Raw genomic sequence first — 69,538 nt, forward strand, 5'->3', positions numbered from 1 at the left:
GGTGCAGTTCAGCCTGCCCGCGGCCATCGGTGATTCACACACAATTCAAACTGGGCACTTGGGCAGTGCATTCGCTTGCGACACAGAGTGGCGGAGAACAGAAAAAAAAATTCGAATCGGAACAAAACAAACGGATGTTACTATCGGGTAACTACGAAAAGTCCGTGCGTAGATTTTCACGAAAACGCCCCGCCCGCGCCGCACTGAAGTTGTGTGTTAGTGGTGCGACAACGCACCGATGCAGCGACTCGATTCAGTTCGATAATTATCGATTTTCCGATTCCGATATTCTGCGCGAATCAACCGTTTAGCGAGCACACCAACCAACTTAGCGAGCACACCAACCAACTTAGCGAGTACACCCACCAATGCGTTAGCTCGTTAGCCAGGGCTGGCAGCGAAGTAGAGCGAAATACTGAACGGCATCTGTGTTTTCCGGTATTTGCAGCCTCCATCCCTGGTAGCCGGCGCCTTGTCAAAAGCGAAGCAAACTTGCCGCGTTTTATAGCCAATAACTGCGAAACTGCCAAAACAGTGAGAACTGCGAGAGTTGCGAAACCAAGTAAAATGGATGGTGAGTGGGCCCACTGCCGGGCCACTGGGCAGCCGTGCGCAGGGCGCCAATACACTAATGCCCGCCCATTCCGTCCCGTCCACAGGTGTGACCGAGGACATGTGGACGCCGTACAAGCATCTGTATAGCGTTTTCCAGGCGACTGTGTCCAATCCCTGTGCCGTCACCTCGGACCTGGAGCTGTGCCTCAAGAAGTACAAGCACAGCTTCACCAACTTCCTGCGCAATCCGGTGGGTAGAGACAAAGTAGCGATCTCCGATTGCAAAAATCTGTAACTAATCATTGAAATGGTAATGCATGTCGGCAGGCGAAGAGCGAGAAGAGCCGCAACTACCTGCGGAATGCCCTGAACGAGGGCGTCCCGCTGCCGGGACAATCGCGAAAGATAAAGCTCTCACAGGATCTGGTGGACGAGGCGCTCATACTGTCCGACATGTTCGACCTGGACGAGGTGTTCGCCGTGGAGCTGCTATGCACCGCACAGCGGCAGCAGATGCATCATCCCGGCCTGCCACGAGGCCTTGTGGCGGTGCTGCTCTACTACGATGGACGGAAGGCGATCAGCTGCGCCCTGCGCGACATGTTCCTGATGGTTAGCGGCGTCTCCTGGAGCACCGAGCTGCCCAGGGAGGTAAGTGTCGAGATCGGAATCAGAGTGTGGCTGTCGCAATTCACTGACCCGGCTTCTCTCTCCGCACGCAGGTCACCTGTCTGGTCACAAACTATGCCCAGAGCCTCGTCGATGACTCGAACATACTGGGACGCCTGCTGGAGCTGCTCGAGGAGATGGACGTCGACAAGGAGGTGAGTGTTCCTGTATAGATACCGTCAAGCTTTGTCCCTTAAACTGAATTGCTTTCCGCTCGAATACTTATTCATTTGTTATTAATTGTTCTCAGTGCATTATGCTGACCAAAAACCGCGCGTTTGGCTCCAAGAAGCACCAGAACCAGGTGATCGGCCTGTACGAGGACATTCAACAGGCACTGGCCATGGCCCTGTTCCACTGGTCAGCCCAGCGCGGCCTGCCGCGACCCATTGCCATCCGGCTGCTGCAGCACCTGGCCAACCGGAAAACCAACGACGCGGACGGCAACATCGACGACGTGACCCTAATCATGCTGATGGCTCTGCTGTATGCGTACGATACCTCCGTGCTGCTGATCACCGAGCACACCAATCCGCACACAGCCCGCCTGCCGATCCTCAGCGATCCGGAGTTCGCCAAGTGCTTCCTGGAGGCGCTGTACGCGCAAAGCAGCTGGGAAACACCACGCTTGGACGCCATCATAACGTACAGCTTCGGACTCACGCTGGCCAGTCTGCGGCATGCACCTGGGCAGCTACAGGCCGCCGCCCTCTCGACCATCAACCGCGATGAGATCCTCATCGACGAGGCACTGGGAGCGCAGGTATTCGTATTCTTCTACCGGCTGCTCCTCGAGAAGGATCTGGTCTATAAGTGAGTAGTGCAACGCAGGTGCCTATTTCCAACGTGGAAGCTAATCATCTATGTCTATATCTATCCGGCAGAACGGAGTTCATCTACCGCCGAGTCCATCTGCTCATCACGGACTTCATCGACTTCATGAACGCCAAGGTGTCGGAGCTACGCGGCCGAGCGGACGAGTCGGCACGCACGATCATCAGCTTCCTGAACGAGGGTCTGGAGCCGCCGCCCAACCTGGACTCCAACTTTGAGCTGCTCATGCTGTGCGTGGCCAAGCTGTACGGCGATCCGCGGGTCACCATCAGGCTGTGCAACGAGTACTGGGGCCCCAGCGATCCCACCGGCTCCACGGCGTTCAAGAACACCTCGCGCTCGGTGTCCCTGTTCAAGTTCATCAGCCTGGCCAGCGAGCTGCTGCCACAGACGCTGTTTAAATCCTACCTCAAGATGATTTCTGGACTCACACGCACCGAGTTCTCGGCACGCTGCGCCTTCAACATGCTTAAGCTGCCCCAGGCGACCTCCGGCAGCTATGCTGTCTGCTGGGATCACTTTTTCACGTCACTGGGCAACTACTACAAGTAAGTGCAGCTTAATCTGGAATTTAAGTGCTATCTCTAGTGCGCTCATGTTGGTATTTCCAGCTCGATGCGGAACGACTTCAACACCAACATCAGTACGGGCGGCGAGACCATTTACCGCAGCCGATCGACGCCAAGGGTCATCACGCAGCGGGAGGCGGAGCACCTGGTGGCCGTGATGGGCATTATACAGGCCGTTGCCGAGCACGACGAGATCTCGCGCATCATGATCTGTGAGCAGGCCAACTGGCAGACGCCGCAGGTGCTCCTGGGCCTGGTGGCGTGCGCCACGCCGCTGCCGCTCAAGGCTGAGATTCTGCACACGCTGGCTGCCCTGGCCAAATCCAAGGAGACGGCGCGCGTCATCTGGTTCCACCTGGAGGACTCGCAGATAATACCCACCTTGCCCGTGGCCAGCAGCTATGGCCAGTGCAGCTTGTCGGAGGAGATCGAACAAATCGAGAGCCGTTCGGAGCAGTATAACCTGACGCGAGGCGTCCTGCAGCTGCTCTACACACTGATGACCACCAACATGCCGAAGAGTTTGGGCGTGGGGCCACGGAAGCCCGGCTACGATGGCTACCTCAAGATCGTGATGAATTCGGTGCTGCTCAAGTTTTACAATCGAGCGTACAAGGATCCCGCCGAGAAGTGGCAGGTTGGCGCCCAGTGCCTGAAGCTGCTCTACTATCTGCTGGCCACCTACCGGCCGAACGCAATGGAATTCCTTGAGACGCGCGACGAGCATCCCTACCCTGGTTTCCACATCATGATGCAGCTGCAGGTGAAGTCCGATATGCTGCATCTGCTGCTGCGCATCGTGGAGGAGGTGCGTGAGCGGCTGGACGACTACAACCGCTTTCACGGCAAGGAGCTACTCGAGGAGTGCTCCCTGTACGCACTGCTGCTCCTCGAAGCCGCGCTGGCGAAGCAGAACGCCTTCTTCGAGGCCCACTCGGCGGCCAACTGCCCCATCATGCTGTCCGGCCTAAATCGCATGCTCCTGGACCTGAATCCACGCACCCGCAAGCCGGATCACGTGCTGAACATCGTCAAGTTCGTGACCTACAACAGCTGGCTGCCGCGCCACGCGCTGGCAGCCGTCAAGATCCTGAGTGCGGTCACCCAGCTGCCGAATGTCTCTAACCAGATCCTCAGCATGTACGCCCAGGGCAGCAATGAGAAGCTCGAGATCCGGCAGGGCTTCGTCGAGTGCCTGGAAATGGAGGTGGGCATGGCCCAGCGCAGAGACGAGCTGTTGGACAAGCTGGCCCTCAACAATCACGTTCCGTATTTGGGCTTCAGCGATGACATGGCCAAGGAGCGGGAGCGGAACGGGGATCGCGACGATCAGACTTTGGAATTGCAACTGGAGCTGGAGGCGGAGGAGGCCGCTCTGGAGAGCAAGCCGGCCAGCATCGAGCTGCAACTGAAGGATGCCATTGTCCAGCTGTTCGAGATAAATCTCAGCCAGCAGATGCCGAACTTTGTGTACTTCCTGCTCGGCGTGGACGTGCTACGCGACTTTATGGCCAACGGGCGGCAGCACCTGGGCATCGAGATGCACTGCTCGTGCGTGAACTCCATAGTGCTGTTGCTGGAAAAGTACCTGGATGTGAGTCTATCGCGTTTGGCCATTACCGCCGTCATTGCGTCCATCAACTAACCAATCTCTGATTTTGCAGCAACAGCGGCACAGCGAGAAGTACTGCGAGCACACGGCTAGCATCGTGGAGCGCATTTACCATCTGTTTCACGGACTATGCGCCAATCGTCGCACCACGGAGACGATACTGCGCTACTTTCGACTGACATGCAACGACTTCCTGCTGCGACACCTCCACTCGCTGCCCTTCCGGCAGCATCGCGAGGATCACGTGCTGCACGCCATGAGCCACCTGCTCAACTGCGTTTCCATCGACGTCAAACTGGCGGCCACACATGGACAGACGACGCGCTACAACCAGCTGTGCGACATTCTGCTAATGGGAAACGGAACGGAGGCACAGCGCTCATTCCACGGTCTGCCAATGGAGATGGGCCAGAACCTGATAAACCAGTCGGCGCCGTTCCTCACCATGGATCTGCTGCCGGGCGGAGGATCGATAAATGCCGTCGGCTCCGGGGCGAGCTCGACACCTGTCGGAGCACCAAGTACTGGGGCCAAAGCCCTGAAGCCACCGCTGCTGCAGGAGACATCGCAGGGGCTGCACGCCACCCGGCTGCTAGATTGCCTCGTCCTGGAGTTGGACACGCTGAGCCAGCCGCAGCTGGAGTTCTTCGACACGCATCTCACCACCCAACTGCTGCGCGACTGCGAGGCATCCGCAGAAGCTGGCGCCAGTTCCAGCGCCAACTTGATCAACGTGCGCAAACTGTACGACATTCTTAACGGCGAACTGCGAATGGTGCAGAGCACCATTGCCAGCGGCCAGCGGAAGGCCATCTCCAAGGAAATCATGATACTGCTCAAGCACGCCGTCAACATGAACCGGGTGCGGGCACAGCGCTGCGCCACGCTGGCCTTCATGGGAGCATGGGGTCAACTGGTGCAGGTGCTCTTCAGCAGCATGCCCGAGGCCGTGCTGCCGGTGGCGCTGCGCCGCCAACACATTATTGACATCGTCGAGAAGGTGCTCATCAAGGTGCAGCCCATTCAGCCCATCATCGAGATCTCCATCCAGGTGAGCGAGACGGTGCTGCTGCTCCTGGCCAATCTGCGCTACTGCTGCTACCAGGTAGAGGATCAGAGCTTCGAGGATCAGGCCGCCGACGAGTCGCTCACCAATGGCAACGGCATCGATTCCCAGGCCGCCAAACTGAGTCTGGCCCAGAGGACCATCGGCAATGGTTCGGATGGAGGATGCGGAGCCGGGCGGGAAATCGGTGCCGGTGGCAACAGCAGCAATCTGCGATTCATCCTCAAGAACCTCGTCGAGTGGATCATGATCAGCGAGGTCAAGTCGCAGAAGCTGCGCATCAATCTGTACAGTGCCCTGCTGAATTGCCTGCGGATTGCGAATCGACTGCGCACCGACGAACAGCTGGAGTATCAGGAGACGTAAGTGCATTCTCTTTGTCGATTCGCCCAAGCAGCATCCATTTGTAGCATCCACCATTTCGTTCCAGGCTCATTTCGCGCCAGGAGAGTGCCCGCATAAGCAGCATGGAGCTGCGGCGCGACGACCGCCAGCGGCTGAAGGCCATGGCGGCGGAAGTGATTGGCACCTTCGGCGAGAAGCTGATCGACACCATCTGCCACGACGCGGTGACCGGGCACGATGTGTGCCGCATGCTGGCGCTGGCCTGCCTGGACATGATTTCCGAGCTGCACGCGGTGAGCACGCTGTGCGACTTTGTGGCGTCGCGGGGCTACCTCAAGCACATACTGGACAGCCTGGGCAAGTCCAGTGAGGCGCTGTCCGGGATTCTGCAGCCCGTGCCGGACCACCTGAGGCCGCTCTACGTGTACGAGTCGCGCATGGCCTTCCTCACGCGCATGGCAAAGAGCAATGTGGGCGCCCGACTCCTCCTCGCCGAACGGGCGCTGGGCGTGCTCTCGAATATGCGGGTCTACGACCTGCAGCCCGACCTGAAGGCCAGCGAGCTAAAGCGGAACGAGCCGCAGGCCTTCCTGCCGGCCATCGATGAGCGCTTCCGGGCGATCCTCCTGCCGGCACTGGCCCTCTGCGATGCCATTGTGAACACGCTGGGATCGTGCAACAACTCTGCCGCCCTGCAGGTGCTCAACTTCCTGTTCGCCCACATCGACATGGTGGAGGCCATGTTGCGCACAGCCACGCCATTCATGGACCTGGGCCACCTGCAGCAGCTGGCGGTCATCAGCAATCTGTTTGCCCGCACCACCACGCACGAGGTGACCGCGCTGGAGAACAGCCTCGACTTGGAGAACGATCTAGAGCTGCGCAATCGTCTAGGCCGCCTGCAGCAGCTGATGATCGTCGTGTTTGGGCGCTTCTGCGTAAGCGAGGCCACCATTCGGTGCATGCTGCAGCAGGACCAGGAGCAGACCGACCAGACTGAGGGCTCAAAGACGCTACGCGTCAAGTATTTCCTGGACATAGCCGCCAACGTGTCGCTCTACTGCCGCAATGTGGTCACCAGCCATGCGAAGGACAGCATTACTTCCAAGTATTTGCTGACCACCATGATCAACGATGTGACGCCCCTGTGAGTCATCATCCATCATTCCAATTGGCACACATTGCATAGCTAATAATCGAATATTTCCTCCTTTCTTGAAGCACTGGCAAAATGGACAGCAAGAAGCTGACGGCCATCATGCACACCATCCTCAACCAGCTGAAGGGCTCCATCGGCTACTACCTCTCGCAGAAGTCGATCGCCGACAATCTCCTCCAGCAACGCGCCTCCCTGCCCAACATCAGCTTTGGCCCCAACGGTCAGTACATTGATATTCGATTCGACCTTTCGATCTTTCGACTGATCATTCCCGTTTTGGGACCCATTTTTACCAACAGGCAAACAAAGCTATATGGACTTGAGCCAGCGGCACAACGAGAAGCGCAGCGAACTGATGCAGGCCGTCTTCATCGCCGAGCAGAACCTGTATCTGCTGTGGATCCATCTGGACTTCTATCTGCGCAACGCCATCGTCTACGCCAACGAAAATAGGAACGCCATCAATGAGAGCAACCTGGACAACGGCAACAACGTGTCCGTGCTGAACGCCTCCCAGGACGAGATCCTGCAGCTCAAGCAGCTGCTCATCTCCACCTTCAACGAGACCTTCTGCACGCAGCTAATCACGGCCAGCGAGGACTACACGGTCAAGTGCAAGGGCTTTAACGGCTCGCTGCTCCGCCGCATCAAGGCGCTCGTCCAGTTCGCCCCCATCACTGCCAATGGCGACAATTCCACCTTCGCCTCCTAGGCGCCGACCATCCGATATGTTTAGTCTTACGTTTCAATAAAAGCGGTTGATTTTCTTAAGCAAATCTGCGTAATCTTCATTAATCTATTGCAAATGCATTAGTTTGCGATCGAAAGGTTCTCCTCCTTGCCCACTGGCATTGTCTGTCTCCCTCTAATTCAGATTCCAGTGCTCGCTTAGGTCAAATATATAGCAATAGACTAGAATAGTGCTCGACTATCACACACCCTTTACGCAGCCAAATGGAGTTTGTATCTGCGCATGTAGAGTTCTTAAGTAAACTCGCTATAACCTCGAAATAGCTCGCTATAGCTCGAAATATAACACTATCAGATAGCCAATGGAAAAGCAAAGGAGCCGGACCTTGTGGTTTAACTATTTATGGAAACCCCCCGATAGAGATAGTTTCTCTAGTATCTCCGATAGTAAAAAGTAAAATACTTGGCTGACATGAAAACTTTTGTACATATATTAAAGGGGCGATTGTCAACTATTTGATACCTCGTTAAGAGGCGTTCTGGCACGCGAATATGCACGTGTACGTGCCTCCCACAGCCCGACCAAAACGTGGTTCCTCTCGCAGTAATGGTTGTTCTCCTGCTTATCGAACAGCTCCTTCGCGGCGGAGGAAGTGAAGGGCTCACTGATTATGTTTACCAGCCGCTGCACAACTTTGACATCATCAAGGGCCAGTTTGTCGATCATGGTGTCCAAGAAGTTCTGGGTCAAGGCGCTGGGCAAGATGAGTGGCGCCCGGGCACCTTGCTCCTGTTCAGCTGCACTCCTCAGCCCTGCGCCGCACACCAGCTGGACAGCCCGATGACGCACCCACTCCGCGTCGTCGTGCAGCAGGAGCAGCACCAGTCCAATAAAGCGTCCGACCAACTCAATGTCCACGTCCGTGATGCCCGCGGCCAGTTGATCTCGTAGGTGATTGCGAGCTAGCAAGTCGCACAGCTCCGCAGCCTGATGGCGAAGGTAGACCGGTTGGCCAGGATGGAGCAGGCGCTGCGCGTAGTTCAGCACGGGCAGCCAGTGCTTCCGCTCCAGGGTTTTGCTTTCTCCGATCAGGCGTCTCAGGCCGAGCAGCAAGCCCGCCTCCTGGTGGGTGGCGTGCTCCTCTGAGCAGCGCTGGACCAGCTGATGCAGGTCCAGTTCTGGATCTCGGAGCAGGGGTTGCAATGCCGCCAGGCGGCCGGCCAGTTGAAGGCTCCAACAGCGACTTCTTGAGCTCTTTATCATCTGCAGGACGCTCGAGCGAACAGCCGGAGACTCATACACTTCCTGGGCGACTTCCTCCCGCTGCTCCTGGCTAAGGGTCTCGAAATATCGGCGAATGTCGCCGGAAAAGTCAAAGTGCTCGATATCCGCCTCGCTGACCAGCGAGTGCTGCTTGCTTAGGGATCTCTGTAGCAGAATGTACAGCCACAGCTCCACCTTCAGCTCGTCCAGAGCCCAGATGGGTTCAGCCAGATCCTCGACAATGTGCAGCACTATTCCCTGAGAGATGCCGCGTAACCGGTGCAGGTGGAGGCCAAAGATCTGATAGAATCGCTTGGAGATGCCCTGCTGCTGGCAACGTCTTTGGACCTCCTTGTGGTCCAGCAAGTAAACGGCGCCAATCTGCTCCAGAAGCTGGTAGTCCAACAAACCGGGCTCCACGGCATCCTCCATGGCAGCCACCATCACTTCCACCAGCGCACTGAAGGCACACGCGTCGTGCTGGAGCAGCGGAGCTGCCAGAGCGGCGAGGGTGTGCAGCTGCATTCTGGTCAACGAAGGTCGCGTCCAGCGAACCAAGCGGTGCAGATGCAGCAGCAGAAGCAGTTGGCCGTGCAGAAGATTGATGTTCAGACTGAGCGCTGCCTCTTGCTTCTGAAAGGAGAGCTGCGCTGGAGAGGATTGCGAGTTGTAGCAGGATGTGAACTCACCTTTAGCCGTAGCTGCAGTGCCTTAAGCTCAATAACGATGCGCCTGATCTCGGCCAGCGCTTGTTCCTGGGTGACGAAGTTGGCCACCACCTGGGCAGCCATTTCACGGGTCAGCAAGTCGTGGGAATGGCAGATCCTAATCAGGAAGGGCACAAACTCGCTTAGCTGTGGGTACAATAATACATATAAATATGTGTAACGGGAAGGAGGCACCTAGGGATGTATCCAATGCACCTACATTTAGGGTTGACTCCGCGCCCTCCAGCGATGACGGATACAGCCGGCTAAGCATCAGCAGCATGGCCTCCAGCTGGACCGCCTGCCGCCGCTTGCCGCCTGCGTTGTCGCTGCCTGCGCCGCCGGAGTCCATCTGCTCCGACTCGCGCTGCAGGGCGGCGTGGAAATAGTCGAAGAGCTGCGGATAGCGCGTGAAAAAGATGCGTCCCGTCATTCGATTGCGCACATGCAGCTCACCGGTCTCCAGGCGGGCGCGTTCCACGCCAAAGACGCGAACGATCAGGGCGGCGAGCAGCAGGGTGGCGCTGTTGCGCTCCGCCCACTCCTCGGCGAGAAGCAGTCCGTCGAGGGCGCATTGGATGCCGCGGGCCATGAATTCGGTGACCAGCTCGGCCAGTTCGCTGCTGCGGAAGAGGGCACGCATGATGTTGAGCGCGTGGCTACGGGCGGTGATGCCGGCAGCTCCAGCAGTCCGGCGCTCGCACACCTCGAGCAAGCGGTGCATGCACCGATAGAGGGTGGCATGGGTGCCCAGCTTGAGCTCCGTGCAGACCAGCGCCTGCAGCATGAAGGGCATGCCCGCACTGCGGCGCGTGGCGCACAGACGGGCACCCCTGCCTGCCCACTCCTCCTGCCCGCTGACCATCGCCATGGCCTCGTTCACCCACTGGCCGGGCAGCTGATTGAGACGCACCGATTCGCTGTGCCAGAAGCGGCGGCACAGCATCGTAAATCCCACGTAGGCCTGCTCGAAGGCGCCGCGGTGCTTCGTCTCGGCCAGCAGTTGAAGGAAGTGCTCGCCGATTGCCTCCAGCTGCGCACAGCTGAGCAAAAAGTCGCCCTGCCGCTGCTGCTCCTCCTCCTCCAGCGGCGCCCGCTGGACAAGCTCGCCCAGGATCAGGCACACCTCTTTGCTGCTCCGCCAAGCGCACAACAGTATCATTTGGGGCGTCGTGCGCACCTGCTGCAGTTCCTCGCGGGTCAACTGGCGGTCGAGCACGTTGGTCAGCGGCTGATCCGTCTCCTGGTCGCAGGTTTCGGGCAGGTGGCCTTCGGGAGAAGCGCTGCTCACCACAGGCAGGACCACGCTGCTGACTGCCAGGCAGATGGTCACCAGCTCCTCTATGTACTGCCTCCAGTGCGGCTCTTTCGCCAGTTCCTTAAGCTTGAGTTGCTGAAGCAGATGGCGGCTGGCAAAAAGCAGGCCGTACAAAGGGTTCAGCTTGGCCGCCTCGCCCAGATCCAGCTGGGCGAGGCACAAGCCCTCCTTCAAGTGCTGCAGGCACCACTGCAGTGCCCTGAAGGTTAGCGGCGCGTGGATTGTGTCCGGCGTGGATTGTGCTGGCGTGGGCAGCTCGCTTTGCACTATGTTGGCTTTGCAATAGACCTGCAGCTGGAAGGCTCCGGTGGCGGAGTCCGATGGCCTCAGCGAGAGCAGCAGCTGGATCATCTCATCCGGTTTGAAGAGGGAGTGCGATTGAAACGTCTCCAGCAGCTGAGCGGCCAGCACTTTGTTGTGCTCGTAGCTGTCGCCCAAGCATGCCATCAGTGGCTTTGTGGGCAGCTCTATGCCCATCTCGCTGAACGTTATTCCCACCATCTCGGTTAGCTCCAGGCAATCGCGAAGCAAGCGCAGCGACAACCAGCGGCGTCCGTAGTTCGCCGAGGAAAACATATTCTCCGAGAGAATGCGGATGAGCCGTATTAGGAACTGGAATACCTCCTGCGACGCCGGCGTGCGGCTCTTGCGGTACTCGACCAGGCCGAAATGGACCCTCTTCAGGGCCTTCTGCAGCAGACCGTAGCCTAGCTGCCGCAGGTGGGCACTGGGATTGTTGGCGTTGTGCCGCACATACAGTTCAATGGCAACCATTTGATCGGCATTTAAAAGCTCGCTGGGACGGGGCGTCTCCACCAAGAATCGCAGCGCTAAGAGGCGCGTGTGGTCGTCCAGTCCGATGAGGGCCTGTTCCACCTCCTCTTTCATACTTCGCAACAGGATCTGACGCCTGGCGCTGAGTTGCCTCACGCCCAGAATCGCCGCCAGCTTGCAGCTAAGTGGTAGCCGGGTGTCCGGGAGGAGCAGTTGAGCCAGTCTCGTTGGCTCCAGCTGTACGGCCTGTGCGATCAGCTCTTCGATGACCGGTCGGCGCTTCTCTGGCAGGCGGATCGCCGCTAGTAGCTGACCGAACCACCTGCTCTGCCACTCGGCGAAGGGTTCCGTCTTGTGGGCCGATACCATCATGGCTAACGGGGGAACGAAGGAATAAGTAGAGGACTTCGAGGTGCATCCAATGAAGCATACTTGCCTTTGAACAGAGCATCCACACTGTCCTCGCAGCCCAGATGGCGCGGGAATATGACACCAAACAGCGAAGGACAGTTCTCGATGGACTGATTGACTCCAGCCACCGCGACCAGCTGCTCCAGAGCCATGCAACTGGCATTAAGGGATGCTTCACGGTCTACAAACTGGCGATAAACGACTTGGAAGAGCTCCTCCTGACCGACGGCCTGGGCGTGCTGCAACACCTGGTGCAGCAGGGCGCTGCTCATGTGGCGCACGGAATCCGTGTCATTGGAGATGTTCTGCAGGGCGAAGACCTGCAGCTCCGCCAGGATCTGTTCATATAGCACCTTCTGGTCTTCTGGAAGATGGGCGTGTATCTCGCCCAGCGATTTGGAGTAAATGAACAGGTGCTTGGAAAGGAAAACAAGCAGGTTGGTCACGGTGCTCTTCTGCTCGCCAACGGACACGATCGTCTTCAGAATGGCCAGCGCTTGTGCGGCGTTTTCCGCATAATCGGTGGGTCGCAGGACGAGCAGGGCGGCCGTCTGTGCGGGAACATCCTGCTCTGCCTGAGGCCTCGAGCAGTGTTCAACGTACTTCTGGAATGTTCCAGAAAATCGCGCCAAGTGACCGATCAGCAGGCCGGCAATGGAGCGTACGTCCCACGGAGTGTCCTCATGGCGAGCCACCTTTTGGGCCACCACATTCGCCGTGCCTGGAAAGCGCTGGTCCTCGGTCAAGTGCAACTGGTCGCTCCACTCGGCCAGCAGACTAACCAGGAACCGCAGGGCATTTTGTAAGTACAGGTAGAGCTCGTTGCGACGCGTTGGCGAGAGTTCCAGCGTGGGGTCACTGTCTTAAAGCAAGGTATTCGTGGAGTCAGCATTGTGCGCAGCTATTGTATACACATATTAGATTGACCCACCAAATGTCCGTCCAGTAGCGCTCCAGCGCGGTGGTTAGCAGCGGCGCGAAGAGATGCACCTGCTTGCCCAGCGCCTCCCTTCCAAAGGGGAAGTTCTGCAGACAGGCATTGGCGGACGCAAAAACATCGTTGGTGCGCTCGTGGCTTACAGGCGGAGTGATCACCGCAAGACTGCTGGCCATTTCGCTGAGCGACTGCTCCAGCGCCTGCAGCAGGATGTGCCTCGCGTGTCTGTGATGTGGCATCGCCTTCTGCTTGGCCAGCGCATTGTCCGAGAAGAGTCTAAATGGAAATGTTCATCGGATATAGGACATGTGGCTTGAGTCGCCGAGGGCTCACCGTACTTAGTCAGCTGGTTGCGCACGGCGTGCCTTAGCGGACTGGCCAGCAGGAGATCTGCCAGGAAGCGGGGCACCTTTTCGTGATCCTGCTGCTGGTCCCCGTAGAAGACATCCTTGACCACCTGCACCTGCTCCGCGCTGCTCTTGGCCGCCGCGAACTGCCGCACAAAGTCATGTGGCGCTAGAAAGACGATTGGTGCCTCAATATGCATGTACATAGCCCACTGGCGGTCACGTAGTGAACCAAACTCACCGGCAATCCACGTGTTAGGCAGTGGCACAAGGGCGTCGCGCAGCTCCGCAAACCTCTTGGGATGAGCACACAACTTCAAGGCGGCCACGCGCAGGTTCAGATCGTTCATGATTCGGTCAGGATTGCCGATAAATAGTAAATAGTAAGCGGTTAAAAAAGGCCACTTTAGTGTTGTCACTAGTGATGCCAATTTAGTCTTTTTCCGGACAGATCTGTCCTGTTTCTTACTGCTTCATCCGGAAAGAATGTCAAACAGCCCTAACCCGGAAATCTGTACTTTTTTAAGTTCTTCTATCCGGAAATCTGTCCTTTTTAGGCAATTTTAGAATTTTTAGAATTTTATTGGCATAATTCCACATTTTTTTGTTTGCCAACTATGTGGCATCTCTTTTAAGCAAAATGTTATTGATATTGTGTGTAATCGTATGAATATCGAACTCACTTTGTCAAATTGGCATCCCTCTTGAACAAATAACCGGGCAAATGTTATTCAAACAATTGTTTGAAATGTTATAATATTTATTTTAAAATATTTATTCATAAAAAATATTTAATATTTAATATTAATATTAATAATATTTAATAATATTAATACAATATAAAATTCTTGTTAAGAAATAGATTACCCTACACTGAAAGGGAAATATATTTTTGTTTATTCGTATACAAAGTGCTACTAAATTAATCTCAAGCTGTAATTAATTAAATAATAATATATTATTTTGTCATAATTATATTAGTGAGTGAAATAGTGAGGTCTTTAAAGTGAGTAGTAAAAATTGTCTTAAATAAAGCCGGAATAATGCTTAACTTACTGTTGAAACACATAGTTATTGCCGCTTTTAATATTTGTTTGGGAAACATATTTTCTTGTAGCCCTATAATTCCCAACTAGTTCTAGCGAGGACTGTATGGAATGTCTTCTAATTTTGAGTCGCAAAGTAGTTCTCTCTTACCGGTCGAGCAGTGAGTGTAGTGTATGTATGTACCGGTGTATGTACCGGTGTATGTACCGGTGTATGTAGGTATGTATGAATGTATGAATGTATGAATGTATGAATGTATGTATGTATGTATGTATGTATGTATGTATGTATGTATGTATGTATGTATGTACGTATGTACGTATGTATGTATGTATGTATGTACATATGTATGTATGTAGTGTATGTGTTACTTGCACAAAGTAGTAAAAATTGTCTTAATTAAAGCCTGAACTTAACTTACTGTTGGAACACATAGTTATTGCCGCTTTTAATATTTGCTTAGGAAACATATTTTCTTGTAGGCCGATAATTTCCAACTAGCTCTAGTGAAGACAGTAAGGCATGTCTTCTAATTTAGAGTCACAAAATATTTCAAAAAATCTCTTACCGGTTGAGCAGTGACGGGTCTAGTTGCCACCTTTCTTCACAAAGTGAACCTATGTTCCACTCTCCCACTTAGCGAGTACACGCTCCTCTGCCATCAAATACGTTGCGATGTACCCATATAATTGGGTCCAGCCAACTTTTCTTTTAGTGGAGTTCCACACCGCGACAAGAGTTGCCATTCGTTCACTTCGCCCAGTGCACACACCTCCACCACAACTTCAGCCGAATCTATCGATAGTATCGCATGGGAGGCGCTCCTAGTTCCATCTCTAATGTGCGTTGGGTTATTTATTTTTTTCTTGTGATTTGTTTATTGAGTGAGACCAATACGATGCGATTTTGATGCGCGAATAGAATGTATTTCGTGGCACGATGCTATCAATTTCATATGGAAAACACAATTGTTTCCCAATAGGAAAAGTTTGCATCCTGTTTTCACACGCCAAACGCTCGACGTGTGTGTGTGTATATATGTGTGGGGTGTAAGGTGCATTTGTGTGTGTGCGTGAGAGGGGGAGGATTCGTAAAAGTGTTTTTCTCGTTTTCCTGTAACTTATCCCAAACATGCATGTAACATCACTTGCAAAAGCCCAAAAAGCATCTATGAAAATTCGGAGAAATCCACTTTGCTTGGCTGTTGTGCTTGTGTGAGTGTGTTGTGTGTGCGAACGCGAAAGAGGGAGTGAGCAAGAGGCATTTCTTTTGTTGATACACCGTGAGTGCATGCGTATGTGTGTGCGCCTCTCAATTTGTGACGAAATGTGTATAAAATGTTTATGTTTATGTTTTTCTCCACCCCCGGCCACCCACACACACACACACACCCGCACACGCACACTTCTATGCAAATAGGCGCCGTACAAGTTCGGAGTAAAAAGCGATCGGCAAAAACAAGAAATCCCAACACAAAGTGGCACAGCTACCACAAATAAATAAAAACATAAATAAAAGTGCGCCCGCCCAAAAGTAGAAGAAATACAAACGGCATAGGAAACATCGCAAAACGCTATTTAAGGTCGGCAGATGGGCGGCCAACGGATTTACGTGCCCTCCGCTGGCCATTCTCTTCGTGCTTGCTGTTTTTGTTGTGGCTCCCGTTGCGCTTGCAGTTGTTGTTGCTGTTGCAGTAGCTGCAGCGGACCAACGGCCACAGCGCAGTGAGAGCGAGCGGGACGGCAAGCGAGCGCCACTAAAGGTGCGAGCGAGAGGTGAGTGGCTTTCTAACAATATGTGCTCCTTGCAAACAATTAAATAAATAAACACATTTTGCAACATTTTGTACCAACCCAATAAAGTGTGATAAAATGCAACTGGTTTTAGATTTCAAAATTAAATTTGCTTCATATAAATGAATAAGCAATAAAAACTTATAACTGGAATTCTGGAGAAATGCCGTTTTACTTCTAATTATTCTAATTGAAATACAGAAATTATAATATATCACTTTGCGTCGGATCGTAACCCAGTAAATTGTCATGACTAGTATAATTTCGTATCGAAAGCTTTTCAAACTTCTCAATTTTTGATAAAAGATTTATTCATTTCGATTATTAGATTATTTCGATTAAAGCACCCCTCAAACCTCCAAGAACAGCATATCATCTATAAGTTTAGTGAATAAATCAAAGTATAAGAATTCACTCTTTCATTATAATATAAGGACAGCAAGTGATCGGTTCTGTATATGCTACTCAACATATTCCATGCTCAGATGCGTTCTCTGGCACTTCGCCTCCATTTCCATTTCGTAGCTGGCGCTTTCATTGTTTGTCACGTGCGCCCACTTCAGCTGAATTAGAAGAAACCCCACTGCATGTATACAGAGCAGAAAGGGGGGCACAAACAAAAGTGAACGTGGAGGCACCCCTCGTTTCTTGGCCTCTTCTCGAAATACTTCATTAACCACCCCCGTCTATCGCTCCTCTTTCCCGCACAGCCCATTGAAATGGTCTCGAAGAAGCGCTCCAATGCTGCCGAGCGTGTCCAGCGTTCGACGGCGACTGCGGCAGCGGCGGCAGCAGCTGCCGCAGCAGCGACGGCGTCCACGACCCAGGGCAAGAAGCGGCCCGGGAAACAGACGAAGGCCTCCAGCGGCGGCGACGAGGCGGAGGACAAGAAGTCCGCCAGCAAGACAGATTCGGCGGCCAAGAAGCCGGCCAAGGATCCCACAGGATCGTCGGGATCGCTCACAGCCGCCACCGAGGGTGCTGGAAACGGAGGCGGAAAACCCACAACCTCCACCTCAACATCCTCCACTTCCTCGACATCCGCCGCGTCCGCGTCCGCGTCCTCATCCGCATCCAACAGCTTGAAACTGTCGCCGGAGGAGCGACACGAGGATGGCAAAGCGAGGGCCATAAACAAGATGCTAAAGAGCCTGGATATCAAGATCCACGGCTTCGACAACCTGCTGCCCAGCAGCGAGGAGCGGCTCAACGATGGCGTGCTGAAGTCCTCCATTTCGGAGAACGTCAAGACCAAGTCTCGCGCAGCGGCGGTCAAAGTGATATCCAGCCTGAATCCCGGCAAGATGCCGCCAGTGAAACGAGTGCGTCCCTCCCCGGAGCCAGTGAGGGAAAAAGTTGCGGAAAAGCCGGCAGACAAGGACAAACCCAAGGCAGAGCCGCAAATCGCACCACCTTCCGCTCCAGAGGAGTCCACCGCCTCTAAGGTTTCCAAGAAGACGGTGCAGCAGACCAAGAAGACCAAGGTGGAGCCATCATCCCCACAGGCGACAGCTGCAACGACAACTTCCGCTGCCACTTCAGCTCCCAGCTCCGCCACTTCCAAGCACACAACGGCAAAGAATCCTGGCAAGAAATCAGCCCATTCAGAGCAGCTGGCGAAAAAGGAGCTGTCCAAACCGGCCAAGATGGGCAAACCAAAAAAGGAAGCCACCTTGATGAAGAGCACTTCCCGTTTGCCGGACTCCAATACGGAATCCGTGCAAATGGAGCTGGAGGAGATTGTCAGTACGCCCACGGTGACGCCGACGCCTTCGGCCACGCCCACGGCGACACCGACACCCACAGCCACACCCACGCTTACGCCAACGCCAACGCCCACGGTCACACGCACAAGAACGCCCACGCCTACGCCCACTTCGACAGGCTCATCCACCGCCTTGGTGGCGGGGCAACCAGCTCCACCTCCGCCACCATCAGGGGGAGCACTCAAGCAGCGACCGAAGGTGAAGTACACCAAGACATCGGCGGGATCGAAGGGTCGAATGCAACAGGCGCTGAACCAGAAGGCACCGGCTGCCTCATGGAGCGGCGCCAAGGACATATATGACTTCAAGTCGGGATCGGAGGACGAGGAGCCGATCAAGATGGTGCTGCCGTCGCTCAAGGAGCTGCGCGAGTTCTCGGATGAGGATAACAAGCCACTAAAGCTGTTCGAGCGGCCGGCTGAGAACACAAAGATTCAGGGGGATGAGGAGGAGCAGCCACTGGTCAAGAAGGAGGAGAAGCCACCGGCCGAGAAGGAGGTGAAGGTGAAGTCCAAGGAGAAGGAAAAGGAAAAAGAAAAAGACGTAGATCCTTTGAGCAACGCACTACAGTCCGAACCAGCAGCCAAGCACACAACCGGCGCCACCTCCACCGCCGCCTCGTCGGGTAAAAAGCAAGCCAAGCGAAAGATAGCCACTCCAATGCCCTCCACTGCTGGACGCAAAAAGAAGGCGGCGGGCAAGGGAAAGGCCGCCGCAACGAAGGAGCCTCCGCCCAGCGGCAGCTCCGCAGAGAGCAGCTCCTCCGAGGACGAGCGAAAGCTGAGTGCCTACAGTGGGCCCAAGCGCCACCGGATGGCCTCGCTAAATGCGCTGGCCAAGGTGCAGTGCCTGTACGAGAACGAATCCCGGACGGCCCATGAGCTGGGCCTGTCCAAGGCGACGCAGCAGCCGCCACGCATCCGCACCCTGGACGGGAGTGACGACGACAACCACAAGGATTCACCGCGTCAAGGGGACACGGACAGGGACAAGGGATCCTTGAGTCCGCCGCACACATCGGCGGCTCCACCAGCAGCGCCGAGTGCTCCGCCCAAGGAAGCGGAGCCACGAAGGGAACTGCGTTACGTCCCCGGAGGCAGGGGAGTGGGCAAGCATTGGGAGTTCGATAGCGACAGCGAGACCGAGGAACTGCAGCTCCAGCAGCCCTTGCCGCCGGTCAAGAAGAAGAAGCTGCCGAAGAAGGCGCCGCCCAAGAAGGCCACGTCCAGCGAGACGGAAGCCAAGCGAAAGAAGAAGTCGGTCCAGATCGAAGAGAGCGACGAAGAGGAAGCCAAGGAGAAGGAAAAGGAGAAGCCCAAGCCACCCAAGCAGCTGCCCAAGAAGCGCAAAACAGCCTTCACCGAGGAGCTGATCGGGGACTACAAGGGCATCCTGGCCAGAAAGCGCATGGCCAGCCTGAATGCTAGCGCCATTGTGGCGGCCACCTACGAGGTGGAGCGCCACCTGGATAAGAATTTGGCCAGTGATTGCAGCAGTTTCGAGAGCTATGACGAGCTGGACACCATGCCTACCACCACCAGCAAGACGACGTCAGCCGCACCGATCAAAACCGAGCTGCTCCACATCAAAAAGGAGCCCAAAGAGTCCAAAGAATCCATGCGCGAGCGGGAACGCGAACGGCGGGAGCGGGATAACGAGCTGAAGGACTCGACCGTTGGCAAGATGTCCAGCCACTCGATCATCGAGGAGAGCAACGACTCCAAGTACTCGAAGGAGACCAAGGAAACCAACACGGACACCACCATTACCACTACTGGCTACCGCGACTCGGCGGCCAGCACCAAGGACGCCAAGGACTGCAGCCGGCCCACCTCCTCGTCGGTGGTCATTGTCCAGGACACGGACGTCACCATCACCGGCGTCTACGTGAACGCCAGCAACGGAGCCGCCCAGGAGGCCTACTGCAAGATGCAGTACCGCGTCCAGTCGAGCGTCACCGAGGAGCGCGTCCTGCGACCCGGCTCCGTGGAGCCTCCCAAGTCCTACACGCCGCTCAGCGCCCTCTCCAGCATGCTGCCGCCGGGAGCCAGTTCCGGACTCAGCGAAGGTAAGCCTAACATTCGCGACATACATTAAGTAATCTCTCAAGCAAGTGACCTTCAAAAACCTTAAGATGTTTTACAATTCCAAGTAGAACACCTTATCACATCATTTTATCAGTGTTTGTGCTTTCAAAACTCATGAGATACCTATATCTACATGCATACATATGTAGATCTATGATTTCATTCCTTTGTGTATCTGTGCCCACACCTAATGACCCGATTTCCCTGTGCTCCAACAGCCCACAGTTCGCCGCCGCTGCCTGTCCATGCGGCGCCGACGGGACCGCATGTCCTGCTGCCCGGCGAGCACCTCAGCGCTGGCATGTACCACGCCCCCGATCTCGGCCTGCACACGGAGCACGCCATTCCGGAGCACCACGGACCACCGCCGCCCTCGTACGCGGCTGCTGCAGCAGCGGCCGCAGCCGCCGCCGCCTACCACGCCCACCAATTGGCGCCGGGTGGCGGCGGAGTGCTACACATGCACCACCAGCACCAGTATGCCGCCCACGCGGCCCACGCACATCACTACCAGCAGGCGGCCGAATACCACGGCGGACCGCCCCCGCCGCCGCATCATTATGGCGGTCCGCCGCCCCAAGGCCACTATGGACCGCCGCCGGGCGCACCTGTTCCGGTGCCAGTGGCCGTGCCCAACACGGTCACCGTGCCGCCCGAGCGCTGCGACTTGGGCTCTCCGCCGCCGTCCTACCGCGCCAGCGCCTATCCGCCGCCCTCCAGCGTGGGCATGCCGCCGCCCACTTTGGGAGGCGGGTCGAGCGCCTTCTGCGCCCCCAGTCCGCTCCACCATCACCAGCACCAGCACCAGCACCAGCTCCAGCAGCCGGGCCCAGGAGTTGGACCACCGCATCACGATCCCAGTGGTAAGTGCTCCATGCTCAAAATCTACATATTTACCTCCTATCAGTAATGCAAATCCATTACAATTGCATTCATGGTTTCGATTAAGTATATGGGTAGTTTTTAACTTTAGACTAATTGTTTTGCTGGTAGTTTTTAATTATTTGCCAAACTTGGGAGTTGAAAAATCGATGAGACTTTGCGTTGCCCAACTAAATTTGTTATAGCCAAGAATATTCCAGAATTGTCATTGATTTGAATTCACGGTGAACAATAGGGGAAAATCTGGTTCTTACCGTCAAAAGTTTGCAGCATAAAATTTCCCGATGCTTTTTTTTTTGCTGGAGAAAGTTTTTTTGGGGTTGGAAAGCAGTCTGTGGTTGGGATTAGTTATTAAATAGGCGCACAGATGTGTGCGGATTGGCGATGTCCTTTTGGCTTCCTTCCTTCCGCAAACCCAGTGCCTCGCGCATCTTTCACCTTCTGCGGTCGTCGACAAGATGTATTGCTTACACAGGGAGAAAATGATATTCATTTGTTGGCTCTTAATCAATATATATGTAAGAGAAAAAAAAAGAAAATTTGTTGGCTTTTTTTTTGTTTACAGATTCTTCACTTTGTTGACTTTTAGAATTAGTTTAGTTTACATTATTAACTAATGCATTCGAATTGCATACGAATACCGAGAATACTTTTCAAATAATACAGTCGAAAACAGTATAAATATCTTGTTGATCTACGAATTTTAGGAGGTTCATCAGAGATACGTCAATAATGCTTTCACTGCATACACTTAGGCGCGCGCCCAAAAGGCCTCTCTTCACTTTGTGTGTGTGTGTTTGGCTGCATTTTTGCGCCTGTGTTGGTGCTGGCCGCAGTCGGAAACTGTAAGCAGGCAAGCAGCAAACGGAAACGAAATGCAAGCAAAAAGCAAGCCAGCCTGCAGGCAGCGACTGAGAGGAGGCAGCCAACCTCCATTGATGTCATTTACCTTTCGACTTGCACAGTCACAGATACACCACACTCACACTAACTCTCACACACACACACACATAGGCAGGGCAGAATGCATATTACAAAAGTTGCGCTTAAACTCCTAAAAGCGGGCCGCATATTTTTACTTCGCGTTTCTCTCACACGAGATGAAAAAGGGGTGGAATAGGGCGTGCTCTCCGGCTGTTCGCCTTTCGGCGCCAAAAACCTCGCTTATCGATTTTAACTAATATGATCGAAATGCAACCGCCTGTCGTCAACATGTTTCTCAGATTTTCCAATAGCGTTCAGCCGCTTTGATCCGAAGTAAATTGAGATGAAGATGAGAAATTCGAGCAAATTTTAAATTGCAAATGGGTTTTCCAATCTTGTGGAGAAGATTGATTCGTTTCGCACTCACTCACTCGCTCGCAGGATCGCTCAATGCCAACTCATTTATTCCGCCCCATTGATTCGCACCCAAGGCGGACTCCGCCATCCAAACTCATTAATTATCCACTGTGCACGGCGTCGATGTCGTCGCCTTTGTCGGGTGCATCCTTTAAGTAGGCTACCCGCCCAGTTGGCAGTGGGTCGGTGAGTCGGGAAGTCGGGCGGTTGGGGCTTTCATTCACATTCACATCCCCATTCACATCTCCATTACCGCTTCCATCTCCGTCGACCCTTTTCCCCCCCTCCACCACCGCCATTCGTGTCCGCGTGAGTGTTTGTACTTTGCGCTGTGCTGACAGTTAGCACATGTTCTATTTGACGTTCGTTCATCCGTGCGAACACACACACACGCGACGCAGTACACGCTAGGGTGGACCTAAATGTTTGCTCTGTGGTGTTAGAACACAATTGTGTCTGCAGGCACTAAAGCAGTAGAGATAGCTCAACTTCATAGGCAGCGAAAGTCAAAGCTACACTATGGACTTTGTTATATTGTGTTAAATAAACTTATAGAATGGCACAAGTGATTTGTAAAACTGCTGGTAGACGAATCGAATCGAATTGAATGTATTTAATTTTCCCTTGAATATATTGTTATATGTATTATTATATGTATTATATAAATATAATATGAAGTTATCGCTGCATGAAAATAATTTTGGAAAATGGTGTTAAGTGCACGTTATGCTGCATCGCTTACAACCTAAAGCTCTCCATCTACCAAGGCTCACCCTAAAGTATACTACACACACACACGCTCACACTGCATCTGTATGTACGCCAAAGAGAGATGAAGAGAGTATGGCCGAATGAGAGAGACTCAAAATCAACTCAAGCCGCCAGATTTGAACTGAACTGAACTGAACACCCGCCTTTCTTCGGCTGCTGCGTCTCTGTTACCAACGCGGCGATAACAAGCCAGCGAGAGAGCTAGAAAGGATTTGGCGTTTGCCTTTTTGGCCGCGTTTCGTCCGCTTTGTGCCGGCTCTTCTTTGGCTTCTCGGACGGTTTTCCTTGCTTCTCCTTGCGCTTTTTTATTCCGCCACCCGGACGGAGTGGACCACACCGGACAGCCACCGCCTGTTCCGCCGTGTTTCTCGGATTTTTAGTTCGCATTTAGACGTCGACGGCAACGGAGACTGAAAAGCCGAGAATCTGAGAAACCGAGAAACTGAGAAAGTGCGAGACTGAGCAATTGAGAGACTGAGACTGCGACGGCGATGCCTCAGAAACACTCGAGTTCGTGGGTAACGCAGGAAAATGAATAGAAGATGCTGTCACAAGCAACGTTGCGTATACGTAACGTGGGCTGCGCGTGTTTCGCGATTATGCGTGTTGCTGTTGGCCGAAACAACAACAAATCAGAACAACGACGACGGCGATGATGATGCAAATAATGACGTGACTAACGATGATGCTTACGCTGATGTTCGTACGTCATCAACATGATGCAGTGGCCACATTGCGTATACGTAACGTGCGCCACTCGCGTTCGTGTTTGTGTTAATAAATAAATTGCGACACTTGTAGAACAACCAACAAAAGTATTAAAAATAATGACAACAAGCGGGTTTAATTTCGATTGTTATTAAACAAATGGCCCGCGTGCGTTATAGAACAACCGAAATGTGAAGCGTATTTTTTGCCTCATTTTTTTTTTTGTGTGTGTGTCAATTATGTGCAAGAATGCAATGGCAATTTCAACACAAGTGTAATTCGCGCCCCACCCCGAGAAAAAATACAAAAAGAAATCAAAAATTGCATTCGCGTGCCGGCTACTTTCGACTGCGACGCCAACTGCGACTGCGACCGGTTAAATTGCCGCTGACCACAAATCTAATAAGCCTCGCATTCTTCCCCCAGTTAATTTTAATTGCAACTGATTTATGAACAACAAAATCATTTTTTAGTCCTCTCTCTCTGGCTTTTGCGTCTGCAATATTTTGTTTTGCCTCTGCTCTCCTTCGTCGACTGTGTGGTTTTTCCCTTTTCTAGCCCCCTTCCCAAACACACATATATATAAACATATATATAATACATACATATATACCGTAGTCGTTGTCGGGCAGCGAGAAAAAGCTAAAAAACCTAAAGCCCAAGCATCTAAAAAGTGCTCTTAGTCCACTGGTGCAGGCGACAAAACAGTCGCTCGATGGAATATTATCCAATTAAGTTGGTGATTTTCTCAAAATAGAGTCTTCTTTATTCTTTGAACCATAAATTCAAGAAGGTATCCTTGTTTCTATTTTTGGATGCTTTGTATATGATATACATATATAAACATTTTTAAAAATAGACACCTATGCTTTATCCTTGCATAAGTGGAGTGCCCAATTTTAGAATTTGGATTTTGTGAGATGATTTGCGCCACTTTTGTCGCCTGGCTGAATCGGTTGTGCTGCAATTGTCTTTCGCCTTTGGCTGCTGCTTCTGCTCTTGTTGCTTTTGAGTTGGTTGTTGTTGCTGCAGCCGCCGCGCTGCAAGTCGCGCCTTGTCTTCTCTCTCGCGCTCTATTCTCCGCTCTTGCTGGTCCAGTTTCCTCTCTTTCGCTCTCCATCCTGTTCCTGAGCAATTCGTTTCCCCCAACTGAAAGAGCTGAAAGGGGGAAAAAGCTAACGGCAACATCGCATCGCTGCTGCTGTCGTCATCGTTTTTGCTAATTTCTTATAAGAATTTTCCTGAGCAGTTTTCCCGCTGCCGCTGCGCTGTCTCGTCTATTTTATTGGAAGTCGTTGGCAGTCAGTTGAGATGTTGTTTTTGCTGTTGTTGTTGTCGTCGTCTGCCTTGCCTGCAACTTTGGCAGCTTCATCTTCCTCTTGCCTCTGCTGTTGGTTCTTGTTGCTTCTGTTGTTGTTCATCGTCATCGGTTAACGGTGCTCCTAAGTCGCCGTTTCTCTGTGCACCGAGAGAAACTAAAATATGCCATTATTGAATTGAAATTTGACAAATACTCTCAAAAGTGTAAATCTTGGTTTTTGTTACTTTTGATAGGACGTACTCAAATTACCAGTAAATCGGATATGACATAAAAATATCTAAATTTTAAAAATACGTAATTTTATAAATACATATATTTAAGCCGAACTTTAAAACTGAACTTAGCATGGATTTTTTACATACATAGTTAATTAGTCAGGAGTTGATTTTTACTGAAAAACTGCGATTTTGCATCTTGAAAAGAAGTTCGGGCTTTTGTTCTTTCTTGATGGCTCTCCCTTTTTCCCTTTCTTGTTTCCCTGCTTTTCCGCTCAGCTTTTGTTGGTCACTTCTTTTGAGGTTGTTATCAGCTATCAAGCAGTAATGAGCAGTCTGTGGGTGGCAGTGGGTGGGTTTCCTAAAAAGAGGAAGAATAAGATCGCGTGCGAGGGAGAAGGACACGGCTATGGCAGGTCAGAGTGAGTGCGCAAGAGGGAGAGATCTGAAAGTGGAAAATGTAAACATATTCATTCAGAGGCCAAATGCCGCTGACACATTGTAGTCGCCAGTGCAGGCCCCTCCTGGCCCCCTTTCGCCCGCCACTTGGCTGCCATGAATTTAGGCCACAAAAATGCCATCGTTGGCAATGTCCAAAAAGGCAAAACAGAAAAAAAAGAAACAAAAAACACAAAGTGGACGAGCGAAAAAAAAAAGAGCCTCAAACACACGGAGAGTAGCAGAAACAGAAGAGAGGAAACGTGCAAGAGAAGAGCAGAAAGGCAGCGGATAAGGAATGCGAATAGGAATGCATGTTGGGGATCCCCCTGCCACACACTCCACACACACACACACACCACTCACACCACTCACCTGCGGGCCATCGGAAACAGACGCGACCATGCTAAAAAAAAAAAAATCGAAAATTGGCGTTGAAAATAACTCAACGTGACACATTTACAGTTGCACTCAAGAAAATAGGTTTTTTAATATTTGGATATAAAATTTCACTAGAATAATCAAAAAGATACATTTTAAGGACTTAAAGGATTTTTAAAACACTTGAAATATTTAATACTTAAAACGACCAATTATATGAATTATTTAGCTGTTTACCTATTTGTCTATGTCAATCAATAATTTGTAATTAGGTATGTGAATACGTACAGCTCTACAACTGAATTAAGTAAAGGGTTACTATCACTGTGACCGAGGCTGTCATCATAAGACTTCCATTGCAAGAACGTATATTCTCGAACTTATTCGAGGAGAGTCAAAAGTGTAACTGATAAGGAAGGCAGGTGTCTTTTAGAATTCCTAAAACTGCATTTGGCAAATTAATAGTACGTACAATCCCTTCTACTCGAATTCCCTCTAAACGCACCTATCTATGCATAACGCTTGCAATAGCCGATGTTTAGGTAATTCAAATATTTATTCGACTTGTAGTTTCGGTTGTAGTTTTGTGACCTGTGCAATGCAAACGCCAAACAAACTGACCGCAAAGGGCGTTACTCATTAAGTTCTGTGAGTCAACTGCACGAGGTTCGCCAATAAAATGCACTGGTGAAATGGATTATTTGTCATCGAAGCTGTTGCACCAACCGATTCCAGGTGGGCATTGGGCAGGTGTGAGTGCGGATGCGTAACTAATCACTGCGGACTAGTCCACTTAGGCGATGAATGCACACAAAGCCATGCATCGATGGAAATCGAATCGAGTCGAATTAAATTGAATCGCAATTCGCCACGACAAACCGCAGCAATCTGATGGCATTCAATATCCAGTGCAAGGCCAAGCAACGAAAACGAATTTGCATCCGTACACTACCACCGAATAACACCAACCACCACCCACGACCGCCCACCACCACTCACTTCCGTTCGCCACAGGATTCTGTCATCGATGTGCCAGATCCAGTGGAACATGGATGATAATATTGGCCTCGCTTGGCTGGGCGATCGGCTCGGTTTGGTGGCAACCGAACTGGTGACCTTTATACCACCGCCACCCACTGCAACGGACGTCAGCAAGCCCACGCACAATTAGTACCGTTTGGACGGCTTGGGTGGTTTGTGCTGGACTTTGTGGTTGTGACTCCCACGCAATTTCACTGCACACGCATATTTCAATTTTCTGGCCGGTGTTTTACCCCTGAAAAGTAGCTTTCTCTGCCCCTTCCCCTTTTCCTTTCCCTTAGCCTTACCCCTTCGGCAAACACTCCCAAACACCCGAAAACGCCTCCCCCCACCTGTTTGATTCGCTGTGCCAGGGATTTAAGCCTTTCAAGGCTGTTGTCCTGAAATGTATGGAGATGCAGTGCAGTCTCAGAGATGTTTTTTAATTATGAGTGGCAGAAAAAGTTGAGTTGCAGAAAAAACTACACCCATGATAATATTTAAGTGTGGCAATTTCATTCGTCATCATGCTCATCATGTTAAATACATTTTTTTAGACTTTATTTTACATTCATTCTGTACTCAATGGTGAAAATGGTATAATGGAGTTCTCTGAATAACAGCAGCAATAAATATGAAATAACATTGATCAAATTCACTTTTTAAGGCAGTTTATTCAATGTAAAACAAGATAATCGAATACTTGCCACTCTATTTACTCTCTAGACAAGCGTAGTATGTGGTTCCTGATTTGTGGCATTCGCAAAAGCAAAGCCTGAAGTTCCTGAAGCCTTGGCCAAATTAGCAGGCCATTTGCGAGTGTTGCCAACATAATTGTTCCCGTTTCCCTTGATTAGCATCGGCACATCACGCAAAACAGCTCTTTGGCCGGGGGTTTCGCAGTGAAGGCACACAAGTGTAAAGTACAAGTGCGCAACAAAAACAACGAGGAACAAGAAATTAGGGAATGAAAAAGGGGGGAAATTCGCCCGAAGCTCTGCCAGCAAAAGCAGCAGCAGCAGCAGCAGCAGCAGCAGCAGAAATTCCAAATCTGATTTGACACGCAAAGCCACAAAGTGAACATAATCAACAATAGCATTAATAGCAGCCAAACAAAACGATGGAAAACGGGAGGCGTGGCAGTGGGAGGCAAGAAAATGCTGCTGGCCACAAAAATGATTGGCGTGCCAAAGCGTTTAGCGGCAGTCAGATTATACTTGCGTTTATGCTAATGCTTTTATGCTGCCCTGATGACGAATCAATGTCATCAAGGTAGTGGGAGTGGGGTAGGCAATTGTCATGGTCGGCTGGAAAATGGAAAACGCGACCAGTGCTCGGATATTTGCGGTGGAAGGCAAGGCAGGTGCGTTGACAATAACCATTCTGCCAAAATATTCCTAAGTATTTATCAAACTGTTTTTCCCGCTTACACTTACAGAGAAAAAATTTTTAATTCTAATTAAATTGTTCCCAAGGAACAAGAAGCCAGAACCAAAGTTTGATACGCAGGCCAAAGTTTTTAATGTATATATTTTTTAATGCATATCAGCGAGTTTATTACAACTACCTTTCTAAAGTATATTCCTATTACTTGGCCAATTGCTTCAATTTTAAATTATTTTCTTAATATTATGTCTATCGATAGTAAAGATAGGTGTATACAAAAAATTTACTGTTTTGCATTTGGTTGGCCATAGAAACAAGTTCAATACATCTACCATTTTGAGGTAATCCTTAATACTTTCGCTATTAATATGATCGATAGGTGCACCTTAAGTCATCGAAAGCAATCGATAGTTTTGCTTAAGTGATGTATGCAATTGGGTTTTGCTTGTATGGATTACCATTAGCTATTTGGACTATTTTCGCGTGTGGAATCAAGTGTAAGCGCCACCCCCAGCAATTTTCAATTTTAGCCTGGTATAAAGGCTTCATATTGCCAACATTGTCGTCGCCGGATTCGCCGTCGTGGCCATTGTTTTGTTAACCGAATTGCCCTTGAGCGCTTGCTGGCTTATGGATTTGCCTGGTTGGCCAAAAGGGTTGCCAGAAATTGTGCTCTTCCTCTTCCCCTACCTTTTCCTTTACCCCCCACGACCAAAAAGGAGCCTTGACATTTTTAAAACACATACATAGTTCACTGGTTGGCCTTCTCCGTAATTTTTTTTATTTTCATCAGTCGCCCCCCTTTTCTTTGTTCGCGTCCTTGCCGCTTATTTGCATTTCCTTTGCCAGCGAAAGCCGTTAAATGCGCTTTTGCACTTGCAAACGCCCCTCCGCGACGCCTCTGTTCATTCATTACGGCGTTCATTGTCTTGTTCTTCGCCAAAGTTGACTTGCAAGCGGACGGAGAAGGTCAAGGAGCAGGCAACTCATGTGGATGTCACATGGAGCGGTTGGTCGAGAAAGTGGGCGGTCTTTTCGGGTTGAATAGCTTGTGTATCGCAAGTGAATGGCAAACTAAACGCTGAACTTGAGCATACATAGTGAAATTAAAGTCTTTTGTAGTCGGTTTATTGATATAAATTATTTTTAAATAGCGTAATAAGTATGCTTTGAGATTTCAATACTCTAAGCAAAGTTTAGCTTCGTTCAGTATTATCATATTTGTTTCTACTATACGACTCCAATTCATTTCCGTTTGTATTGTCCAATTGAACTCACAAACTTATTTAGTGTTTACATTTAAAGCCAACGCATTAATGTACATATTATATCACTCGGCAGCCGTAGACCTGCAATTCAAGGCCTCCGTTTAATCGGCAAGGTATTTGAGTAATTATCGTCACTATCATGGCCACAATCATCGTTATAGCAGCGCAACATCCAGTTAGTGGACACTAGCTGCGCTCCTGGTTCCCGAAGTGCCGAAGTCCCGGCCGAAAGGACCGTGGTGCCATGGCACCATTTCCATCGCATAGCCCCACGGGCTGTAGGCGTCGATAATTGTTCTATTAGGGAAATGAGTTCGGCCCAGGTAGCAACCTCGTCCCGGACTTGCTGGCTAGTTGGTGGTGGGTAATGTTGTTGTTATGACGGCCACGCCCCCTGCGGACCAGTTGCAGTTGGCCGCCTCGCCCTGCTCGCTGCTCGCCTGTTCGTCCTTCGATTTTCGCATTCATTTGTGTCAAGGTTGTCGAGTGGTCAACTCAACTGGTCAAAAGCAGAAGCAGCTGCCTCTCGTCCGGCGAGAAACCCTATCGGCTTCACGTCCATGCAAACATACTACACATACATACATATACATGATTGTCTGATGTTGATGAGTTGTAGTGTGGTAATGATAACGCCTCTTATGATGCTCACGCTGCTGATGACGGTGGTGATGATGAAAGTGCTGGTGGCAGGCTCAACTTAAACATGCAAATTATGGTCTTGGTCAGCAAGGGGGTGTGCATATACCAGTGGCTGTTCTAGGAAGTCGTTATTGAATGGGGCTGGCCGAGAACATCAATATTTACTCACCATGCAATTGAATCTTAACCTAATGCCGTGGAGTGGCTAGAGTGGCAAGAATACAAGGATCTTAGTGTTTTATGGTTTCTTTCTCTTCTCTGGCACTTAGTATATAAATATATTAGGTAATGTGTCGGTTAAGCATGCCAATAAATAGAATGTGAGCAGTTTGGCACTTCGGCCGAAAGAAGTAAGCAAAATCATAAAAGAAATTCCAAAGTCATTATACTCAGTGAGCGTATAGCATCCATCCATATCTCGTTGATATGCACATACGTGCTCGGGGTTATTAGGTTATAGTATATTTCCGACATCGATGGACTAATGGATGGGAGCTGTCGACGGGCTGCATTATCACCGCTCCTCCAGCGCTGCGTTCCATTCACAACCTCAAGAACCCCGGAGTGGAAATGGAAATCCCTCGATCGCCGGCCGCTTTCGGTCTCATTTGCATGGTTGGGCGATTCGAGGTACGAGGTTTTCAAAGTTTTCAAGTTTCTTTAGCTGGACGCCTCGTTTTTCGTTCCTGTGTGGACGGGGGTTTCTCGCCGGTTCGTTCCGTTCTCACGTCCGTCGTGGTTGCCCCATCATCTGCTGCTCTTTTTTCATCGTTTTCCTCGACGGCTCAAATGTTCAACTGTTCAACTGCTCAACTGCTCAACTGCCGTCTGTTGCTGCTTCTTCTCGCCGCTCATTATAATTTTCCATCAATGTGCGGGTAAGCGTGACCGTTTTGACTTCATTATTACCCCGCCGCAGTTTGCTTCCCACCTCGACACTCGGAAAAAATGCTGCAAAATAGAATAGTAAATGCCATGCCTTAGTCGCACAAATTCAATATTCACTAGCTGCCAAATTCCTCATTTCCGGGAAGTTTACATAAAACTAGCGTAGTTAACTATTTAGATAGTATCCATTAAAACAAGTCGTGAAATATAGATTACCAAACAGTCTAAAAGGATTAATTTTGTTACCCAATACCTGTACTTTAAATAATTTATATAATCAAATGCGACCTCTAAAACGTTATATTCCCAGCGAAAATGTGCGTGGGAAGAGTTAATTCACATCACTCCTAAGTGTTAATTGCGAAATCACGTTGAAATTGTCCTAATTGAGATGTGACTGGAGTTTGTCCAGTCCTCCGAAGTAAAAGGAAGAATTCTATTTTCAAATGAAGCGACGCTAAAGTATACCTTTTATTGGTCGCTTACAGCTTAGATATCTCTATCTAAGCACACACATATTTCTCCGGTGTACGATCGCCACGCTCTATCTTATCGCGCAGTGTTGTTGGCTGTCATGTGTGTCCGTTTTCATTTCCGTTCCGAAAGTCCGTCGCGTCCGGCTTTCGGAGTGCCAAAAAAAATCTCGCGCTCCGCAAAAGTCGAAAGGTATCCCACTTATCCACTCTCAATTACCGGGCTCTTTCGGCTGGAGAAAGAGCCAAATTATCGCCGGAGAAAGAGCGGCGAGAGAAAGTAACGAGGGGGAGCAGAGGGGGCAGTGGTGGTGTTGGCGTCAAACAAGTTTGCCAACAATGGATGGTCAAGAGCTTGATAGGTTTGGCGCATCAACAAACACAAATGCATTGGGAAATAAAGAAAATTAGACATTGGCCCGCACAAGCCATCCCTTTCACTCCATCTCTGGCCATTTATACGGCGCCGTTTTAGCCACTCTACGCTCCATTCTTCGAAATTGAGCCAAGCTCTCTTTTTCTTCCCGAAAAACTTTCTCCGACGCGTCCGGCTTGGATTGCCCGCCCTTAATGGGGCAAATCTACACGAATCTACAGATAATCTTGTCAATTTTGGAAAGGAACATACCATTCCTTAAATACAAAATGCAGTATGGTTTAACAGAAAATGTATTAAAGTGACACAAACGTACATATGTATTTGAACTTGACCTTGCTTATAGTAGAATACGAAGCCAGCAGCTTTCAAACGAATCAAGATCGGAAATGCACATAAATGTATATATGTAAATACTTTGACGGGTGCAATATATTCCATTCTATGATGAAATTCGATGAAATGTGATGTGGGTCCCGCTGTGATTTATTCATTCGCATGACTCATTGTGGTCACTTTAAAATCCAAAACTCACAAAAACGAATACTGCAGCACACAAACGTATTCATTAACGGGACATTTGGGCACGCGCTGAATTCGATCCCATCCGTACCCACTTCCTTCTGCCCGTACTTTCGTATAGTTCCCGGTTTCTATGACTATCTTATCAGTTGGGTTTGTGAGTGTTTGTGAAAAAAAAACCGGCAAACGGATTTCTTTATAAGCAACAAAGAACGATATAGTCGAGTTTCCCGACTCAAAGATACCCTGTTTGCTGGCCAACTGGGTGCAGTTAAAAGCTACCGTTCCAATACATTGCTGCGATATTTGTGGAAATTTCAAAGTACATATATCTTTATTATTTACTCTATACAACATTTATTTCTCTGCCTTGTATTATTTGTAACTATTGTTGTAACTTGTTAGGTAGAGCAATAGTTCGAGCATAAACCCCTTTTATCCTTATCAACTAGAGAAAATAGAAAGAAAGTCAAAAAGCCCTTCAACCGAAGCGTGGCAATACAAAGTGCTCACAAAGAAGTACTTTGAGACTATAATGAGCTGAATTCACGATTCTTATCAGCAAATCAGTGTATTTATAGTCATCACAATGCCTTAGGCACGATAGTTCTTTAAAATATTTACTTCTACTTGGAAAATAAAGTTGGGAAAACGATAATATCTCACTTTACATAGGAGGCTGCTAGAGTGCGCAGAAATTTTTCATTGGTTTTCGCTTGGAATAGCATTCATTAGTTGTTCAATTGCTCTGAAATTTGTATCCTCGTCTTGCTGTTGCGAATCGCACTCAATTCAAATACATTTCGATCGAAAGAGCTCTCGACGCTGACGATGATGTGAATGTGGATGCTGATGGCTCCCTTGGCAATGTTTTGGTCACTCCGCCCAATCTCACGCCTTCAATACCCAAACATTCTTTTCGGTCACATGCGGTTGCTTCCATACCCAAAAATGATTAACCGGTATTTGTGCTTAGGTCTTTTACTAAATTACATGTACTAGCATTAAAAGAATAACTAGAACTAACTAGAATATTTTCATTGTTTATGCTTATATAATGAGGAATATATATATAACAATTATATTGCTTGAAAATGTGTATATTTTAATGTGCTTTTCCAATTGTAGCGCATTTTAAAAGCTATTAAATGAGAATTGTGGTCTTACTATTATTTCTCTATAGGGCACTATAGTACAACGATTTCTCGGCAAAAATTAAATTAATTTATTAAAAATTGTAAAATGAAGCTGTTAAACTAGAGCTTAGAGTTGGCAAAAAAAATTCAGATTATACGGCGTATGTGCAAGTCGGAAAACTTGGCTTCTGGATTGTTCTAGTGTTTTGGCTTTTCTATTCTATCTCATCTCTCACAGAAGAGAGGCAGAGAGAGCGAGCACTTCGGGTGGCCTCGTGGCGCTGACCAGCGACCAATCAGAGAGCAGCTTGTCCACTTCGTGAGCCCGTCGTGAGCCCCTTCGTTTCGCTGTCGTTGCATAATGGCCAAGAGGCGACAAGTGTTGGCCCAAACCAGCAGCGAAACGATGGCCCACAGGGAAAACACGGGAAAAGCACGAAAAATTCGGGCGCGGAATGTAAATGCGTTTACAGCACACCAGCGCACAGCTACTGCAGTGGTAGTGGTAGGGCGGAGAGCGAGCTGCGGCGTTCGGCTCTCTTCGGCACTCTTCGGCAGGCGCTCAGCTGTTCGAATTGGCGGTAGAGCGCCAGTGCTGCGCTACCTTTCGAACCGCATACAACGCGTCGCCGCAACGCGGACGCTCTAAAAAGTAAAGCAAAAAAAAAAAGAGGAAAAAAATAATAATACGCAGTGCAACGCCACAGCAGCCGGATAAAAACAGCAACAAAAACTGCGCATGTAAAGCTGTGTTTATATTACTTGTCTTTTTTACGGTGTCTCGCTGTTTTTGCTTTCGTCGCAGACAACAAAAGTGGCAAAGTTTTCGCCACGGCATTGCTCATACGCCCCGTCTCTTGCAAATTCGCACACACTCACACGCGCGCCAGTACCAGCACACACTCACATACAAGTGTACGCGCGCGTTTTTCAGTGTGCTTCGCTTTTTTTTTCTGTTTCTGTTGGTGACATGAAAAAAGCAACAAAAAATAATAATAAATGCATATAACGAAAGCGATTAGTTCGGCGTTTTCTCGCTAAAGTGGGCAGCAAAATGCATCAGCCCGGTGGAAATCAAAACAAAAACAAACCGAAAAATAAATAAATCATTTATTATTTAAACATCGCAAAGTAAGCTTCTAATCGCACACACACACGCGCGCTCATAGACTGGCTCACACACACTAGCATACACATCACACTCACACGGATGGAGCAACAAGTTTGCGTGCCACAAAATTTCCATTCGGCAATTTTTTGCGTTTCTGTTTGTTTTTATTTTCATTTTTTAGACTGATAGTTGTTGACAACAGCCAGCTTTATCTATTCCTATTTTACTCGGCAATAATGTAGATTTACCTACGGTTTTTCAAATTTCTGATGCAATTATTTAGGTCTTGAACAATTATACATGTCTATTGTATATCTAACATCTTGGTAGCCAATAAAAAGTAATTTTGAGCTTAAGCAAATTCATAAAACACATTGCAAGAAAATACTTTAAAAATTTTATTAAAATTTTAATAAAAATTTAATGAAAATAAAATATTTCCCCGTTTTTACGTTTAGATTATCCCATGAACTTAATTTCGAAACTAATTGAAATGAATGTCGTTTTGTACTGCGGTGTTTCAATTGCATTTTCGGTTTTTTTGAATCTATCGATAATAAAAACCAGAGACAAAATTCACATTCTTATAATATTCAATGGGACAATATTGACAATTGATTGAAACTAGATTGCGAAACAGTCCGTTTTGTTTCCACCAGATTCCCTCCTTAGATCACAGTTCTTATAAAAAATCTTGAGTGCTCAGTAGATCAGTAGATATGATAGTATCACGAGAGATATGTAAGTGGCTGTTTCTTGAATGATTTCATCACAGGAAAGATCTCTAAGTGATCTTGTGTTTTATTCGTACACATAACGCGTGTTTTTTTACTTGATTCGCAATGTTCAGTACTACACATTTAGTTTCAAGTTCGGCAATGATATGTATCACTTATATACTTGATTAGCGATCAAATCGCTTTCCCATCCTGCGCAGCGGTTCCTTTTGATACTCTATGTATATCCGATATCCTTTCATGAATGCGAACGTGTGTGCGTGATTAAATCCGCACCATATGGACGCTCGGAACAGTTGGTATATGTATGTACATATATGTACATATGTACATATCTGCTTAGATCCTTGCCCACATTGTTCGCGGCCCTTGTCTTCGTATTCTTCTGTTGACGCTAAGTACAACGCCAAAGTATCGTCCTTCTGTCGAGGACGCTGTTGTTGTCGTTGTCGTTGTTGTTGTTGCAGCACACACCTTTGCACTTTAATTCCTGGCGTCTTGTTTAGCATCTGCGCCGGGTGTTACTTAAAAATAAAAGAGGAAGAGCGAGCCAGGAAGGGATGGGATGGGATGGCATGGTATGGGGAAGGACTCGAGAGAGCGGGTATATGTGAAGTCGACTGGCGACGGCGGTGGCAGCAGCAGCGGCAGCAGCAGCGGTTTTAATGTCAATAAGACGCGGCGGCTGTTGCTAGTCACTCACACCATCGCTAGTCCCCTCTTGCTCGCACACTCACACACGGCGTGAGTGCACGCGGTCAGGACGTGCACACACACTTGCGAAGCAACAGTGCCGTCCCATATCCTGCGGATTGTTTATCCTTCTTTTCTCTCAATTTCATGCTCCCTGCCCACTTGCCTCCACCTAAGCCGGCCGCTCGCTCTCACTCTCTCTGTCGCACTGAGAGAAAAGGAGCAGCTTCCCACTACTCACAAGTGATTTGCGTATGACGTTTTGCACCTTTTGCTTCTCATCCCCAACAGACCTCACTGCGTATAATTCGTATCTGCTAGTAATGCTACAGAACCTATTTTGCTTGCCGAAAAGTATTATTTTCTCCAGTGTACTTTGGTCACCATCGTCTCTCTCTCTCATTATTGTTATTATATGGTAATAATGTTAGGGAAAGGAGCAGATACACGGCCTAGCGGTTCGTAGGTAATTCCCGATTCTTCCGGATGATGATGAAATGACACTCGTGCTTCGTAATGTTAATGGGTAATGCGTAAATGTAAAAACGCATCTTAGAAGATGAGTATTTTATCGTATTGCCTTTGCATTGAGCACATAACTAGGGTAGTAGCCATCTATTAAAACACATAATAACCTCAATGAGCAATAAAATAAGCGGTGCTCATTTGACAATTTGCTTCCCTGAATGACCGAATCTGCCGTTTGTATTGTTTTTCCGGATCCGAAAAGCTTGCAATCCTGGGTTTGCGCACTTGGGATGTGCGCACCCCCTCCGAAGGCTCACACACACAGAAACACACGTACTTCAGCTGGTTAATAAAAATACACACACCGATGTGTGGAACCTGTGCTGCCTGCCACGCAATTGGAAACGGCCTTGAACGGCATTTGATAGTGGCTTTCATCGTCTGTTCTGGCACTGCCCTAGACCTGCATGCCATGCCATCTATGGGAACCCAGCCCATACTACATATGAGTACACTAATCGTATGCGACCTCTTCTACAGGTGTTGTCAAAATACGGGTTCGTACTGGGGCTCTATTTCAATTACTCGCTCAGAAAGGGGTGTATTGTCTTTGGGAAAGCGTATGCAACAGGTAAAGGGTTGTGTTTGTGGCATTACAAAACACGAGTTCCTGATCAGTATGAAGAGCTTAGTAAATATATATATTTGTATGATGCAACAATTGATGGTACATATGCAGTACAGTCTATAAGTCAGGTATATGTATATGAACGTACAAAGTATTATAAAGCTGAATGATCTCCAACAGTTAAAATACAAAGATCCAACTGCAAATGGGGCAATCAGACGACATACGAGTCTCATATCCATTTATGTTAGCTAATAATTAAAAGGAGAGGATGGCACTACGTTTATCTGGAACACAGGTGCACAACATACAGACGTTCATATATACATACATATGTATGCCATGGATTTTGTCCAAAATTTGCATTTTGCAGCCGCAAAACAACAGTTGGAAGCGATTCAAGTCAAGTCAGAGTCGAGTCGAGCCGAGTGGAATTGATTCGATTGGCAACTCATAAATAAACATGAGTCGCGGAGATCGTTAAGCGAACATGCTTGCTGCACCGCCCCTCCCCGCCCCACGTAACGCCCCCTGAAAGAACCCCATTCCCCTAAAACCCATACAATCCATACAAACCATAAGGAATCGACATAACTGTGGCAATATTGTAAATGCAATTATCTGTTGTTCTCTGCCGCCGCTGCGCAATTGAATGTCGGGCATTGGATAATCGAGGGGTTTGGGGGGACTGTATCCACGATACAGGGACAGGTGGCACGCGTCAACTCTATATAACTATACTACGTATGCGGCAGTACTCTCTATTCGGTTCTATCTATTGCGTTTAGAAAAGAAATCATTGCTTTCGTGCTTACATTTCGCCAAAAGGCTGGATATAAAACTATCATATAAGGTATAATTCTTAATTAGAATAAATAGCCATGTGGACTTATCGAGCTAAGAAGTCTTACATTTCCAACGTTTGAGCAATTGACCATTCTCTTCTTTTATTTGGGATACATTTGTTTTCTTAACAAATAACTTAACACAAACTAGTTTTAGTATGTGACAGGAAGTCATCATAAGGTTTAAAATGTGGTTTATAGATTATATACACGGTCTTTCATTTATTTCGGTTGACAAATTTGTTATAGCACATCCGTTGACTTACTTGGAATTTAATAATAGATTAGCTCATAAAGATTCTTTTTAAAGAACTGCTCAAACTAGATCCATTTGCTTTGCTTTGAATGTATTATACAAATAAGTGACTATGCGCAACGCGGCTAGGAGATCAAAACGAGTTTTTAAGTTAGTGAACATTCAGAAATACTATCGAAGCAATCGCTCCATGGGCGACTTTATGGTCTTTGGACGAGTGGATAGATAAGTTCCGTTTGTTTTTACATTGCGGATCACTTTGATTAATTTATTCTATGGAAATTTCTTTCGATCATTTTCTGCCTTTAGTCTTCGCATTCTTCTCCCTCGTCTTCTGGACTTATAGTAGCGCCTACTCGCTTTTTACTTCGCCCACACTAACTATGTATTTCCCCTCGATTTTGGTCTAGCTTTCGTTATCGTCACTCCATGGAGCAGTTGTGCTTTATACATATCTATGTATGTATGTGGCTTCGGCTGGTTGTGTGACCTTCGCATAGCAAAGCGTCGTCATCGTCGTCAGTCAACAACGGAACAGCTTCACTTATTATAAAAGTATTATTACTAATATTTCTGGCTGGCTATCGGAGTCCACGCTTCATCGCATAGTTTTGTCGTATATGTATTGTAAATTCCCTGCCCATCGCCCATCGCCCGTCGCCCATCCCTTCCCTTCCGGAACTTGGTGTCCAAGCACCGAAATCCGGAGCCGCCTTCAAGTGGCGTGGTGTTGCTACTTCCACTAGCAGCACAGGCGACAAAAAGAATAATGAACTCACTCGAACCGAACTCCAAAACCGGAAGTCACCGAAACAATTTTGCCATGTAGGCACATGGTATTTTATGGTATTTTTTTTCATTGTGTTTTGCCCTTTTGTATTTGTGCTGAATTCTCGACAGAAAGCAATGCGGTGAATATAAATGGGTAGCAAGCTAGGAAATAAATATAATAACTTTTCTGAGCCTCATATATGTATGTTTCATCATCAAAGCAGCACCGGTGTCGCAGTTTTAAGTTAAGATATGGTTCATTTTATGCTAAAACACACGATTCTCTTGAAAAAATAAAATGCTCTTGCGTATATTTCCGCTGTTTCTTATCAGTGCGAATTTGTATTTCAAAGAATTAAGCAATCTGAGCTTTTAAATTTCTCAAACAGTTGCTACTTAAGCTTCGATGGAGAAACATCACTTCAGTTTATATAGTTTTTAAACATCTCCAATTTGAAAAAAGTGAAAACAGCTAAAAATATGAGAAATAAAGAATAAAGTATGTATGTATGCATTCACTATCGGTTTTTTGGGTGTTTTTATATTTCTTTTATTCTCAAACTTAAACCTAACGTCAAAGAACAACAATTGCAATACAACAAAGCCAAGAAATACGAACCAAAACAGTAATAGATTACGGAAATAAACGTTTCTTACACAGTTGAAAATGTGGATTAGTTCGAATTCCATGTTCTAAAACGTTTCCATTAAACAATGATAACTACATTAGTATTCGCTTGGTTGAAAGTGCAAATTAGTGACAGTTTAGTGGGATATTTCTCAACTCCTTGACTCGTAAATACGAGGAGAGGAGGAGATATCGAATTGAAGAGATCTCATTATATTCCGATTGGGAGGCAGAAACATTTCCAATTCGGTTTCGATTCACAAAAATTTGCAAATCAGATTTCATCCGACTGTCTGTGGTCGTTTGTATGTGTGTGTCTGACTGTCTGAGTGTATGTATGTACGAGTATATATGGATGTATATACATATATGTCCGGGCATCATGCAAATATGCTAATTTAAATGTGTTAATTTGATTGGCAGAGGTCCGACAGCTGACGACGCGATTTTTCCTCGGCTCTTTTACACGACTTGCTCTTGTGGCTTTTTTGCTCTTTTGCTATTATTTTGCTCTTTTTTTTCTGTTCGCTATTTAGTTTCCAAAAGTCAATCGTAAAAACTAGGCAAGCGAGCTAATGAATAAATATAAAATCATAAAACAAAAAGCAGCAAACGCAGCAACGACACTTTAAACGAGATAATAAAACACGCACACAAAAGTGGCGATAAAAACCCAAGCGCTTTATTTCGAGCTGGTAGTGGCTAATATTTTTATTATTATTTCTTAGTTTGTGCATACACAATTGCTCTAAATGGTATGGAAAACAAAGTTAAACTTACCGAAAACTGTAGGCAAACAAATAAGAAATCGAAACGCGGTCGCGTTTTCAAAAACGATCCCCAAAATGAGCATAATGTTTAAGCGAGAAGGCAGTCGTGTGAGTATTTTTGACCTCAATGGTCTTCGTCTTCTCCGTTTCTGTGTGTTATTGGTTGTTATTGCCGTTGTTCCATTTGATGTCGTTGTTAATCAAATATGTACTGTTTGTGTTGTTAATCACCTTTTTCTTACTCCAAATGCCACTTTCGATATCATTGCCATTACTAGGATATTCAATATGTTATCACATTCCATTACCGCAATGCACTCACACATTTCGTTGTTATATGTACGTATTCTAACCACTTTGTATGCAGAAAATAAGTTATATTCAATGCCTAACCATCTCGTGGTTCCAACTTTCAGTCGGACATTACAAAATTTTCTTGCAAACGATGCTTTCCAATTTAGATCTATTTTTTTTCTGTCCGTGATAATCTGTTGGTTTTCCCTTTCCAGTTCATATATTGTGTGGTCTATAGTCACTGCATATTGCATTCAAATAAGTAAGACTCGACTATCACATACCCGTTACTGGGCATATTTCTCGAGCCCATTATTTTATTTCGCAAACGAGTTTAACGAATGAATGAACACGCCCAATTGGGTTCGGTTTGTTTAGTTCGTGGGCTTCGCAAGGACAGGAATACAGAGGTAGGGATATGGATAATGGATAGGATGTCAATGCCGGGTGTTTTCGGTGCTCTTTTGGAACTGGGCTCGTTCTGCATATCGATGCTGCTGGTGCGGTGGCAAGCGAACAGCTGACTCCTGCCTCTTAATGCTGCCCTTGCCTCACATGTCTGTCTGCGGTTTGTGGCAGGTGCCAAAACAAAACCGCAAAATATTGTTTCTTTCTGCTGGCGTACCTCCTGGCCAGCGTTCTTACCTGTTGGCCAGCAGTTGAGCGCAATTTAATTGAATTTTATTTCGGTTTTTCGAGCGGCATTAGGGTAACGCCCCTTGCCGCCTGTTGTTCCCTATTTTCTCTTCTGTCCTCTGCTCTTCTTTTTTTTTCTACCTTTTGTCTGAAACTCCGTGTGTTTCCTTATCTCTGGGCAGTAATTTCAATATTTTTTCGCCGGGGCCTTCATCCTTCTCACCTGCCGTTTCACCGCCGTTTTCAGCTGTTAATTCAAAGTAAATTATGTATTTAGCATAATTACAATATTTGACTTTTACTCTTGACTGCACGCCAAGCAAACGGGAAGTCCAGAAGAAACTGGGGCCCGTTGTGTTCTTAAGTATTCGTCTTCAGCTGCTGCTCTTCCTCCTGATATATATTTATCTTTATTGTGTATTATTTGTCCGTTGGTCAGACTGTGTCACTGTTGCCTGATTTCGACGCTTTTCCTTAGCTTTTTACCCGTAATTCCAACTTATCGGGTAGATGGAGGGCGAAAAAGTAACTTATTGTGTGCATTCTTCATGATTAACGTTTAACTTTCGAGCTTGAAGTCCTAATCGATTTTTATCGTTGTCCACCTTTAGTACTTCCTGGCATTGCTACATGTGGGTTAGCTTACTCAATCGATTAATAAGAAAGGGTGGACCCTATTTTATGTTTAAAAAAGTCACTTTGTTTACCCACTACGGGTTTTCAATTACTTCCAACCCAATCACCGAATCGATTTGCAATCAAGTAAGGCATTCGTATCGCAAAGTTTTATTGAATTGGGAGTTGGTATGGTAATTATTTCAATTAGCTATTGTTCTTCTTACAAAAGTGCTACGTTTGTCGGGTGAATCATTTTATTGGCTTATTTCATGTAATTGAGTAATATTCTATTTCATCATGGTAATATTTCACGTCTAGTATGGACTTATGAATCGTGATGCAAATGCATTATGAATTTGATTGTGTATTTTTTAAAGCCTATGCCTATATGTACAAAAATTAACCTACTTTTTGATTCCTTTCACCGAAAATGGTTAATAAATCGCTTGGTGCAGGAGAAAGTTCGCTGTTTTTCGGGCATCTGGTTCAGGATGATATGTTTTCGGGGCTTACAAATCCGATCGGCAGGTGCTGCTGCGGAATGCATTTCCTTTGGGGCGTGGCACATGTTGCGTGCGCCTAACTACGCGTAATTATTCACTTAGTGTGTTATGGCACCAGCATAAGGGGAGCAAAAGGGGGCAAATTAAAAAGCAACAGCCATAAAAATGACGTTCGTGGGCCCTTAATTGCAAGTGTTTTCCGCTAATTGCACGAACCGCGATCAAAATGAAAGCCAAGAACAGGGACGGCGGTTTGAAAAGCAGTGGAAAATCCGGGGCTGGGAGTTGATTTTCGGATGGGGAGTTGTAAAAACTGGTGTCTTACACGTGTTTGCCGCCCAAAGTTTTGCCTCCATCGCGTTTTCTCACGTGGCTCGTAAGCGAGGCGATTAGCGTTGACTAAGTGACGCATCCGCGCGGAAAGATAAAGGATTATATTTTATGGAGAGCTGTTTTTAATTTTTAATATAACTATGCACGCTCTTTCATCTATTTACTCAGCTATCTATTTTACTGAATTCAATTTTTGAAGCACTTAATCGGCAGATTAAAGTATAGTATTTAATCCGCAATCGAGTTGTTCTTCTCCATGTGCCATATCCATTCTCTTTTGACCCGTATTGTGGAACTTGAAATCCATGGCATTCACTAAGCTCCGTTGATCCAGAAGAATCCGAAATCGATGCCAGCGAAAGCCTTTCATTGCGCTTATCCGCTTTCTACTGCTGTCCCGTGGCATTTTTTAATTGAAAATGTGCGAAAAGTAGTAGGACCCATTGGCAAGTCCTGTTACCAAAAAATGTCAATTTAATGAAGTGGTAGAATCTTGGAGTGCTATTCGTATTGCATTAAAAGTCACTCGCATTTCTCGCTGTAAATGCCATCTTTGCATTAGGGGCTCACACTTAACTCAATGAAATTTGCCAGAGAAAGGGGTTATGGAAAAGCGGAAAACAAAATTGTTTTATGTTGGTAGCTTTACTTAACTGCCTTTTAATGCAGCCACCCATTTGTAGCACCTTTACCATTAGCCTGGTATGACAAACACAGCTATTGAAAACTGAATTAATAAATATTCTCAGACATTTAAATGTATGCACATATATGAACATTACAAGTTAATATTTAAATTGTACAGCTGAAAATAGATTTGAATTGTAGTTTGGTTTTGTTAAACACTTTTAAAAGAACACATACATATGACGCAAATTACTCGAGTTTCTAATCAGCTGTCAATAGCAGTGAATCACCGTATCCCTTTTTCGTTTGTCTGGCTGTGTGTATCTGTGTGTGTATAGGTCAAGTGCAGGCGTTGACAAATTGTCGTCAGTGTTTGCGTGCTGTCTTGCACAATCCTGTTTGCATTTGACAGGCGATGGCATAAAATAACAATAATGATGACAGCACCTGGCCTGCACTCGAGCGCCATCTATCCCATTTCCATTTGCCCGCTCCTTGCTCAGCCTGCCCCCCTCCAAACGGACAGCGAAGAGCAGACCCACTCATCCATTGCCATCAACATGTTCTGGTGGCCAGTGCTGACACTAATTCCGATAGGAAAATTGCTTAGGGTTTTGTTTAAATATTTTGAGTGTTTCTTCAAATTTGGATTATTATGCAACTATCAAAATTTTCAACCTATTTTTTTTCTCTGCAGTATTAACACAAAACCGAATGTTATATATATATGTATACAGAGAGTTTCCATTGAAGAATATTACTACTTATTTATGTACTATTCTTTTAAATGTTTTCTTATATCAAAACAAACAAGTCTTCTTTTAAAAGTCAGAAACAACTGGCTATAAACTAGCTAGGTTGTCAGCTGTGCGTGACGTCAGCGTTCTACGTGCTATGTGCTACGTGCCGAAGTCCCTGTCTCTCTTTCTCGCTGTGGCTGCGTCTCTGCCGGCGTCGATTTTCACACGCTCCAACTTCGGAGGCTATTGTTATTGTTATTACTGCTCTCGGGCATTCGGTTTCGTTCGTCACTGGTCGTTTGGCTTTCTGGCTTTCTCGAGAAGAAGGTGCGAGAAATTGCGTTAGGAACTTGGGCATCGGGAGTATCTGTAGAGCGGGTATCTGCTATCAGTACTGAACTTTTATTTTGTAACGAAACACACGTTTTGTGGGGCTCTTTAAATATTGGCTTAGAGCGCTGATGTGCATAAATTCTAAGCTTGTGCCTTGGATCTTTTCCCCAACACTTTTCAAAACCCTTTTTACAAAAGAAAAAGAAATACTATAAACGTAATCATAATGTTATGATTAAAATTAAAACCCGCGTCGGATATGCAATCAAATAATAAAAACAAAAACGAGTAATAACACATTATAAAGCGAACAACAAAGTGATGCAGTTTAACTACAAAACTTCACCGCAAATTCCAAAACCTTTAACGAATTCGGAAAATGTTGCCAACAGAAATCGTAAAGCTCACCAAAAACCCTCGTTTAAGATATTTTTATAACTGTGCGGAAATGCAATTGCCACGTTTACCAACAATGCGTATTACTGATTTAAAAACAATAAATTCGATAAACAAACTCATAGTGATGAAAGTGCGCCAGTGCATGCAGTAAAATGTGTTTGTGTTAGAATGCTTAATGGCTTTTCTTGATTAACCTCTGTGATTGCAGCCCGTCAACTTAAGAGTTCGAGTAGAATAAAATAACTCAACGGAAAAAGAAGTAGAGGGAAAACGCCTTGGAAAAGTGGCGCCTTGGAAAAACTGTAACTGAACCCATGCGAGGGAAATGTTTAAAACAAGAGTTGCCTTAACAATAGAACTTCCTTGTTGACTTACATATACATACATATATACAAATACATATACAGTGTACATATATACAAGATTATTATATACAAAAGTAAGAGCAGAGAAAGCAGAAGATTAGGAAGCAAAACCAACAAATATCACGGAAACCAGGAGCATACAATTCAGAAATATATCTATTTTTTATACGAGTGCCGAAAAAAGGAACCACTTGGATTCGCAATTCGAAAATGCGTCTAAAAGAGACCACAAAAAAGTCGGCTCCATTAGCAACAACATCCGCTCACAGCCATAAAACCGTACCGCCTTCCGGCGGTTTGCTGAGTTCGCTCCACATCTCGCCGCCACTGCATCATTTGCCGCTCTCCGTGCAGCTGCAGCAACAGTTGCACCAGCAGCAGCAGCAGCCCTTGCCACATCAGCTGCAGCATTTGCAGCTGCAGCCACACCAGCAACGCTGCTCCAGCGTGGGCAGCACCAGCAGCAGCGGCACCTGCGAAACGGACCGCTCCTCCCAGTCCGCCGGCTCCTGCTCATCGGCGCTTTCGCCCGCCGGCGGCATCGGCGGCATTGGCGGCATTATGCCCGGCCTGGGCGGGGCGGGCGACGCACTGGGTCCAGCTGGAGCTGCAGCGGGATCGCCGGGCGACGAGGCCTCCGCCGCCGCTGCACTGGCGGCCAACATCGCAGAGTCTTTCACGTTCCTGCAGCAGCATGCGGCGCATCATTTTCGCGACATTTTGTATGCGGCTCACATGCTGGGAAGAGGTAAAGGAGTCACCAACACCACCACCACCACCACCGCCACCGGTGGGCGGAAAAGGGGGGAAGATGTAGCATGTACATGTATTTTTTAGGGGGGTTTCGTTGCACGACCTGCTGCTGTGGGCAGCAGCAAACTGGAGCCGCTCAACTGGTTTCGCTAGGTGTTTTTTTTCTCATTTTTTCGGCCAGGCCAACTTTCACTTTATGCATTGTTGCCGCACTTCACTTCACATCGGCTCCAATTGCACTTGCCGCCCGCTCAGTAAAAGTCCTCTTTGCGGGGATCCTGAGTGGCAAATATTTACAGTCCCAGGATATCCTTTTGTAATCAAAAAATTATCTGCGGGTTCCAGTTGAACGGAAATCAATTAAAGGATCTGTCCGAATCTGACGGGGCAAACATAAAAAGCCATCTTACTTCCGCCTTATCCATGATCTTATCTTATCTAATATTATCTAATACTCTGGAATGGTATAGACCAGCAATAACTTCGTTTAATAAGTAAATAAATTATCAGTGAATTACGTGATAAGCATGGACTCTTTTAATGCCCACACCATCATCTAATCAGTTCGCAAATGACGATTGTGTAAATTCAATTGAAATGGATTTGAACATTTGACTAATGAATTACTATCCCTTACTTACCATTGCAGGTTACTATCAGCCGGCTGGACCGCTGATCTCGCCGCATGTGATCGCCGCACCGCCGCCGCCTGCGCAAGTGAAGAAGCTGCAGGAGGAGGACAGTCCCGTTCCAGCCGCCGGTTCGCCAACGCAGCTACAGCAACAGGCTGCCGCAGAAGCCGCCGCCGCCGATCAGGCGGCAGCTCAATCCCAGTCACAGTCGCAGAGCCAATCGCACGGACACGCCCATAGCCACGCCCACAATCCGCAACAGGCGCAGCATCCGCCGCAGCCACAGCCGTATCCGGCCGGCGCCGTGGCGGCCGCAGCCGCGGCAGCCGCCGCCCACCAGGGTGTGCCCTACTCCCGCTCGATGCACGCGGCCCAGATGCACTACTCGACCGGCTATCCGCCCAACTACTACGCGCCATATCCGGGCGAGGTCATGTGCTACTCGCCGCCCACCTACCCGCCCTACTTCTCGAGCAAGGTCTATCAGCCGTCGCATCCCGCCCATCCAGCCGCCCATCCGCAGGGTCCACCGCCGCCAGGCGCCTATCGCCGTTACCCCTACTACCAGCACGCGGGTCCGCCGCCGCCGCACGAGCTCTACGAGCAGCAGCCGCCCCCGCCGCCCGTCTCTTCCGGATCGGTGTCCGGGCCGGCGCAGCAGCAGCCGCCCACCAGCAGTTCAGCAGCAGTAGGCGCAGCCGGAGCAGCAGCAGCGGGAGCACCATCCGGCAGCCAGTTGGTTCCGGCACACCAGCAACAGCACCAGCAGCAGCACTTGGAGCACTACCCGGGACCGCCCAGCTACTACGCCGGATACAGTCCCGGCGGAGGAGCCTCCGCCGGACAGTGCTACACGCGCGGACTGCAAGGACCGTATATGGGTAAGGAAAAGTATGGTCCAGTCCCGGATGCATGACAGCCAGTGCGAGGAGTTGCCATCTAAGCTAGCCAGGAAGCAATGGGTCTTTCGCAAAGCAAATTGAATTGCAAGTTTATAACAGTATTCTAAATTGGATTATTCTGAAATACAACACAAATACCTGTATATCAAAGAATCTTTAATATTAAGAGAACAACCTTTTTGTTAGCATTAGAGTAAAGATTAGCCATTGCGACTAGATTCAGATACTGGTTAAGACTAATTGATGGCAACACTTCTTGGTATGCGCGCAAATCTTTAATACCGATCCACTTTTGTCCTTCGCAGAATATCCACCGCAGTGTCCCTGCCCAATGCCACAATCGTGTCCAAAAAACGTCCATACTGGGCCTCATATTGGTAGCAACATAATCAGCAACATCGACCAGACTAGCAGCGAGAACAGCAGCAGCTGTATCAGCAGTATGTTGCTGAGTGCCACGAGCAACAGCAACATCAGCGGCAGCAGCAGCACGTTGGCTGCCTGCAGCAACGCTACGACAACAACCACAGCGTCCGCGTTGACTACCAGTAGAGGCCCAGTGAAAAATGTGACCCCCGACAACAGCAACAGTAGCGGCAACAGCAGCAACATCAGCAACAGTTGCAGCAGTGACAGAGGCAGCAGCAGCAGCAACAGCAGCTGCCAGACGATTGAGACGACCTCACGGGCAACAGCAGCTACCAACACGACGAACACGACGGCAACCACGGCCACAACAGGTACCCAGTGCCAGATGCTGCTGAAGACGGAGCTGAAGGGCGAGAATCCTCAGGTTACCAAGATGCAGTACGAGGCACACGTGATGCCGCCGCCCACTCCGCCGGAGAGCTACTGTGCCAGTGACGAGAAGCTGCTCGATGACCAGGAGCAGGAGGCCGAGCTGGAGCTGCGCCTGCGCCTGGGCTTGGGGCTGGACAAGAGTCACGGTGGCCAGCAGCACATCGATGCGTATGATCTCACCTGTAGCACCCCGCCCCCAGTCACCGTGCCCCAGGCGGCAGCAGTGCCGCGCAAGGCGAGGATTGGCAAAAGCATGGCCAGGGAAATGGTCTATGCTGCCCAGCAGCAGCTGCTTCCGGAGAAGCAGCTGAAGCAGCCAAAGGACGCGGCTGCAAAACATGAAGCGGAACCAGAGATGCCTTTCGTACTTAAAGCGGAAATCAAAGCAGAGACCAAAATCAAAATCGAGCACGACGGCGAGGCGCAGGCCAGCACACATATCAGCGAACTGCCGGACCTGAAGCCCACCATCAAAACGGAGCCAGAGCAAGAACTGGAGCCAGAAGCGGCTCCAGTACCTTCTGTGGCCAAAACCGAACCGGAACCAGAAATGGAGCGGGAACAACAGGAACAGCCGGCTGGCGAGGAACAGCAGCCCACGCCAGGCGGCAGCAAGCAACGCATCAACCTACTGGCCTCCTCCAGCGGCAACAAGAAGACAAAAACGAACCACAGCTACAAGAGCCTGATCAAGCAGGCGGAGCCCAAGAATTACCTGTGCCCCGGTCGCAGGTTCGTCCGTCGACACGGACGTGCTCCGGCCAAATATGTCAAACGGCGTCAGATGATTCTGACGCAGCGGCAGCAGCAGCGAATGCGTCTGCAGCGCCGCGAGCAACAGCAGCAACGTCGTCAGCAACGAGAGGCAGCTGCAGCAGCAGTAGCAGCAGCTGCAGTGGCCTCCCCATCTCTGGCAGGCAACCCCATGGAGCCAGGATCAGAAGTTTCCATCGTAAAAGAGCAGACACTCAACAGCTCGGCTACGCCCAGTGCCTCGCCGAAAAGAGCGCGGCCCCGGAAACAGGAGATTGCTGCCCTGCATCTGCTCGAAGGCTTGGACACGGCACTGAGCCGTGGTTACTTCAGTGATCCGGAGCTGAACCATAGCAGTTGCAAGCAGGCACCGGCAGCTGTGGGTGGACTGTATGCTGCGTCCTCGCCGCTTACTCCGGCGACCGACCACAGGGGCAAACAGCCCACGGCGGAGAAGCGCTCCAAGTCGGAGACCAAGAAGCCACCGTCGGGAGAAATTTCCGAGTCAGCCCTGCCGTGCAAGAAGCCGCGCAAACAGCCTGCTGGCAAGGCGAAGGGCAAGAGCAAGAAGACAACGGGAGCAGCAGCAACGTCAGTTGCGTCCACAGCTGAAACGCAAACGGAAGCGGTCAGTGCCAACACTGCATCCAACCAGGAGACGAACAACAATGAGTATCAGACGGCAGATCTGCAAGCTCAAAAGATCCGCGAGTCTCCGGCTGCCAGTGATGCAACTGCAACAGGAACACCAACATCCACATCGGCCTCCCAGCAGCAGCAGCAACATTCCGACGAGCAACACCAGTTCCTGGTGCCCAGTCAGCCAGCGACGGCCTCCGCCGCCGCGGTCCCAGCAGCCACTCCTCCACCCAGCCGTCAAGGTCAGACGACGCACACAAAGCGGGCCAGATCTCGCTGCAAGTTCGGCAACCGGAAGCGCCAAAGACAGCGCCCTGGCGGCGTGAGCTACGAGCTGGATGTGACCCAGCCGCCGGCCACCAAGGCTAATGTGGTGCCCAAGTGGAACAATGGATGGATGTGGGCCGGCAAGGCGTTTCAGGGTGCCGTCTTTCTCAATGTAAGTGGTTGATAATCCCATGTTGGGAAACTCCTAACTTCAAGTTTGCTTGTATTTCGCAGAGCGATGATCCGCTGGTGCTGCGCACCTGCTACCCGGCCATGCGGCACGTGGAGGGGGACATCATTCGCATCAGGGACTGTGTGCTGCTGAAGGCCAACGAGGACAACGAGCTGCCCTACGTGGCCAAGGTGGCGCACCTCTGGCAGAATCCCGAGGACGGTGGGTGCCCAAAGATCAATTGCTTGTATGTGCTATGTAAACTAAATTCGCTTAATTCTGCAGGCGAGATGATGATGTCGCTGCTGTGGTACTACCGACCGGAGCATACTGATCAGGGACGGCAGCGCAACGATTGTCCGGACGAGGTCTACGCCTCCCGACACCGCGACCACAACTCGGTGGCGTGCGTCGAGGACAAGTGCTACGTGCTCACCTTCAGCGAGTACTGCAGGTTAGTGGTAGCCGTGGGAAACTCTGGATTGTGTTTAAATGACCGTTTTATTGCCACAGGTATCGTCGCCGTCTGCGTGCCGCCGAGGAGGATGTGGAAGACGTAAGCATTGTGCCCCGTCGTCCAAGCAGTGCCACCGCTCCTGGGTTTCCGTTGCGAACGGTGCCGGAGCACACCAATCCGGAGTTGGTGATGTTCTGCCGTCGAGCCTACGAGTTTCGAACGCGACGTCTGCTCAAGCTGCCCCAGAAGAACGGGCTCGTGTGCAGCTCCAGCTAGCGCAAGGCATGAGCCATTGCGATCGAGCTACCGTCAGCCCAGGCGATAGATGAACTGCGGAGTGTAGGAACATTAGCTTAAATTCGGATTGCAGTGGCAATTGGAGGAGCATAAGAGAGCGATGTGGGGAGTGGAGATGGAGAAGGCCCTGGCAGAGGATAAGGAAATCATAGAGAGATAGTTACATTGTTTTGATCAGTCTACAGTATTGTTAAAGATATTTTTTGTCTTTGTTGTTAAGAGATATCTGCAAGTAAGGGCCCGGGCTGTGCACTTGCATTCGTTGTTCCTAACCAAATTTCGATTGCTCTTGCTGCGCCCGGCGCTCGATGTTTCCTGACCCAAACACACACGGACACGGACACTTACACTACCTCTGTCGGGGCAGAATAAGGACACACAGCTACACCCAGGACACCCAGAACACACGGCTAAACACAAACACAAACAAACACAAACACACACCAGACCAAAATGTAGGCGAAGGCTTTTCACTTAGACGTGAGAATTTTGAGAGATGCGAGGAGCAGAGGGAAAATGTTGGTAGACAACTGCTAGGCGAAAGCATTAAATACTTTACATTGTATTACATAATTTATTTATTCTGACTACACACCCACCCCCGCCAACCCTCCCACACACGCGGATATTTTTGTTATTAAGTTGTATGTATTTATTATCATTAATATCGAGTTAGTCAACATTCTATTTATAGTTTTCCGCTCGCTTTTGCTCTAATCGCTCAAGGAATTGGTTTAACCTACTACCGAAAACCATATCCATTAGTTTAGTCCCTACCATGGCTAAATAGTTATTTGGTGTGCCACAGAAATCTCTGCAAACCGACTTGGTGCGATTTTATTTGTCTCTTCTCAAGACTAAATCCATTTGCTCTGTAGAGATCTCTGCGGCTCCCCGAATAAATAAAAGTATGCGACTTTTTTTTAAGTAAGACGTGTTCGGATAGTCGTTGACATAGTTTTTTTTTTGGTATAACCGATGTTTGAATCACCAAATCGAGTCTACCGACTTTAAATTGTAATGATTATCGTACATGCCTGAAAAGAACTTGGAATATTCCAATTATTATTCTAGGAATAGCTGAACCAACCATAATTTTATATCTTAACCTACGGTTTCCTCTTTTTTCCATTTACACTCTAATGAGACATCCTCTTGTGTCGTTTCGTTTAACAATTCAGAAATATGTAAAACCAAGCTTAACCCATTGATGCTCAGGCAAAAACTTTGCGCACAGACAAACCAATCTATTTATAAACTCTCCAAACTGAGATTTCGGACTCCAGAGGCGGAAAACTGGATGGCTTGACATCGATTTTTGCTAGGCGCTGTTGGTATATTTTTTTAGTTGTTGTTAGTTTTTGTAAGCGATGGAACATACATTTTGTACTCTTAATTTGACATTAATTTTTTTTGGTCGTCTTAGTGTGGAAATTTGATTTCAGAGATATGAATTTCTGTTTACTATTTTATTCAGCTGCAAACAGTTAACGGGAATCTTTAGGGAGAAAACAACAGAAACAACAACAAGTCACATTATTATATTATATACACATAAATATATCTACGTAGTTCTATATATACAAATATCCTTATACATAAAATATTTTTTTTTAATCCCTATTTAATTTAGCGGTAGCGTTTTTAATTGATAAGTTTAAGATAATAGTTTGTTTTATACCAAATACACAAAAAACATTAGGCGATTCTAAGAACCCTATTTATGCACACCCAAACACACACATACATACATCTATGCACAAGTGTATAGTTTTATGAATATATATATATGAATTACATGTATTATTTTTTAAACCAACCACCTGTTTTCCTCATTTTATATTTTTTAACGTGACTTGAGGACGGGCAGAGATATTTTCGAGGCCTACTTTCGGGCGCAAATAGGATACACTCTCCAGATCTGCCGGCCTCGTGGGCGGTTAGCTGTAGTAGGCGTGGCAATGTTTAGAGCTATGGATAAAGCAACGTAGGACATGAAGCGAAGATGTTGGAATAGATGCTTGGAATAGAATGTGCAAAAAAGATAGAAATCGTATATAAATACACTCATATATAGGGAGCATAGCCAGACATACATACACATATGATACAAGTATACAACCACAGGAACTCACACACACTCAGACAGACGCACACACGCACACACGCACACACAAGGAGCGTACGATCCAGTAATACATATGTATACCTAGAGAAGCAGGACGACGAAAGAATTCAATTAGTGAAAAATCAACAAACAACCACAAATTGTAGCCTAAATTACCAAAACAAACAAACAAACAATATATTTGTATGCCATATATATAATATATATATACACAATACATATACATACACATATACAAATACAAATACATATATATAGATATCTATATATACTGGAGCCTTGTTCCTGCTGGGCCACTGCAAGGACACATATATATTTCTATAGGCAAATTGAAGGAACCACAGGAAGCAACCACAACCGAAAGCAATTCAAGCCAGTTTGTATTATAGATGGGAGGCGTTCAATACTCTGGCGCCTTTTCCAGCAGAGTACAGTCAGCCCACACTAACAGGAAAACACGAACGAACATACACACTATTGCCTCTGAATACGAATACACGTTAAATGATGAACGATGAAGGATGAACACGTTTTTCCGCTGGTTTCTGTTGGACTAATGATCAAAAACTGTGGATCCCCATCCCCTATTGTATTTTGTAGAGAAATCTAATAACGTTTAAAAAACACCATTTCATTCCAGTCTTGTCAATGTCCTTTGGCTTGATAATTTCCATATAGTTGTTAGTTACGTGTACGTCTGTAAGCCTACGGTCTGAACTTTTCTTCGATGTTTGCTTTAAGAAATACATTTCAATAACATTGTAACGTAAAACTGAAAATCCACGACACCACAAGCGCAAAACTAACATTAACCAGAGCAAGAACAAAATAAATAAAAAAAAAAAGAAACCAGAATGAACAACAAGAAAACAAGATCAATAAAACAAATCCAATATAATTATTGTTTATTACTAGACTAATAAATGTATTTTTTGGCAGATTACAAACAGTGTTGTCGATTCATTTGCGCACATTTCCCCGATTTCCCTGGAAGGTTTTCATCGTTGCAACAGCAAAACCAGTGTTATTACTGGTTTTACCTACTACTATCTTCGATCCAGACCAAATCAAGTTCACACGATGCGGCAATAAAACAAAAAAAGCCGTAATGTGATTACGATTTTATCGACTAGAGAATAACCTATAAATTTACTTCAAACGATTTCTTAGGTATCCAAGGATTTTTTCAACAGTTTTAATAAATTTATATACTGATCGTTGCACTTAGAAATAAAGATAATATTTTTCGACAATAAGGACAGGCGAACGGACAGCCGAACGGACAGTCGAACGGACGGACAGTCGCACATAATCCTGATCAAGAATATCTATACTTTGCATTTTTACCTTCTTTACTTCTTTACTTCTATATACATTTATAAACACAGTAGTTCAGATAATGTTTGTTGCTTTTACGCGGCTTTAGTATGGCTTTTGTCTAGGGTATTACTGCTTCGATTAGTCGCTGAGGGTATGAGCATGATAATCATCACCAGCACGTACTCTCAAGTCTGAGAACTGAAATCAAATGTGATCACAGAAGTGACATTGACGTGAACTGCCCTGAACGCTGAAATACGAAATATTTGGTCGGGCAATTAAGTTAATCGCCGGTTAAATTGTTAACTCAGATATAAGTACGCAAATATGTATGTGGGCATGTGCACAGAAGAAAGCGAGATACACTTATGCGCTAATTAGTGCCGCCATATGCATGCCTACTTACATGCAAACATATGTATTCTAGGTGTATTTGCGGTTGCCTATGAGGTCATAAGCCCTGTGACTCAGTTAATTTGGCCCAAAAGCTTTATCAACAGGTGTCAGGCTATATTCCACTCTATATTTGCTTGCCGTCTTTGTTTTCGCTTGGGTTCTTTTTGCTTTTTGCCTTCCGAAGGGGGCGGCTAATCATATGGGCGTCGCTCGCCTAAATATAACAATTGTGTGGGCGTGGCCCAGGAAGATGACGTACCCGATCTGCTAATTCAGCTTGTTTATCGTTAGTCACTAAAACTGCGCAGCTGCGTGCGAACAACAATTTACCAAATGCACGATCGTAAATGCCACGAATCGTATTTATGTATAAATGCTGGCTAATTCTTCCGAAAAATCTTTGCGTCGATTTTCCTTTCGATTTTTCTTAAGAATTGTATTCCTAAGAAAAAAACACGAAATAAATAATGTACATTTAATTATTATTTTATTTTCGTTTCCAACAATTCGTTGGAAGCCTGAAAAGACCATCACTTATAATTTTAGGTACTGGAAGCCAACAAATAATTTAAAGTATTTATAAAGCCGAATCTATTGCGCTTATCAGTTTAATCTGGAAAATATATGTAAATTTCTTACCTCTAAAAAAAGTATTGAAACGAAGTATGCACGCATTACTAAAATTTATATTTTGACAAATCCAAAATGAACAGAAAGAATGCTGCATTTCCTGGGAGTATATGTTGATTAAAAAACAAAATATGCTTTAAAATTCTTTAAAACCTGCCTATCAACATCCTTAGGTATAAAATTCCAATAGTTTCCTAGACGAAAATGTTAAAGGTTTTAGACCGAATTGATGCGAATGTAACTTACTATTCTTCGTTGTTTTTTCTCTAGTCCTTGCCGGTTTAATTCAGTAGTTACGGTCTGTTTGTGGATCATACCCTGCCTGATAAACTCATTGAGTATCCTGTTAACTGGGCCAATTAATCGTAATTACTCGCAAGTATTTGCTGTGTACAAATGAGTACAAGCTAATTGGTTCGATCCCGTTGTACCTGAAATAGAATTTGGTTTGTGATGATCAATGGAGTTTTCCAAGTCTACTTGGTGTACCGAATTGCCCCTTTCACTCTGACAACAACCAACCGTCCATAGAAAGCATAGCCATGATCTTAAGTTTTTGTATTTTATGAAGAAACTTTCCATAAATTAAGCTTACAAACTAATTAAAAAAAAAGATCCCACGCTGCAACCGCATCAACGTCTCATGCCGACCAAGGCCAATCCAAGTGCTATGGTCACGGTGGCGCCCAGCGAGCTGGCGATGATTGCTCCTCCATTCTGGTAGCCATAGGATCCCGGGTAGCTGGGATCCGGCCGTACGCCCATGTAGCCCGGCTGTCCGGGCTGGCCCACCTGGTTGCCGTAGGAGAAGGGGCGACCGTGCTCGTCAGTGCCGCCCACGTAGTAGGCTCCATTACCGCCCGCTCCGCCGTAGGAGCCACGCGAATCGATGCCGGCATATCCGTAGCTGAACTGCGGATCCTGGCCACTCAGACTGCCCGGCGGATGCATCCCGCTGGACTGGGCGTTCGAATAGACGCCCACACCGGCCGCATTCCCATTGTTCCAGTGCACCGTTCCGGCCTGGGCTTCCACTGGATTCAAATACAAGTTAGTAAACAAGTTAGTTACAAGTTAGGTCATTTCCATCGGTCACAAAATACTCCGCCAAACTGAGTCCAAATATTATTACACATTTTATAACAAATAATCATAAAATGGCCTCAATTAAAAGTGTGCACATTTTTTAATACAAAAATATTTACACTGATAAAAAAAACAGTTTGTAAAACAAAAAAAAACAGAAAAAAGACGATTCATTGAAGCATATTAGATTGCTTGATTGCATATGACAATCATTTTATACTTAATTAAAATATGTGAAATCTGTGTTTTATTGCGTTTCGGAAAAATCAAAATATCGATGATTTGATGATAATATCCCAGTGCTTAATTCCTCGTCAGAAGTTGAAATACAAATTTGTTTACTTGGCACTGTCAAAATGGCTTGCAAGTGCCTCTGAGGCTTATATGTTTATTTATAGTAGGATGTGATTTTTAATATGCTTGAATTTATTGCGACCGTTTCACTCACCAGCACCAAAATTACCAAGTGCCAACGCGATCACATTGACGACCAGAACGCGATTGAAACTCAACATGTTTTCCGAATGCCCGTTTGACTCAAACTAAACCGCTGCCAAACTGCCGTTGACGGTTTTAAACTCGATTCCCAAGCGCGGCTCTCAGTCATTAGCAACAATAGCGATTTGCTGCCTGAGTCATCTTTGTTGGTGTCTGTTTACTCAGTTTGAATGGCGCTGTAGTTTTGGTGGGGTATGGTCGATATAGCACCATATTGAACATCCGCTCTTAAAACACTGACATATGTATCAGGAATCCCTGGGCATTAACTTATGAGCAACAGTGGAAAACTGGTAACCTTTTGGGGTAAAATGATAGCACTAGGTATCATATAGTTGAAACACAGCCTCAATTTTTCTTCTACAAGCTCAGACTTGGATTTATCTCTCTCTGTAAACAAATGAGCCCTTTAATGAAATACGGACTTAAAAAAATCTCCACGTGCATATTTTCTCTTCGATCATAAAAACATAAAACTGCGCTCGTAGCTTATTTCCAATTGAGAACACGCAACCAAAAGTGCTTCGATGTTCGAGTCTCGAGATGATTTTGTTTTGCTGTATAGAACACGATAATTGGTTGGCTCATTAATGATATGCACGACACGGGCCAGGGTCATCATGGGTTAAGGTGTGCTCCCATGTTGGTTTGCCCCAGAAGTCGAGATACATATGTAGATGTCAGTCTGCTTTGATGATCGCCCGAATTGCATTCGAGCCTTCGTTGATCTTTTATGCCCAAGTATATTTTGCATGCATATTTACGTAGTTACCTGAATTGTTGGCCATCCGTTTCGCACCTTTCAGGTATGCAGATGAGGGGCTTTGGGGGGCGGAGAAACAATGCAGGCGCGTTGTGGCTGCCATTCGACGGGAAATATATGTATGTACATAGAAAACGAAAAGCCCAACAATACAATTGGTGGGCAAGTGCGAATTGTTTGCTTTCTCAGTTGTGACGTAAAGCAATTTAGGTCGGCCGATAGGGTAATGCTCATGGAATCCATGCAGCGCGATTCGAAACTATTCAATAGCTTATGTTTGTATTTTTGTTGCTCTGCAGGAGGGCAGATAGTGAAATTGAATAGTGGCTTCTGCCATTCGACGGACATGTTCATTGACGACTATTCATACCCATTACTCGCACAGAAAAAGTGTGCATGACGTTTTCGACACGTGATTTGGAAAATGTTAAGAACGTTTTCGAGTTCGGTTGGATCTGAGAATCTGAGATTTCAAATCAAATGTTAAGCAAGCTGTTAATGTCGAAAATACTTAATATCGAAATACTCCATTACGAAATAAGAAAATAACATTAGATCTTTAATTATATCCTAATTTAGGCTTACAGATGATGCTGATTCTTCAATTTAAATATTTTAATCTAATTAGAATTTTTTTAGATACACTCAGTTGATAACTGTTTTGTCACATTTTATTACAATAAAATAATAAATTATGAAAACTTGGCTTGCCAAAGTTGCTCTCCGATTAATTGAGAATTTCGAAAATGGTTAGCTTGGATATTCGATTACGTGGGTTAAAGCGATATCCTATGAAAGGCAATGCGACTGGTTGGCAACTCGGCGCGCAGAGCGTTGCCACCAGGCAAACATATCCTGCGCAGTGGACCAAGTTCTCCGGCCAAGGTTCAACTCGCCCCTTCCTGCCCTGCATTTCTGCTATCTCTCTCTGTTTGTGTGTGTTTTGCTCACCTACTACGCTTGTGTTATGGTTTTTCCTTTTTCGGGGGAGTCCAACCACCCGCCTCCCAGCGCCGAGTGAAATTGGAGAGGAAAAGCTAGTTCGAGTGCGATTACCGCTGCTGCTGGTGCTGGAGCTGGTTGTCAGTGGCTCGAGTTGGCCGTGTTGGTGGATACCGTTGCCTTTTTGTGGCTCAGAGCGGTTTGTTTGCCCGCGAGCGGAATGCAGATAAGCGCGTTTTAAATGAATTACTGATCGGTCGAATGCCCAAACGCTATCGCAAGTGCAACAATAAACGGAAAAGGGTCGAGAAAAAGCGAGCGCAGGGAGCTGGAAAAATTGCATTGCCTTCTTTCTAGCGCACAAAGAAAATGAGCGCAAAGGTAGGCCAAGAGCGCGCCTCTCTTTCTCCGTATGCCTGTGTGTGTGTCTGCGTGTGTGTGTGTGCTGTATGTGTGTGCAATCAGAAGTCCCTCCCCCATTCCCACACCTTCCAAGCAGTGCGACTCAATGCTATAATTTCATTTAGCATTGAATAAATGCATCCCAGCCACGCCCCCTACATCTCACACATCTAAGCTGCTCCGATTTTATGGTCTTTGGTATACAGAAATTGAAAGGAAATGAAGTAGGGCTCCCAACGGGGCACCATATGGCATGTGGCATGTGGCATGTGGCAGTGGCAAGGATACGCGCAGGAAAATCGGGAAAGGAGGTGGCATAACGACGGATAATGGCGAGTCGAGAGCACTCATGCTACCAGATTTCAACTCAGTGCAGCTCAAGTGAAATTCCATTGTGGCGCTGCGGAATCCATACAGTTCTCATTTGTTGCCCTGCAAAAATTGCCATACAGAGCGTTTATGAACTCGCTGAATCCGAAGTAGGCACTATTGACTTTCAGACGGGCTCCGGTTCATTAGAACTCCTCTGGCTGCATTTGGTAGAATAGCAAATGGTGCTCAAGAACTCGGTTTATCATGTTCCATGGAGCCTAATGATGCATCATATCCAAAGCTGTTATGAATTTCTATTTTTCCTAAAGGCGCATTGAATAGTGCTTAAGACGTCATTCCTGTTGGCTTGCCCAGCAATGTTTTTCTCCCTTTTTCCAATTCATTAGCCCATTTGATTGGTGGCAAGAGGAGTGCTCGTTAGGCATTAAGCCATTTAATGCCTGTTTACATTCAACAGTCTGCTAAATGCCAGTTGGTGTGCAGCCTGTGTTTACATTGCGATGGAAAATCGTAGCTCGAAATAGTCCAGACTGAGAAATACCCCTTGCCTTATGCGTCTTAACAGCGGTGCTGCTAACTGTTCCTTGCAATACCCATTCATTTTGTTTTTGTATACCTATCATTTCGTCCCCATCTATCATATATTATTTATATCTGACACCAGATCACGTTCGTAAATCTATATCAGCTCCCACTGTGAGCCACATTAATGGGCAAACAAATCGAGTGCGAAAGCTATCAAATGGCGCCTTCCGACCCACGATCCCAAATCAACACTGGAATACTCGACATACAACTAATATAGAAATGTACATGAACAAGGCGAAATGTTTTGGTCTATTGCATTGTGTTAATTGAACACATATTCCCCTCCTTTCCATTAAACGTGCCTAGTATATCCGTTTCGGCTACATCTTGGCACATATTGCCCCAGCAAACACACACAGCCAGTCAATTAATTTGAGTACAATGCAAAACTATTCAATACAGATATTTTCTGCTTTCGGGCATCGCGGAATTGGGTGGTCGCAGAACTCGGAACTCGCAGTCCCTGAGTTCCAAAGCTCGCCGGGCTCGACCGCCAGTGCCTTGCGAGCGGTCATGGGCTAAGCACGGAAAGTATTGTTGCCGCGTCCCGTCGAAATTCCGAGAAATAAACACCACATAAACTACCACATACCGTGCTCCCCAAACACATATGTAGATTGCCAAAATGTGGCTTTCCGACTGTCGCTCGGTATGTGCGTGTTTCAGCTTGTATCTGTATCTCCATTTTAGTTGGGCGCTTTAGTTAGGCATTGAATGCTGACAAGTGGTTGAGTATGGTTTTTGTTTTGGTTAACCCTTGGGCGAAACAGCTCATAGTTTCAGACCTCTGGGATTCTTTCGCACAGATTTCGGTTGTTGAAGTAGTGCACAGATTTCAAAGGAACTCCTATCGCCGGTTTTATAAAAACCATTGATAAGAAAGTTTTATTTGAGAGCTCATTTTATATAAAGCACATATATATATTTATTTATACATATATGTATCATACAAACAGGAATTCACATTGCTGTTATCAAGGGAAAAGATTAAAGTTCATTTCTCAAGTAGTGGGGCTGGAGCACATTTTCTACTTATATTCTAATAGCTTGAGTAACTTCCGAAATGTTGTTACGACTATTGCATACGTAAGCGTGCAAAATAAATGCATACTATCTGAAAACCTTAAGCAAATGGAAACGTTGCATGTTATGTAGACAGTGCGGCTGCTGACACAAGGGTTAACACATTGAGTACATAGAATTGTCGGCATATGGAAATTGGCGGCAGTGGGGGATGTGAGAGAGATGTAAAGCACAAGGCGCTGAGTGAGCGCCTAAGAACGCACGGTATCTACACAATCCGAGCGGAAAAGCTTCGCTATGTATCTACGGATACACTGGGCCACTTATCAGATGCCCTACAGCCAGACATGCGATAGCAGAAAGCCGAGAGCAGCAACATAGATATCTAGATACGCGTTAGTAGACAACTTCATGGGATTCAACAACAATTCGATTCTCATTCCAGATGACACGCTACAAGCAGACCGAATTCACTGAAGACGACTCCAGTTCCATCGGCGGCATTCAATTGAACGAGGCGACCGGCCACACGGGCATGCAGATACGCTACCACACCGCCCGGGTATGTGAGAAACCGCTCCAGGGGAACCCCGCGCATATAACACCTCCTGTGCCATGCCATTCAGGCAGACAGCCACTTAGTCGGCGGTGGGCTCCGGCTTTATCTCTGTGGCAATGACCCAAAAACGAGTGGCGAATGGGGCCACCGTGAGCGCTTTTCTCATTTGCTCGAAGGTTGCCAGTTGCCAGTTGACAGTGAAAAGTCTGCTCTTGTGTGTGGGAGTGCGCTGGTGTGAGCTTTTCCCTCTGCGGACTCACATGCATTCCCTGCCACAAGATAGGGTCACGACGACTTCCAGAGGCGGTTCGTTGTGGGTACCAGTATATGGATGTTATTCCGTGGATATACGATAATTGGTTGTCCCCTTGTCCGTAATTCTATCACCTTTTCACTCGCTTTGGATACACTTTGCTTAATTATATTTTTCAAACATAAATTGTTAAGTGTTACATTTAATTTATTTTTGTGCCGACTTAAACTTACTTACGTTTGTGTTCGGAGAGTGTATTTCAGAGTCTGTGCGGTGAAACTTGTGAAAAACCATTTAATAGCCAAATTCCTTGGGGCCCCTCTCTCCGTCTGCAATATACATATAATATATGGAATTCTATATGGAATTAGCCGGCAAGTGCCTTATGCTTACGAGATTGATCCCATGTACAGACCGCCCAAATGTATACAAGTTTGAACTCATTTGAACCGCCGTCGTCTTGTTTACAAAACACAATTCGCTGGAAAAGATTTATGGGGAGGAATCTTTTGTGCCGCCATGGAGGCCAGAATGATTGGTGGCTAATGCGGCGTTCCCATTCCACAGGCTACATGGAATTGGCGCTCGAGAAACAAGACGGAGAAATGGCTGCTCATCACCACCTTCGTGATGGCCATCACGATCTTCACACTGCTGATTGTCCTTTTCACAGATGGCGGCAGCAGCGATGCGACCAAGCACGTCCTTCACGTCCAGCCGCACCAGAAAGGTAAACATGGGGTGGCAATAATCCTGGAATTTGCAATGATATTCAATCGTCTCCCTTACAGATTGTCCCTCGGGCAATGAGCTTCCCTGCTTGAACAAGCACTGCATCTTTGCCTCGAGCGAGATCCTCAAGTCCATCGACGTGACCGTGGATCCCTGCGATGACTTCTACGGATACTCCTGGTGAGTTAACTAAAAGTAATTAACATTTCTCAAGGAGTTCGAGTAACGATCTGGTTGGGTTGCAGTAATCAGTGGATCAAGAACAATCCCATTCCCGAGGGAAAATCCACGTGGGGCACTTTTGGCAAGCTGGAGCAGATGAACCAGCTGATAATACGCAACGTACTGGAGAAGCCGGCAAAGAGCTTCAAGTCGGACGCGGAACGGAAGGCCAAGATCTACTATGAATCCTGCCTGGATGCAGATGAGCACATGGAGAAGCTGGGGGCCAAGCCCATGAACGATCTCCTGCTGCAGATCGGGGGATGGAACGTGACCAAGAGCGGCTACAACGTGTCCAACTGGACGATGGGACACACTCTCAAGATTCTGCATAACAAGTGAGCTAACCAGGGTTTCCGATGGCGCTTTGTATAGCTACCATTCATGCATCTCGCAGATACAACTTCAACTGCCTGTTTGGCTGGGCCATCGGGGAGGACGACAAAAACTCCTCGCGTCACGTCATCCAGATCGACCAGGGCGGACTGACGCTGCCCACCGCCGACTACTACAACAACAAGACGGACAACCACCGCAAGGTGCTCAACGAGTACATTGAGTACATGACCAAGGTGTGCGTCCTACTCGGGGCCAACGAATCGGATGCGCGCGCCCAGATGATCGGCGTCATTAACTTCGAGAAGAAGCTGGCCAACATCACCATTCCGCTGGAGGATCGCCGCAACGAAGAGGCCATGTATCATCCGATGCAGCTGCGACAGTTGTCCAAGCTGGCGCCGTTCCTCAACTGGACGGATCACTTCGACAATGCCATGCAGATGGTGGGTCGGCGGGTTACCGACGACGAGGTGGTGGTCGTCTATGCACCCGACTTTCTCAAGAACCTATCGGACATCATCCTCAAGATGGAGCAGACCGAGGAGGGAAAAATGTGAGTGAACTCGAAACTTCAAGTTTCCGCGAGATACGTGAAGTGCGTGCACTGAATCTCTCATCTTTTCAGCACCTTGAACAACTATCTCGTCTGGCAGGCGGTACGCACGCTGACCAGTTGCTTATCGAAACCTTTCCGGGATGCCTATAAGGGCGTGAGGAAGGCCCTCATGGGCTCGGATGGCGGCGAGGAGATCTGGCGTTACTGCGTCTCGGACACGAACAATGTGGTTGGCTTCGCCGTGGGCGCCATCTTTGTGCGCCAGGCCTTCCACGGGGAGTCGAAGCCGGCGGCCGAGCAGATGATCGGCGAGATCCGCGGGGCCTTCAAGATGAATCTGCAGAACCTCACCTGGGTGGACAAGCAGACGCGGGAGAAAGCCATCGAGAAGGCCAACGAGATCTCGGATATGATCGGTTTCCCCGACTACATTCTGGACCCCGTCGAACTGGACAAGAAGTACGCGGAGTTGAACATCACGCCGAACGCCTACTTCGAGAACAACATCCAGGTGGCCATCTACAACCTAAAGAGCAACCTGAAGCGTCTCGACCAGCCGGTGAACAAGACCAACTGGGGCATGACCCCGCAGACGGTAAACGCCTACTACACGCCCACCAAGAACCAAATCGTCTTTCCCGCGGGCATCCTGCAGACGCCCTTCTTTGACATCAACAACCCCAAGAGCCTGAACTTCGGCGCCATGGGCGTGGTCATGGGCCACGAGCTGACCCACGCCTTCGATGACCAGGGGCGTGAATACGATAAGTTCGGCAACATCAATCGCTGGTGGGACTCCAAGAGCATCGAGCGGTTCAACGAAAAGTCCGAGTGCATAGCCCGCCAGTACAGTGGGTACAAGATGAACGGACGCACCCTCAACGGCAAGCAGACGCTGGGTGAGTACCCTTTAGGACTTAGGATGATCTATAGAAGATCTGTAGGAAGATATGTCGTGATCAGTAATGTCCGGAGTTCCAATAGATATCCAATCTTCCAATGTTCACCTCTGGGTTTAATGTGATCGCGCTGTTATAATTCCCAATTCTGCGGGGTGTCTTTAATGTAAAGTTAAATGAAATATCAAGTGTTAAGCGAGGCAATACGAAGCATCCAGAACTAGAACCACTATGTATCAAATGGTGTCTGCTTCTGCACTGAATTGTATTTATTCACTTAATCCGAACAGGAGAAAACATAGCCGACAATGGCGGTCTAAAGGCGGCCTACCACGCCTACCAGCGAACCAAGAGCGACCGGGATGTGGATGTCCTGAAGCTGCCGGGCCTGAATCTCACGCACTCGCAGCTCTTTTTTGTGTCCTTCGCCCAGGTGAGTGATTCAAAATGATTACCCAACTGCGTTACGCAACACTGAGTATTCGTGGTCATTCCTCCAGGTCTGGTGCTCCAGCACAACGGATGAAACGAACCTGCTGCAGATGGAGAAGGATCCGCACTCGCCGTCGCAGTTTCGGGTGATCGGCACATTGTCGAACATGAAGGAGTTCGCCGAGGTCTTCCAGTGCAAGCCCGGCCAACGGATGAATCCCACCGAGAAGTGCGAGGTGTGGTAAGGGGATAGCGCAATTTCGATCTCAGAACGAGCCAAAGATAGAGCCAAAGTCAAGGCCGAGCAACTGGACAGCCATTTGTGGTGCGGATGGTGGGACGCTGATGCAGACGCAGACGCAGACTGGGAGATACAGCCTCAAAGTGCTGGTCCTGTATTCCAGATTTTATTTTCTAAGTTGTGCCCTTTCGTAATTTTTTTTTTTTGCCCATTGTATTTTGTCGAAAGACCGTCAGTCATTGTGCCTATGAAAATGATAGAAACTGACGATAAATTCTCGTTCGAACTCCAAGGGGTCTGGAGTGGCGATCTATACATAATAGATCCTGGAGCAGGATCATGGGACCCTAACTACATTTGAATGTGAACGCACGAGCTACCAACTATATAGGGTGGGTGTGTGCTATAAAGCGAGATGCAGCACACAGCCAACGGGCTGATATATATAAATTTATATATAGATATGATAACGATAACGATAAACGATAACTGTAACTTAGCTATTTGTAGAACTTTGAATGTATATTGTATTATAAAGATACAAAGTTCGCAGCTCGTGTCCGAAGGAAAAGGGATTTCCTCCACTAAGATATACCTTTGAAAGAGTTGGAAAAATCTCAGTATTTTTTCTTAAACTACGATTATGTCGAAGTTCCTGAGTACGGGATAGGAATAAAATGGTGGGCAAGTGGATTGAAAGTGAATGTGAAAGAGATAGAGATATAGATTGAGAGGCGAACCGTTTTTAAGCTTTTCAGTTGCCAAAGTGAAGAGGAAATAACTGAGTGATTAAGTTTTTCGTCATCATAAGTTGGCAATTAAAGAAATTGTATTACAGTTGGAAAATAGGTAATTTTGATATATTTGTTTTATTTACGGGTTCCCTAAAATAGCTAATTGTAGTCGGTTTCAATTTGGTTTATTTCTTTGCCAAGCAGAAGCGAAATAGTCAAAGGCTGGAACTGGAATAAATAGAACACAAACACCAATTAATTAATAATCGCTCAGATATTGAGATATAAATAAACCAAATTGAACGGATTTTCTTTTGTACGAAAGAAAAACATATCAGACTTAGATGATGTGAACAAAAGCCAACACCAACCACGTATATCTATAGAATTTAACTAAGCACCACTCGGAATCAATCCAAATGTTAGCTATAAGATATAGAACATCCTCAAGCCGAATCAGTCAGAGCACAAATCTCCACTTTAGCTAGACAATATGGCCAAAAGAATTTTCGGTTCACTAGCCAGATTCTCAAGGGCATTTCCACTTATGTAGCTTCTGTTGTTATCCATATTTTCGATTCAGATTTCGATAAACGTACGTACGACGAATGCATTTATCTCTTCTTTTAGTTTTACCTTTCCCGAATCATTTATTTTGAAATGCTGGGAGTATCTGGAACAGAACACAATTTAGTTGATGTATTATATACAATGTGTTTATAGTTTTCCCTTATCATTTAGTAGAGGGGGAAACGGGGGTAGCAAGGGGATGTACTATTAAAACCCCTCTGTATCCATGGAGATATCAAGCAGATGATTTTTGTATTCTATATATGTACTATATGATAGATGAAGAAACGATAACTAAAATACAAATATTAAAAAATTATTATTATACAAACTACATATACATTAACTGAATGTTTAAATGCGAATTATTTTTATTGTCTATTACTAAAGTGTATATGTGCATGTATACATTTGCGAAAAAAACAATAAATAACCCTATAGTCGGGCGTCCCCACTAAGGGATATCCACTACTCAACACATAGTTACGAAATGCATTTGTCGGTGACCTTGGGGAAGGCCTATCTTCAGCTTCAATCATGATGGAAAAGTATAAAAGCCAAAAGCAAAGCACAAGCGTTGGATTTTCTGCTTTTGCGCGTCTGTTTTTGCTTTTGCTTTTGGCTTTGGCTTTTGCGCTGTTGCGCTTTTGCTTCCGCACTGTTGCTTTTGCTGTTGCATACATATATAAAATCAACGATGCATTCTCTACTGCGTCGTAGAAATTATACATAGTTCAACTTTTTACTCCATAAAGTTAATTTTCATTTAACACCCATGTTGCTCTGCCACCCTCTGAAAATTAAAGTTCAAAGTTTCGTTCTTCTGAAATTATGCGCGAGCTCATCATAAATAAATTGGCTCCATTCTAGAAACTTGTTTAGTCCCTTTTGATATTTCACTGTCCTAACTATCCTTTGAAAATTATAGTTGAGAGTCAAGTGTTGCCGATATGGCGTGTAAGTTCATCATAAATGAACTGCATTCATTTCGTTCACCACTGTTAAGTTATTACAGTGCGACTTCCACAGAGAATGCTGGCTTAAATATGGCGGGCACAAATTACAGAAATTTTCGTAGCTCCTGACTCTTAAATCGGTCGAACTTTGACTTTATGACAAAGTTCTAATAAACTTTTGGTGTTGTTGCGCTCCCAAGCTCGCACACTTGCACACTTACACACAGAGACACCCACACACTGGCAAACGTATGTGGATATACAGAAATGCCAGCAAATTGCTTACATAATAAATAATAATAATAGCGTGCGATTTTTAGCGCAATTTAAATTTATTTATGGCACTTGTTTGTTCGCATGTCAGGCGCAAGTTTTAGCCAGACATTTTTGCGCCCACAGAGAATCGACACACAGGTGGGGTGTTGGTGGTGCGGTGGCACTCTGTGGCTCTGTTGCTCGGTGGCTCGGTGGTTCTTTGGTGCGGTGGTTGTGCCAAAGGTGGGCCAGAGTTTGCTGGAGTCCTTCGTCGGATTTGCCTATTTTTATCATTGCGGCTTATCCCGGTTGCCTGGCATCCTAGCATTTTCGTTAGAGAATTCAAGCTGCTTAGTGGCGAGAGATGGCGATGTCGACTCATAAATCCTGCCTGCGGCATTGCCACAGCCATACAGTCAGGGATTGGATGGGGATGTAGATGTGGATGTCCTCGACCTGCCGTCTTATCGCATTCCCCGAATCGAGAACCCCACCCCATCCCTCCGGCAAGGACTCTGGGGTCAGATGGAGATGGGCTGCTTAAATGGCAATTAAGCCGCCGCACTTACTGACAGCTTCCTTTAGCTGCGGATTTATCCGTTGATTTTGTTGCTGGTCACCGAATGATGTCATCAGTGTGTCTGGGGCTAATTAATGCAATTCAGGCAATCCAGATAAAGGCAATGCATGCGGAATACAGCAAATGTTTGGGTCTCTTAGAGTGGAAATTAGCCATTAGACTTCAGCAGCTTGGACATTTTTACACCCGTTACTCGTAAAGTAAAAGGGTATACCAGGTTCGTTGAAGAGTATGTAAGAGGCAGAATTTCTACCGATATTCCAGAAAATTTTGAAATTTCTCGACTATTTTTTGCTATTTTAATTTTGTTTGCTATTTTGATTCGCTTAAATTATCCATGTTTGTCAGTTAATAGATGTAATCAATTTTTATTACTAATAATACTGTACAAAATCGACAATTTGAATTGCATGCAATGTGTTTCGTCCCTATTTGAAATTTGAATTCGCTGATATTCGCACGCTAATACGCAGTTATGTGTAATAAATTACCCATAATAGCTTATGAATATGGCCAATATGAATTTTAATTTCCCATGAATTAGGCTTACGAAACAACTTATTTACTGACAATATTTTATAGACTTTACTATATATGTGGAGTCACAGAAATCTGCGATGCTTTCAAGTGATTTAATTGGACGGAAGTGATTTCCGCGACACCCCTGTTATATGACTAATTCGGCACTTAAATGTAGTTAATAATGTTTGATTTTCAACGCAGGCCATTCGTCTTGCGGTTGTTATGCAATTTTCCTTGCTGTTTGAACGGAATCGTTTAAGCTGGAGCAAAGGCTTTAATTGCTTTCGAAAGTGCGCATTCCTCGGCGATTAGCATGATTAATGGGCAATGAAAACAAAACTATTTAAATGCCCGGCCAAATAACAAATGCTTAGCAATGAGTTGAGTGTAATTGCCATTAATATTGTTGCTATTATTATTATTATTCGTTATT

The 69,538-nt window shown here is 47.1% G+C and overlaps 6 protein-coding genes and 1 long non-coding RNA gene across 11 annotated transcripts; 4 read left to right on the top strand and 3 right to left on the bottom strand.

Moving 5' to 3' along the window:
• Positions 1-423: 423 nt before the first annotated feature.
• Positions 424-7,585, top strand: LOC6550440 (nuclear pore complex protein Nup205). Its single transcript, XM_026982112.1, has 11 exons — positions 424-574; positions 660-805; positions 883-1,206; positions 1,278-1,379; positions 1,475-2,037; positions 2,109-2,606; positions 2,670-4,221; positions 4,292-5,667; positions 5,736-6,797; positions 6,872-7,029; positions 7,109-7,585. Exons 1-11 carry the CDS (start codon positions 568-570, stop codon positions 7,519-7,521), a joined length of 6,201 nt encoding a protein of 2,066 aa, XP_026837913.1. The 5' UTR covers positions 424-567; the 3' UTR covers positions 7,522-7,585.
• A 358-nt stretch (positions 7,586-7,943) lies between these two features.
• LOC6550441 (thyroid adenoma-associated protein homolog) lies at positions 7,944-13,882 on the bottom strand. Of its 3 annotated transcripts, none has more exons than XM_026982223.1 (7): positions 13,499-13,882; positions 13,249-13,426; positions 12,905-13,186; positions 11,999-12,831; positions 9,691-11,936; positions 9,453-9,617; positions 7,944-9,393 (listed from the first exon to the last, which is right to left on the bottom strand). In XM_026982223.1, exons 1-7 carry the CDS (start codon positions 13,605-13,607, stop codon positions 8,008-8,010), a joined length of 5,199 nt encoding a protein of 1,732 aa, XP_026838024.1. In that variant the 5' UTR covers positions 13,608-13,882; the 3' UTR covers positions 7,944-8,007. The 3 variants fall into 3 exon arrangements, with proteins under 3 accessions (XP_026838024.1, XP_026838023.1, XP_015011453.1); XM_026982222.1 differs by having other exon boundaries at positions 7,944-9,396; XM_015155967.2 differs by lacking the exons at positions 7,944-9,393; positions 9,453-9,617; positions 9,691-11,936; positions 11,999-12,831 and having other exon boundaries at positions 12,997-13,186; positions 13,244-13,426; positions 13,499-13,848.
• A 1,209-nt stretch (positions 13,883-15,091) lies between these two features.
• LOC113564543 lies at positions 15,092-15,847 on the top strand. Its single transcript, XR_003408086.1, has 2 exons — positions 15,092-15,586; positions 15,724-15,847. It is a non-coding gene; the product is annotated as an uncharacterized LOC113564543 (long non-coding RNA).
• A 69-nt stretch (positions 15,848-15,916) lies between these two features.
• On the top strand, positions 15,917-52,676 carry LOC6550442. 2 transcript variants are annotated; one of them, XM_001977801.3, is made up of 8 exons: positions 15,917-16,079; positions 16,808-19,931; positions 20,169-20,813; positions 46,876-47,739; positions 48,066-50,392; positions 50,455-50,614; positions 50,678-50,846; positions 50,906-52,676. In XM_001977801.3, exons 2-8 carry the CDS (start codon positions 16,817-16,819, stop codon positions 51,123-51,125), a joined length of 7,500 nt encoding a protein of 2,499 aa, XP_001977837.1. In that variant the 5' UTR covers positions 15,917-16,079; positions 16,808-16,816; the 3' UTR covers positions 51,126-52,676. The 2 variants fall into 2 exon arrangements, with proteins under 2 accessions (XP_001977837.1, XP_015011154.1); XM_015155668.2 differs by lacking the exons at positions 15,917-16,079; positions 16,808-19,931; positions 20,169-20,813 and adding exons at positions 34,221-34,370; positions 45,317-46,221.
• Positions 33,944-34,575, bottom strand: LOC113564493 (amnesiac neuropeptides). The gene is given in 5 exon segments (XM_026981891.1): positions 33,944-34,045; positions 34,048-34,112; positions 34,115-34,226; positions 34,228-34,380; positions 34,382-34,575. Coding segments are annotated over 5 exon segments (510 nt in total). The 5' UTR covers positions 34,460-34,575.
• A 3,487-nt stretch (positions 52,677-56,163) lies between the features above and the next one.
• On the bottom strand, positions 56,164-57,263 carry LOC6550445 (pupal cuticle protein Edg-91). Its single transcript, XM_001977804.3, has 2 exons — positions 57,155-57,263; positions 56,164-56,654 (listed from the first exon to the last, which is right to left on the bottom strand). Exons 1-2 carry the CDS (start codon positions 57,219-57,221, stop codon positions 56,254-56,256), a joined length of 468 nt encoding a protein of 155 aa, XP_001977840.1. The 5' UTR covers positions 57,222-57,263; the 3' UTR covers positions 56,164-56,253.
• A 1,607-nt stretch (positions 57,264-58,870) lies between these two features.
• LOC6550446 (neprilysin-3) lies at positions 58,871-67,274 on the top strand. 2 transcript variants are annotated; one of them, XM_001977805.3, is made up of 9 exons: positions 58,871-59,290; positions 61,701-61,817; positions 62,635-62,797; positions 62,859-62,979; positions 63,045-63,359; positions 63,419-63,913; positions 63,986-64,815; positions 65,106-65,248; positions 65,316-67,274. In XM_001977805.3, exons 1-9 carry the CDS (start codon positions 59,279-59,281, stop codon positions 65,490-65,492), a joined length of 2,373 nt encoding a protein of 790 aa, XP_001977841.1. In that variant the 5' UTR covers positions 58,871-59,278; the 3' UTR covers positions 65,493-67,274. The 2 variants fall into 2 exon arrangements, with proteins under 2 accessions (XP_001977841.1, XP_015011155.1); XM_015155669.2 differs by lacking the exon at positions 58,871-59,290 and adding an exon at positions 60,670-60,881.
• The last annotated feature ends 2,264 nt before the right edge of the window (positions 67,275-69,538 follow it).

This window comes from Drosophila erecta, unplaced genomic scaffold (assembly GCF_003286155.1).
Source record: "Drosophila erecta strain 14021-0224.00,06,07 unplaced genomic scaffold, DereRS2 tig00000126-arrow-pilon, whole genome shotgun sequence".
Lineage (NCBI taxonomy): Eukaryota > Metazoa > Arthropoda > Insecta > Diptera > Drosophilidae > Drosophila > Drosophila erecta.

Coding starts and splice junctions, on each gene's coding strand:
- LOC6550440 (XM_026982112.1), top strand. Junction 4,222..4,291: donor TGCTGGAAAAGTACCTGGAT/GTGAGTCTATCG, acceptor CTGATTTTGCAG/CAACAGCGGCACAGCGAGAA. Junction 5,668..5,735: donor CAGCTGGAGTATCAGGAGAC/GTAAGTGCATTC, acceptor ATTTCGTTCCAG/GCTCATTTCGCGCCAGGAGA.
- LOC6550441 (XM_026982222.1), bottom strand. CDS start 13,607: ATGAACGATCTGAACCTGCGCGTGGCCGCCTTGAAGTTGTGTGCTCAT. Junction 13,427..13,498: donor GCCTAACACGTGGATTGCCG/GTGAGTTTGGTT, acceptor TCGTCTTTCTAG/CGCCACATGACTTTGTGCGG. Junction 9,397..9,452: donor CACTGCAGCTACGGCTAAAG/GTGAGTTCACAT, acceptor CTCTCCTTTCAG/AAGCAAGAGGCAGCGCTCAG.
- LOC6550442 (XM_001977801.3), top strand. CDS start 16,817: ATGGTCTCGAAGAAGCGCTCCAATGCTGCCGAGCGTGTCCAGCGTTCG. Junction 47,740..48,065: donor ACTGCAAGGACCGTATATGG/GTAAGGAAAAGT, acceptor TGTCCTTCGCAG/AATATCCACCGCAGTGTCCC. Junction 50,393..50,454: donor AGGGTGCCGTCTTTCTCAAT/GTAAGTGGTTGA, acceptor TGTATTTCGCAG/AGCGATGATCCGCTGGTGCT.
- LOC6550445 (XM_001977804.3), bottom strand. CDS start 57,221: ATGTTGAGTTTCAATCGCGTTCTGGTCGTCAATGTGATCGCGTTGGCA. Junction 56,655..57,154: donor ACTTGGTAATTTTGGTGCTG/GTGAGTGAAACG, acceptor ATTTGAATCCAG/TGGAAGCCCAGGCCGGAACG.
- LOC6550446 (XM_015155669.2), top strand. CDS start 60,858: ATGTGGCTTTCCGACTGTCGCTCG. Junction 62,798..62,858: donor CGTCCAGCCGCACCAGAAAG/GTAAACATGGGG, acceptor TCTCCCTTACAG/ATTGTCCCTCGGGCAATGAG. Junction 65,249..65,315: donor TTTTTGTGTCCTTCGCCCAG/GTGAGTGATTCA, acceptor TCATTCCTCCAG/GTCTGGTGCTCCAGCACAAC.